Here is a 72,089-nt window from a genome sequence, read left to right as displayed (position 1 = left end):
CATGTCTTCTTATGGCAACATTTTGATGATGTATTTGTATTCAGTGGCCACTTTATTAGGAACACCTGCAAATACCAGAATCAATATATACATGTACAGTAGGTCAAAATGTTTAGTTGTTCAACTGAACATTAGAATGGGAAAGATGTGCTACCTAATTGACTAGCCACTAGTGGCACCCATAGGTGAGTATATGATCTACCTTTTGTAAAATAGAATGCATGATGTATAACTGGGTCTGCAGATTATGATACAATACTATAGAAAAAGCAACAATATTAAAGCCTATATTCAAATTCACAGTTTCAGTATTCTTATCACGCACCTTAAAAAAAAAAAAGGGGAATAGAATGAATATTGAAAGAACAAAATATTTATATGCACTGTTAATTACAAACACACATTCTGTATGAGATGGAGTGATTAAAAAACATTCCTGGGTATTTTAGCCTGTAGGTATTTTTTACATTTCTTTTGAGTATAGCATCCTTAAAAAATGGACTTTAATTATGTAGCTGGTAATTTTCTAAACTGTGATCTTATTACAGTACCTTAAGGGTTTCCAGTTTCAATTTAGATGATCAGAGCATCTGCTAACATCAAGGATAGCTTGCTTTGAAACTATCTCAGAACAAAGCCAAAATTAACCAGATGGAAATCTCCATGCCACACACAACAAAAATGAGTTGGTGCCAGTCAGCCTTATTTGTAATAATATCACCCGTAAGGGACGCTATTGAAAGCAGTGCTTGTAAAATAATATTCTTAGAATAGCTTGAAGTCTGGCCAGAAATTGACGCTCACACATCAGCAACTGAGATTCTGCGGATCAGAACTAAATAGCTTTTTCACTTCCTAGAGAGAGAAGCACAGTGTGTTCTTTCAAACGTAACACTATACTGAGAAAATCAGAAGTAACATTAAATGTAATCATTTACTACAGCACCGCATACATTAAACTATAAATCTTAAGATCTGTTAGATTGTCACAACAGTAATGGGCAGAAGATGATACTGATGCTTCTGTCATTCATATATTTTAGAACTTACACGAGACATTGTTGATTTAACCCCTTGTGTCAGTATCGATGAACAATATTAACCCTTCTTGTATAGATATTATTATAACATTCCTAATATTATTTTCTTATTGCGCCGACGTATTACATAGTTACAAAGTACAAACACTGACGTACATACACGTGAAAGAAGAGTGTTGCTCAGAATCCATGTCCTGTAAATGTTCCACATTTAGTTTGAAAAAAATTAAAATTTACATATCTTGTATAATGTGCTAATAAACACAAAAATATGAAATACTTTATATTGCACCATTATTGTCTACTCGTTAACAGTCTAATGTTGCAAAAGAAGTGATTTTTCTCTTACCTCCCATTGAGAGCCGATTCTGCGTCTATTCTCAGCCTGCTCTTACTGCCAAGTGGTTCAAAATGGATAAGAGGCAAGAGCCAAATTATGCACAAAAAACCCCTATGCATTGTTTTTAACAATTTCAGCACTGGATGGATTAAATAATCGTGTTGCATTATTCATTCAATATCCACAAAGGTGAAGACAGAAGACACTTATAAAGCAAAAGCATAGCAACTGTCCATTTTATGTCATGGTGTCAGCAGCCTTCTGCCTCATGATAGATATTTTCTGCATTCATTATATACTGTTATTTTGCCCTTTGGAACAATATTAAATGTAGGCTGGTAGCGCAATTGATCGAGTAGCATATGTAATGCATCTGCAGCACTATGTCTATACAGCTCAGGCTAAGCCATGGGTCAAACACAGGAAGGAACATTAGACAAAACCAAGTAATAATTATTTGCATCAATCAATACCTGTTCAGAAGTGTGTCATTGTGATTACATGGATCTTAGGAATCTTGTGACATTCTTGTACCTTATGCTAAAATATATCCAGAGTATTCAATTCGCATTTGTTGCTTAACAAATCAAAACAGAAAAGAGAAAGGGGTATTTTCTTATTAATAAAATGTAATGCTATGTAAATACATCACACATACAAGCATGCAAACTTTGAAACTATTGTTTCACTTAATTTACACGGAGAATCGAGTCATTGGACTCAAGACATTTAACACATTCCATAAATGTTGCAAGACAAATGGTTATGCCCATACCTGGGAACACTCTCAGTCCCAAATTATCAGGGTCATACAATCTGGAGTTGACACTTAACACCTACTGTATATTGTCACACTAAATAATTACTAAGCATCATAAGAGCTCATAAAATAGACAACATTTAAAAGAAAAAAAAAAGCTCTGTTTGAATATATGTGATTTGATTGGGAATAGGTGTAACTCCCATCACAATTTTCAGAAGTACAGCTGCTAGAACTATTATTGCTGCCATTACAGAGCCAAAACAATAGTAACTTTTTGTAATAAATGTTGGATCCATGCTTTTGTTACTGAAAGAATTGCATTAACAAAGCATTAAAGCCCTATATATAGATACTATGTTTACAAAATCTACACACAACACCTAGAAAAAACTACAAAGAATATGTTGTCCTTTCATGAGTATTTTGGTATGTTACCATGGTTGGAAAAAAAATAAAAAACATGGATTTCCATGGATTATTTTGAATATTAGTCAGCATTAAGAATTAGTCTGTTCTTGTATCTTGATCAGTACTACCCAATGTGCTGTGTAAGGATTAGGAACAATTTTCTCAGTTCCACTAGATGGCGCTGTTTGTTTTCCAGATATCCATCAAAGTTGTTTTTTCAGTTGAATATTTAGACACCTTTGCCCTGAGGTCAATGTCTGAATATGTTTTTTATGTATGAGATCTAGCAGAAAATAACATATATGTAATGTGGACAGCTGGTTATAATGGTTTAATTCATCTCATATGCCAACTTTGATTTCTTTTCTTTGCTCCAGAATGTTGTTTTTTTGCATCTAAAAATTACTATAATTATGTAAATTGAAAACTATCAATGAATAATGATACATTTGCTTTTAAGGCAAACCTAGAGAAAATCAAGTAATATATCTACTGCATAGCTGGTAGGCCAGATTGGGTTTAGCTAAATGCCTGACAGGCTTGTCTAAAGCTAGAGATAGGCAGGCTAAACACTACCTTGTCTCCTTTGTTAGTATTTTTGCTCGCTATTGGTTCAACAAGGTAAGCCCAGAATCTGCCAGCCCTACTCTGCACAAAATTAAAGTTGAATAGTATTCTATGAATAATAATAATAATAATCATCATCCCAATTAATTCTTAGATTTCAAAGTAAGTGGAAGGTACTTGAGGTCACTCATCTTAATGCCTTCCAGTTTTATGACATTTTACAGTTTCATTATGTCCTTGAAAATGTTGCATTACCTTTTACCCACAGGCTTCATTAAATATATTTATTGTGTTTGACTGAACATAATATAATATTTTATCTATTCTTTGTAGGGTTTCTTAGTTCAGTGACATTGATAGCTAAAAGTTCATCATAAATCCAATCCATATTTATTGATTTTCTTTTGTGAATGAAAACCATGATTTATAATTCTATTCATTTCTGTTAGTAAACAAATAGAACAAAGGGGACTTCCTAAATGATTTTGAAAATGGAGATTCACTTGTGTGACGCATAGAAGCCACATAGTTTTTGTAGTTACAGCTATACAAGTGGGAACATGGTGGGCATTAAAAGGCTTTTATTTAAGTATATTTTTTGCCACTTTGTTATTTTTGCAATAATTAAATCTATGTTATAATTTATATGGCGAAACATTAGCACATTCAGTACATTATAAAATAATTTTTTTTTCATGTGAAAACTAAACAAAATGTCTTTCATTTAGGTTATGGTTTGCGCAGAGGATAATTGTAAAAGTGCTGTATATCATCAATATATCTACTAGCTACACAATAAAAAGATAATTATTTAATTTGTTTAGTATACAAGCTGTCCTGAATCAAAGACAAGATCAAGGACTAATGTAGACTGGAATCTTACATCAGTAGAAATGGGGCAAATGGTTCTTATATGTGGTCAAATTCTATTTTTAAAATGTTGGGGTGTTTGTAATATTGAGAAGTAGCATGCATACAAAATGTTATTGGGAAAGGGAGGGAAACAAAAAAATGTATTTTGATTTAATTAGCTTTACGTACTATATTCCAAACCGTGTAAGAAAAAGCTCTCTAAATTGGTGTGCAAACACAACTGGAAGTTTTTGACAGTTAAAATATAACATTAAAAATCATGTAGAGTGATTAAAAATAAATGTGCATCTACATATTACATTATTTTCAAGCTGTCATATTATATTCTCCTATACATTCCTCTAATGTTCCATAAACCAAAGGTAGTCTCCCATTCAATTATTTATAGTTTATATTTTAATATATTTTTTGCCATAGAATGTTAACATGTTACTAAATAATGTACTAATTGTTTGTTACTATAGCACAGACTATGTTCACATGCTGTGCATGTGTTATCAAATTCAGCTAAATTCCGATACTAAATGCATTCTTTTACCCTTTTTCTTCGTTACTTTATTACTATTATACTATATGTAGTATGAATGTAATCTGTCGTACTCAATTTTCAAAGTAGTACAGTGTGTAACAATAATATAACGAAAATAGCTAACTTCTAAAGTCTAAAGCTTCTCTAACAGAAGTAGATACTTGTATGTATATACACAGACAATACATGTATTCTTATGTGTTATTAATTTGCAGTTTAGTCTACAATGTTTTTAAAACCCACCAAGGCCTTAGAAGAGCTTTCAATCCTTACCGTGAACAACACCCTAATTCTAATCACAATTTCCAGCAGATGGTAATTATATTAAAAGGTATTCAGATAACATATGTAGGCAAGGTCAAAGAAAACATGCTCCAGGGTTTGTGTCACGTACTGCTAGATGTTACACAAAGTGCATTGTTATTACCAGACCCTGAAGGATTGAGTGTGGAAGTTTACTTTAAGGTACAATAAAAGCTGTTTACCTTACCAATTAAAATAGAAGAAACACATCCTATGAAGAACATTTTAACATCTAAAATGAATACAAAATTAATTCCGCTTTTGAAATATATTCATCAGCTTCCTCATCAAACTAGTCATTGATCATCAGCATAAGCTGATTTCATTGCTAAATGGAAATTACTGTAACTATATTAAAGGAAGATTTTAGTCCCGTGTTAAAATACAATGTATATGGTAGTCAACTTTGCATGGACTTCAGTGCAATCTACTGCATGCAAAGTGGAGCCTGAGTTTTTTTTATTGGAGCTACAAAACGAGACTTCTATTTTGACTTCCTCCCTGCCTGCTTCTACTGAAGCAGAAAGCATTCTTAAGTACCCTGTCTGTGTATACACTATGACCCATTCCACCTCAACTCACATACATGTAAAAACAAGTCGATGCAAGTCAATATTTGCAAATATACAGGCTGGACTGACATTAATTTTAGTCAAAACTAAACCTGTTTGTATTCAAGGGCTGAGGTACCTCTTTAATTAAAAAGGGGTTTTAAAATCCTCAAAAATGTTGAAGCCTCCCACGTTTTTACAATAATCCCTTCATTATCTACATTCAAGCCAAGTTAGAAAAGATTTGCCTGTTACAACTAAATTATTAGCACCATTGAAATTTGTTCCCTGAGAGCAGTGATCTACTGAAACGTTGGAGGATCTTATGGAGGTGTCTGCCTCTTGTCTCTACATTGTAGGTTTTTGTGATAAACCGTGTTTTTTTATTGTTGATGGGAGAAAAAAAATGCATTGTTATGGTTTGATGTTATTATACACAAGAGTATGCTTGTTGGCCAACAACTTTATCTGCTTCACTTTTACTTTGTTGGATTATATCACTTACACTATTTTCCAGGTCACATAAAGCAAATATTTTCTTTATCCCACCTTTGGTGATGTGAAAATTTAAAATGAATGTAATTTTTTCTTTGTTTATTTCTTTTGTTTAGTTCTGCCTTTTCATGGTGGATGGTTCATGGCAGGTCTGGACTGGGACAAAAAATAGGCCCGGGCATTTAAGCCTGAGCAGCCCATTTTTATTTATTTATTTATTGTTAAAGCCCACCCTTCATGTACCATCTTTGCATTTACTCACTCATTCACACAAATCATTAACACATTCATTAATGCAGTCTCACAAATCATTCAAGCAATTCATCCACACATGAATTAATTAATTGTCATACGCATTCACACAATTCATCCACACATTTATTCATTCAGTCTCATACGCATTCACACTACCCCCTCTCCCCATCTTATCTGCCCCTTCTCACTATGTACCCCCTTCCCCACTTCTCAATATGTACCCCCTCTCACTATCTATCCCCTCTCCCCATTTCTCACTATCTAACCTCCCTCTGCCCCTTCTCACTGCACCCCCCTCCCTCACCCTGCTTACCTTGTTGCCGGAGCAAGCAGCAACTGCGACCGGGCCCGCGTCAGGGCCGGATTGACTTAGGGGCTGATGAAGCTGCAGCTCCAGGCCCCTACCTCTACGGCCGCATTAACGCATGGCCCCTTAAGCCCGCCGCAACTGCGACCGGGTCCGCCACTCTAAGGGGCCGGGAAGGCCCCACCAGGGCCGGCCTTAGGGGTCTACGGCCGCACAGGGCTTAAATTAAAAACTTTGTTTAACATGGAGGATATTAAATAAAGTAAAAAAAACCAAAACAACAAACCCCCCCCCGATGTTTTAATTTAAACCCTGTGCGGCCGCGCACCCGTAAGGCTGGCCCTGGTGGGGGCTTCCCGGCCCCTTAGGGTGGCGGACCCGGTCGCAGTTGCGGCGGGCTTATGGGGCAGGTGCCCCTTATGCCCTGCGTTAATGCGGCCGCATAGGCCCAGTCAGTCCGGTCCTGACTGGGCCTATTTTAAGGTAGGGGCCTGGAGCTGCAGCTCCATCAGCGCCTAAGTCAATCTGGCCCTGCCGCGGCCCGGCCCACCAGGCAAATGCCCGGTGTGCCCGATGGCCAGTCCGGGCCTGGTTCATGGTACAGTAACCTTAAGTGTGCTCTTGTAATACCAGGCAACACAGTTTTGCACTGTAACTGGAGGAAGGATGTCAGTTTTTAGCAATTTACCATAGTGACCAGTGACACTGAGCTCAAAACACATTTGTCAGACAACATGATCCTTGTGTACTTTTCATCCTTTTGTAACACACATTCACAGAAAAGGGAACTTATAATAATATATAACATCTAATTTAATAAATAACATATAATATATATTTATATAAAATCAGTGCCTGACCTTAGAAATGCGCTTCTGGATGAATGAGCAAAAATTCCCATAGAAACACTCCAAAATCTTGTGGAAAGTCTTCCCAGAAGAGTGGAAGCTGTTATAGCTGCAAAGGGGGTACTAACTCCATATTAATGTCTTTAGAATGCAATGTCATAAAAGTCCCTGTTGGTGTCCCAAAACTATTCTGCAATTCATATGAAGGCCTGAAAACGAGACCAGACCCCCCACAAATCAGACTAAAACAAAGCAAAAAGCTTAGAATTTTCATCCACATTCACTCACAATCTCTCACTCACACTCGGATTCTCGATTGCTCTCCTTCTTACACTCTCTGAATGTTTCCCTACCTTGTATGCTGACCACTTCCGCTTCTGCATTATCTTCATTCTTCCCCCTTCTCTTCTTTCTTTATTCGCATCTCTGTGGAGATAACCCAGCAACTTCCACCAAAATGGTGGCGCTGCAGTGACGATCGGGGAAGAGGACGTCATTGAAAGCGTCAACTGAGGACACTATAGCAACACTTGCGGTGAATTCCTCTCCGCCGACTGAAGGATCAAGGATTTGTCGCCATTTTGGTGGTAATTGCCGAGTTATATCCACGAAGATGCCAACGAAGATGCCAGATTAAGGATTGAAGGTAGAACAGAGAAGAGTGAAGCGAAGATGCAGAAAAACGTGCAGAAGTTGAAGTGGTCAGCAGAAACAGAAGTGGTTTGCAGAGAAGGTAGGAAAACATTTAGAGCGTAAGAGCGAGATTGAACAAGAATGAGAATGTGAGTGACAGTGTGAATGAGAGAGCTAATGTGGGCACCAAATTAAAAATGCCCCTGAATGCCCCTGAATTTAAGACCAAACCAAATGGGCAGGTGATTAAATTTGTCGCCTGAAAAAATGAATGGGCCAAAAAATCAACTGAAAAATTTGTCTGAATCGTTTTTGGTCCATTTGCACATGTCTAATATATCTAACTATATACCTATTATACCACACACAATAGAATGTCTAGTGTCTGGTTTATCAAGTTCTACAAGAATCTGCTTAAAGGTCCAGAGCCTGTCATACAGCAATTACATGACATTCTCTCTGATTTCCACAATGTCTTATTGCAAAAGTCTTATCCCTTCTGAAGTGTATTATGTTATTTGGAATCAAGTAAAGCTTAAGGGACTAAACAAATATTTACATGAAGGCTGTTAGCCCATTTCCCTGCATGAATAAGCATTTCCTTATAGGAAGCAAATCTGAATTCAAAACAGACACCTTCTGTTCAGCTTTATGAACTGCTCAGTAAAATATAAACATGCAGTGTGAACAGATTATCCCTCGTCCCATTGTCATGTACTGATGTGTGTTTCCCTGTTTTTTAAACTATATCTTTTTATAGCCATTGCAAAGCAGTTCATTTAAAATAATATTTTTTTTTAGAATCACAAGATTTTTTTCTTGTAAATGCTGTCATTCCATTTTCTGATATCTTCTTTTGATTTTTACAATTACTTAGTGACAATTAATTATTCAGTATACTTTACTATATTGAAAAGACACAAAATTCAGTGTATTTGTATTTTTGTGTTCAATTCATGTTTAGTATATCATAATCAGGTATGACTATCTAGCCAAATGAACCATTAAAACAGCCAACAACTTTGGAGAGAATATAGTCAATGTACATTGAAAAATTATGTTCTAAACATAGTGGCAATGTTCCCCTCCCAATGTTCTTATGGGGACTTTGATGCCCCTTAAATCACTTTACCAAAGTTGTCCAGAGTGCGAGGTCTCTATAATTTTATATCCTATACAAAATTGGATATCAGGTGATTTTAGCATGATGTAATCATTAAACAGTTAATGAATCATGCATAAGTTACTGCATGCATGAGTTGAGCTTCTTCTGTGTTCAAGACTAAATAAATATCTAAACAACTGCATTTCGTAAACTGAGACATAACTAGAATCAGTTTGCATTCTACACACTGGTAGTAGGCAACCTGCTGGGCTCTAGACTGCATAATGATTGCAATCTGCATCCCATAATTGATTAAGCAGACAGTGAGCCGACTGCAAACATTCAAAAATTGTCCCCTGCTGCTTTAAATAACTCTGTTGTTCCAGTTCATTTATACGACACCATTGCTTTTAATCTCTTAAAATCATATATGGATCCGTTAAACAAGAAAAAGAGAACATTTTATTTAAAGCCATTAAAAATTTTGTAACCCAAAGGTATAACAGCTGGATGCACAATGCATATGCTTTAGTAACGAAACAACAATATCACAGGAATTACATTTCTTTTTAGCTTTAATAAGCATGTAGATTAAATCTTGCCATTATACTATGCTGACCACATACCCCCTCAGCCTGATACTTCTGTTCCAGTTACTAATAGCTCCTAAACATACCCCATGAATCTAAAGCATATTTCACGTTTATTTGTCCATTTGCTTTAAATCACATTTTACTGTAGTCAACATCTATAAATATCTTTTATTGACTATGACCCTTGAATATTAAAGCAGGGATAAAAAAAGTGAAAAGAATGGTGTATCCAAATTCAATAGTTTAAAATTTGGAAATATAGTTATATTTCTGTTCATTTAAACTTTCTTTGAAATTGCTACATTTTTAATTGGATTACATACAATATAGAATTCCTACTATTTTGTATGTAACCTTTAATTTTTAACAGTTGGTCATCTTGCATTATATTTTGTAAAAGGGCAGTGATGTCTGTTATTTACTGTCCAACTGGCTCAGTTGTAAGCCATTTCAATACTGCTTTTTAATTAGTATCACTTAACATTCATTTTATAAATAAAAGTGTTTTAATACATTTAATATGTTTGTATCTGCTGTAGGCTAGGTTTCTACTTGTTTTTTTGTGTGCTAAAAACGCCCATAAAAACGCCAATTCAGCCACACGGCGTTTTTTTTGTGATGTAAGCTGTTCTTCAATAGGAAATCGCAGAATGCCATATCCACTTGGCGTTTTTCTGTTTGGTGTTTTTTCAGTCCTCTTTGGCGTTTTTCTGCTTTTTTGGGCTCTGTGGCAGTTTTTCAAAATCGCAGCATGTTGGCGTTTTTCTCCAATAGAAGTCTATGGGAGAGAAAAAACGCCATGAAAAAGTCATGTGAGTTTTGCCTTGGCGTTTTTTATGGCGTTTTTTTCCACAGTTACAATGCAGAGGATGGACCCAGTATCTGTGTGTCCTACGAGAAATAGGCTGGAAACAAACAGTTTCAAACAAAACAAAGTTCATATTGAATTTTACACCATTTGGAACAAACATGCCATTACAAATAAACATACCCAACTGGATCCTGCATGCCAAAAGCAATAGCAAACAATTTGCACCATCATTTGGGGCCAATCTTCCTAGAGGAGCAGACATTCGGAATAAAGCATGCCTTACAAACCACAGAAAAGAGACAAAAGGGTCCGCCGGGGTGTGTTTAACCCCTTGATGACAATTGCCGGTCCGGGCACGTCACCGAAAATCGTGACGATTATGACAATTGACGTGCCAGGACCGGCACGTCTTTAAACGGGTGAAAAAATCGATCCGTGATCGATTTTTTCACTCAAACGGTGTTGCTCTAATGCCTCGACATCGAGGCATTGAGCAACACCAAAAAAAACATTCCCGGCCCCCCCCGATCGCTCCTAGGAGCAAATAAAAAAACATGTTTGAAAGACTGCACGTCTTTCAAACATGGCGGCGCCCGCCGCCGAAAAACGGGTTTAGGAAGCGATCGCGAGTCGCTTCCTTTGCTTAGCTGGTGTTGCTAAGATGCCTCAGTATCGAGGCATCTTTGCAACACCTGTTTAGCAAAGGAAGCGACTCGCGATCGCTTCCTAAATGCTCAACTTACCTTCCCGGTGCCGGCGTCTTCGAAACACATGCGGTGTTTCAAGATGGCGGCGCCCATCAAGCCGGGGGCGGAGCCTGCTGTCATCATCGGGGGGGGGTGTTGCTGGATGTCATGGACATCCAGTGAATAACACCCCTAGTGGTCAGATCACTCATAAGAGTGATCATGATCTGATAAATCAAAGGCAATGTTTTCTAAACATTGCCTTTGATCAGTATTGGATCTGCCTCCCTCCTTCACTTGCTTCTAGTGAGGGAGAGAGACAGATCAGTGTGTTTTTAGGTATTCTCAATAATATATATTATTATTGATCCAAAGGCTCTTATAAGAGCCACCCATTTAATATTAACCCCTTCATTGCCATTGATCACTGCATAAACAGTGATCTTGCATAGTGGCAATTGTTTTTGGGGTTCTTTTTTTTTACATTTTTTTTTACTTTTTATTTTTTTTTGTACTTTTTTTTAGGGTTTTTTTAATTTTTTTTATTAGAGCCATTAACCCTTTCCTTCCCTACTATTTTTGCTGCAATTGTTGCCATGCAGCGGTATACGGCTGAGGAGGCATGTTCCAAATTTGGCCCTTTTGCCCCCAAACAATCTGACAAACCCATGCATGTGGGGTATCAATGTACTCAGGAGATGTTGCTGAACACATATCGTGTTGTGGGACAGTGACATATACCAGGAGCTGTAATTTTACACCTGAAGTACAAAGTATGTTTAAAAAACAGCAAAAACAATTACTATCACAAACTTTGACAAGGGTTGGTGGTAGGATTAGTGCATGGAAAGGGTTAAACTATCAGCATCTAAAATACCCTGGGGTGTCTAGTTTTCAAAAATATATGGTTTGGTGGGGTAAATTTAATTTGCTGGCTTCAAAGATGCCCCAAATACCACATAGAGACAGAATTACCAGATTCAGAGAAAAATGGTTTTGAAATAGCAAAACGCTACTTGTACTTATTGCCCCATAACGTGTAGAAGAAAGCAAAAAAACATAAAAACATTGGGTATTTCTAAACTCGGGACAAATAGTAGAATCTATTTAGCAGGTTTTTTCAGTAGTTTTTTATGATGAATAAAAGATTTTTCAAATAAAAGTGAGAAATTTTTTTTTTTTTTCAATTTTTCGTCATATTTTATTATTTTTATTATAGAAAATTACATCATATATAAAAAATTATGGTGTCTGAAGAAAGCCCTTCTTGTCCTGAAAAAAACTATATATAACTTGTGTGGGTTTAGTAAATGGGTTAAGAGAAAATTACAGCTAAACACAAACACCGCAGAAACGATAAAACAGCCATTGTCACGAAGGGTACAAAAAATAGAATCAGCCTTTGTCACGAAGGGGTTAAGTAGAACTCTACCAAGAAAATGACATCAGGAGGGAGCAGATACTTGCCATTTATCCTAATCCCTTTTAGCTGGGTGACAATTCTAACGTGTAAAGGCTGGAAAAAACTGCCTAAGGTCAAAAAAGCTATTTCCACAGAAAGGCTAAAACGCCAGAAAAAACTCCAGAAAAAATGCCAAAACGCAGGTAAACGCAGTGGCAGTTTTCTTGGCGTTTTTCCTGGAGTTTTTCATCAAGAAAAAAACGCAGGACAAAAACCCAAGTGGAAACCTAGCCGTATAGTGTCTTTTTGTTTGTGTGTAGGTTTATTTTCTTGGCCGAACATACTAGACAAACACACTTGCTTCTTATCATACTGCTTTGTCATAAACAATAAAATGCTTCTTATATGAGATTAACCCCTTCTAGAGAAGCTTTGTAATTGTGATTTTTCGTGGCACAATATGGAAAATAAGAAACATGTTTAGTTGACAAAGTTTTGAAAGATGTGGAATATGAACATTTCTAGCTGTACACATTGGATCTTATAGTAGATATATTTGAAATGTAACAGTAAAATACTTCTAAATTATGTTTTTAAAGAATTTATAAATACTGGAGTCATATTAATATATAACTCTAGGATTCTTGCAATCATTTGCTATTGTTTCATTTTTCTTTTATTTTACAAGCCAGTTCTCTGGTAAGTTATATTCTGTGTTAAACAAAAGAAGTGTAATCGTTATGTATTATAATGATGTATTTTATCATCTATCTAGCTACCAACTCTAGGATACCATATATATTTGTCATCTCTACATCTCACTTAAAGTGAATATTTAGGCAACTGAAAGTAATCAGAGATGTTTTAGACCGGGTACACTGAAAACTAATGCAGAAACATATGGTTATATTTGCATTGTTAGTGAACTGGCCATGGTGCTGAAATACAGTTCTACCAGATGTTTAAGCAGGCCCCTACAGGCCAGCTCAGGTTTATGTAAACATTTTATTTTCTCTCCTTTCATATGCTGTGAAATTTATATATATATGTCTTTTGTAGTCATATTGTAAAATAAAGATTAGACCACTCTTTTGTGATGCAGCTTGTGATTTTGTATTTTGTGGTTATTCATATTGTATTTTATATAGAAAGATACAGCTACACCAAAGATATTGTTTTATATATCTTTGTAATTATATGAATGGTACAACTAAAGGGGTCACTGGAGTGCAATTGCAATCAGACAAGTCTCAAGTGACTCTGATAGCAATAAACATCCTGTGAACCCTGTTGGTAGAATGGAAGACAGGTATAGCGGTGGAGAAACTAGTCATTGATGCAGCATCTGGCATCCTTGGTGAACTATGTGTCTGATGCACCACTCCTCGCTTGTGAACATAAGAAGGAACCTCATAGTGGTGCCCATAACCAGTTTAGCTTCATAGGTAACCACCTAGTTAACCAATACGTTAGCGCTGGCCTTGGAAGTCAGAAGGAAGGCTCAACTCTTACAGTCATATGAAGACTCAGCACTGCTCACCAGCCTCAAAGACATGAGGAAAGATCCAAACAAGCAAGGCAGAGAGTCTTTTATCAGATCCCTTGGAAAAGAGTTGGTTGAGCTCTAGCCCATGCTAGCTCACTTAACTTAGTGCTATAAAGCATACTTCCTTCGTCTCTTGTGATATGATATCCTGCACTATAATTAAAACAGTGTACAGAAGAGTATACTTTGTGCTTCTTTCTGCTGTATATAATTAATAAGCTAGCATTCTACAGACTGTTTATTTCAAGCCTTGATTTGTTTTAGACAGCAAAAAATTTTCACAATATCAAAAAAATCTAGATGTATTTATTTAGGGCCTGCAGGCACTTTATACAGACCTTTGTGTCCTTCTGCACATCCAGAAATCTTTATACATCTGGCTGGGGATAGTTACTTCTGACCATCAGACATTTAATTCATATAAGCGCCGTAGTTAAAATCATTGATGATACTGAAGACATCCAAAAGTTCCATAATATAGGAGAACACAGAAAAATAGCTATATCTGAAAAAAAGAAAAAAGCAGGACATTAAAAAAATCTAATGTAGCATTTGTGCAGTTAAAAATACTAATGGTAAATAGCAACCGCTTTAGCATATAAGAAATTGGAAATATCAAACCTGGACTGTTATGTATATTCAAAGCAAATCCTAAGTAAACTTAAAAAAGTTAAAAAGCCGTCCAATCCATTAGTCCAACATGATGCATTGAATTTACATAAATAATCATGACTTGTTCTACAAAGTAGTGTGATTTTAGTGTTTTCTTTATAATATACCACAGACTGTCTTCCTGTATATTTTTATTCACGTAATTTAATACAATAAAAAAAAAACATGGAATGTATTAGAATTCATCATTATCTTCTGTCTACTCAAGACCTGATTATACAACAAATCTACAACTGCAATTGTGTACAAAAGTCAACTGACTGTTCTTAATAGTGTTAATCAAGGTACTGAGCAATCAGCCAGTCGCAAACAAGAGTGACTACGCATACGATGGTACTCTGAGAGTGGCTACCCTATCCCACAGATGTCTCAGATGTCTGTATCCCCCAGATGTCTCAGGGAAGCGGAAACCTCTGCTTCTCATCTCTTTGTCGGTAGTTACTTTTCCACCTTAACACTGTGACAGAACACCAGTATGTGATGTCTTATCCTTGTGATCTGCATTGCCAAAGAAGAATCATAGGTCCAGCTTTCAACACACAGGAAGACCATCAAGGAGCTCAACATATACTTACCCTGAAAGGTTTTCTGTTCTTGTATAATATTGATATAAATATATATTACTAAAGCTTTACTTGAGATTTTAACTAATTTAACAGATTTTTAAGCACAGTATTTTATAAGTCTACAAATGTAAAATAAAAAGTACACATTTTTATAATTTGTTAAGTAAAAAATAAGTCTGGTCCCTCTTCTTCTGGTTCTATGGCGTATTTCTATATATTTCATAATTATTTCTTAGTACTTATAAATGTTGTGATTCTGAATGCTGTGTGCATGGCTTGCCTGGGCATGCCTATGGCTGACTGTCTACTTGATTATAATAATTACAGACCCTCAATTAAACCACCAAGCAAACGAAACATGCACTAATGTAAACACAGAGACATTGCAGCTGAACCCAGTAAAATGAGTCAACATGTCATGAATTAAACATGGAAACTTAAAAACAATTGTAACAGATGTGAGTGCTTAATTAACGGCTGAACAAAATTAATTCTAGAGCACACGCTTTTGGTGTGAACTGCTGCCCTGAGAAGCAGGAATGCATAGAACGCTATCACCTTCGAATTTGGAATCAACACTTAGGAAGTGTTCTTAAAGTCAGAGTTTCCAAATATACATTCAATGGTGTAACACATAAAGTGACAGTCATAAAATATGAAAATGTAGATGAGCAGATGCTAAGCACAAGGGAGCACTAACGATTTAAATGATGTATAAAATACTAAATTCCACTAATTTAACATAATGATTTTGTACTTAAGGCATGAAAAGCCTCAGAAAAATTGAAGGGGCAAAGTCAGGGACCTTGAAAACAAAAGTGTGGTATGGGTTATTTCCAGGATATTTAACCATTTACTGAGAAACACACAAAAACATTAATGTTTTGTTGTTTGATCCAGATGTAATTGTTTAACCATTTATAGTATCAAAGTGTATACTCTTCTTACACAATTTGAGGTAGGGTGCACTAAAAATAAATATTATGGTTAAATCGTTCAATGCTTTAGATGTAATCTAAAGTCTCCGGGTGAAGCCCTGTTTCCTCAAGTCTCTGGGTCAGTTTAATGGGATTGGTGTTTGACCACACCCACTTACTGCCCACATTGGGCCTACTTTCCTCTCATTTTCTTCTTCACTAAAGGCTTTTCGAAGTTAGCCCCACTCCATGTGTGGCTTGCTCCACCCCTACATAAATCCACTCCACCAGAAGAGGAACAGCACTGGGTAGCCCAACATGGGAATTTTCCAGATGTCATAATAAACATCTCATTGTCACATGTATATTATATATTTTCTTATATAGTGGCCTGCCCAAATTATATTTATTCAAAACCTGAAATCTGAAAGAAACAAAGCAAAGATTTAAAAAAAATGCCCCTTGTTTCCCTCTTACTGATAAGCTTGACATTCACTCTATATTTCCTCACAGCTATGAGGTAATGGTCGATTATATTGTTCTCGGTCCCATCCCAACCAGTTTCCACTTGTCTTTTATCTAGTCTTTTTTTTGAAAATGTCCAAATAACTTAATTACTGAAAACGTCTGGTAGTTCATATGATTTCTGCCAGTAAGCGTGTCTACTGTACTAGGTCACGTATAAACAATATCACTGATCAAAACACACAGTTGTTCAGTGAACAAATATCAATGTCTGTAAAGAAGAGTAAATCAGTTTTCAGTAGCCAGTTTATAATTTAGTTAACATTTGGGACCGCCATTAATGTTTCCTGCCTGCACCCCTTCCCATAATTCAATTTCAATCTGTGCAGTAGTAACAAAACTAGCATTTTCAAGGTCAAATAGAAAAAAAAAATATTTTTCCTAAACATCTATTATATAGGATTTTACAAAGCACATTATACAAAATGTTCTCTCAATGTTCTCTCATCCCTTGTACCATAAAAGGGACAATGGAAGCTATAGCATATATCTAGATAACACTGAGATGGATTTCCAAAGTTATAGTGAGATCCATTTATTGGACCAGCTGAATATATTTGTTGTCTAGTAAGATCTATCACTATGTACATTTTATGTTCTGAAATAAAGATGTATTAACCCGATGTGAAGGGTAAGTAAACATAAATGTTTGCTGTGTTCTACCAAATGTCAATTTCAACCATCGTGTTATTCCACGATTGCTTGCAAACTCCTGAGCAATAATTAGACTAACAATAGTTTTACAAAGTGCAATCATTTTCAACATTCACGGCATACAGCCTTGTCATTATCCCTATCCGTGGAAAGCTTTTTACCCCAGGGATCACTAATGTAGTGTTTATCTTAAAATCGTAATATAGCTAAGCTCCATTATAGTCATGTGTACAGACTTTAAGGCACCTGTAAATAATGCAAAAATAGATCAATATTAATTTAAAATGTTTCTGGGTACTTTAAATTGACCCTGTTCTTGAAAATGCCATATTACATATTGTCCTCATTGTTTCTATTATTGACTCATTGCATTTGAAGTACATTCTTCAAGAGTAATATTCTTCTTTGAGCTACCTCTATGATTTCATGCTATCTCCATTAAAGGGGATGAACATAGCACATGTGAGGTATGATCAAGCTCGGCTAGGAGGATAATGTGAATATTTTTAGCTAGTGCGACATAGACAACAACTGTTTACTTTGTACGAGTGAGTGAAACGATAGCAATTAAGAATCGGTGGGGTCCATTGACTACAGAGACAGTTTGCAGGAGAGCTAAACATTTTAACTCTCTGAAATCATTATGTATTATGAAGGGCCCCTCACTGTAAAATTTTACAATCTAAACAAAATCAGAGGGCTGGCTGCATCTGGCCCAAGGGGAAAGAGGGCAAAAGATCCAGTGCATATCTTCTAAATAGTCCTGGTTTTCGTGGGGCAATCTTGATTTACTAGAACCTACCGATGGTAAGACAAGAAATGTGCAACTGTGATGGAGATGCCAGCAAAGCTTTTTTAGCAAGAGCTGTTCCAAAGACTAGAACCCATTGCGATGAATGGAATCATTAGGTGTGTGGTATATGAAATAGTTGTTGAGAAATCATTCAATCAGTTTAGAAGCAAACATAAATGGAAGGTAAGGATTACGTTTAAGGAGAGGTGGGCTTCTCGGGGATAGGTGATAAGGGCTTGTCTGATGGAAAAATAAAAATAGCAATCTAAATGCCATGCTTAACATAATGAATTGAATTACAGAGTATCTTTCATGAGATTATCTGGATAAATACATATTGTAACCATAAGGCCTGTAAGAATATACTGCCAGTTTCAGACTGGTTCTGATTACGATTAACTTAGAACTTTTTATCTTCATAGGGTGATACATCTGCTGCATTGATGTATCTGTATTATTTTAACAATGAGGATATTTTTGTTGGCATCGTTCTCTGGCAAATGTATTATATGAAACTTCAGAAGACATGCAGAAACACCCTATTATTTAATAAAACTGCCAATCTGTGTTAAGAGAACCTGTATCTACACCTTGTGAATGTAAGTGAACTACAATTCTTATTTGTAGTTCAAGAGCAACTTGAGAACGATTAGAAAACTATCAGAATGTATCAAGTTATGGGCATACCTGAACTTTATAAATGGGCTGACTAAGATACTGTTTAAATGTTAACTCAATAATAGATTCCATTGACTTGTAAGGACAATCGTATGAAAATCATGACTTGTCAGGAGATAACAATAATATTAATGTTGTCCCTATCCAAACACTGATTTCAACTGTGATACCAGTGAGAAAAGCAAAAAGCTGTACAAAAAGCTGTACAGATATTATGAAATCGGAGTAGAAAATCAAGGGGTCATCTCCAGACTTTGTGACCATGAATATTTTAAGTGCCTAGTTTTCTTAATATGTTATCATCCCCATTTACAAAGGGTTATACATTTATTCTACAGTACATTACCAATTTCCAAAATATAGTCATTTTAAGGGAACAAGCACTTTGAATAATATGTCAAATCATACTACGTTGTTTTTTTTTTAACAATACATAATTAAATTGTGCAGTGAACTTGGGAATAATCATGATTCTAATGAAACTCTGAATTTTAGTTTCCAAAGCCATATCCTTTATGCTAAATGTCTGAGTCAGCTTAAATATCAGCTTTATGCTGGCAGAGCAACTAATTATAAGTATGCTGGTTTGTAATAGGTTCAAAAGCTGAACTATTATTATGTAGTCATGGGAAATGCTAATTATTTTGTTTATCAGCACATTTTTTGCAGTATATTGCTGATGTACCGCCTCATTACTGACAAAATATTAACAAATACTCAGAGGAGTAACGTTCAAAATGTGTATAATTAATAATTATTTCAAATTATTATAAAAGAGAAATTAGCATAAATGATCACAACCAAGCTGGGTTTTTATCACCTGTTCTATGTATTTTGTAGGAACATGTTCATGGATGTTTATCATGTTAACATAGTAGATAATTATTTATCTGTAAACTACGGAAAACTATATACATTATGTGGTACCTATAAATTCATGTGGTGCTCCCCTTGCAAATGCTTACAGGGTTTCTGCCAAATCCTTTCATATAGATTTGCCCGTTTGCCCACCCCCAGATGCTTTCAGTTCAGCAGATGTGTCCCACTGAACGCATCTCCTAGCACGTGTTACTTATAGAGCCAGTCAGATCAGTGTTGGTTCTGAGAATGTTGAGGATGGAGAAAAACCTAAGGTTAATTTGCATAAAGCACATGCAATTAATAACTGTTGAAACAGCATAAAAACCCCAAAACACATTCTCTTTTAAAAAGCATTAAAAAGCAAATAGGGGATGCTCCATTCTCTGCCTGTCCTCCTGTATTTCTATAGAGAACTGTAATTTAACTGCCTTTTATTATCTTTCAATTATTTTACTTAATTACAACAGGAATTGTAATTAACTTGTACTTCCACATGCATTACAGTACTTATAAAATGCATAACAAACCAACCAAAAATTAAACCAAACACAATACGTTAAGAGAATCTACATGTAGCATGGAACTCGGATATTCTTTGTCATTAATATATTTATGGAGCAGAGAGGCACCTTTACCAGGGAATTTCTGAATCCAATCTGACAAACTATTGGAAACTTTACTTAGCTTTTGATTAGCAACATTGTTTTCCCATTAGGCATTGATGCTGTATTTGGTAAAATACTGCTGCCATAAAAAAAAAAATTGGATTACGAGGAACTGAGTTAACGCTCATATAAAAAAGTGCCCTTTCAGGCTGAGGGGAACCAATCATCTGACAAAATACAAAAAATCTTCTCCCATGTATGTTTAATTTTTTTGCATGCCTACCACATTTGAATAAAGCTGCCGAAGAATCAAATTTATGTAAAATTTGCAGAATTAAGTACCACCTATTCAGCATTTTATAGTGTAGCTCTTGTAAATTTAAACAGTGTGTACTTTTCCTAATTTGATTACAGCTATACCAGCATGTTTCTATCTCTATGCATCTCTGGTTCTCTTTTCTTATTTTATCTGCCCATATAAATTTTTCAACTGCTGTCTGGAATTGTGTAATCCAAAATTTAATCCAAAGTGAATCATACACTATATCTAAAGCCATTTTGGTAGGATGTATGCCTTTACGGCGATCATCCTTCCCATCCATGACATATATAAGCCTTTCCATTTCCCTAAATGACCATACAGATCCGAGAACAAAGAATAGTTCATATTAAGAGATTTCCAATTTTAGAGGGAATTACTATTCCTTTATAATATATGCCCTTGGAGGACCAGCGGAAAGTAAAATATTCCATCAGATAGCTCTGGATAACCAAAGTTAAGCCCACCACCTTTACCTGAGTTTTTTAAATAATTAATTTATAATATTTTGTATTATAATATATAATATATTCCATATTTAGCAATTTCTTTATTTACTAGAGGAAGGGAAATAACTAGGTCTGTTAATTTGAGCAGAATACCGTCTGCATATAGACTTAGTTTACAGGATCGATTTCCCACTAGAATCCCAGTAATAATCCTAGCTGCTAATGGTTCCAAAGTCATTATATACAATAAAGGGGCTAGAGGCAGTGGCAGAACTACCGGGGTCGCAGGGCCCTGGAGTTCTGCCACTTACGGAGGCCAAAGCAGGGCCGGACTGGCCCACCGGGATACCGGGAAATTTCCCGGTGGGCCTGCAGATTCGTGGGCCCGGCGGCAGACGGAGCAGGATTGGAAGGGGCGGGCTGGGCAGGGGGACAATTGCCCACCAGGCCGGCCGAAATCTAATCTAAACGGCCACTGCGTGCTGATGTGGCCGACCGGCGCTACTTTAATATAGCAAGCCGGAAAGTATTAAAGTAGCGCCGGCCGGCCACATCAGCACCCAGCGGCCGTGTGCGATGGCCGCCTAGTGATGGGAGCAGCGTGAGGGGTTAAAGCTCCGCCCCCTCGCAAAGACCTTTCACCCCTCACGCTGCTCCCATCACTATGCGGCCATCAGACTGTTGGAAATCTAATCTAAACGGCCGCTGCGTGCAGATACCGCCGGCCAGAGCTACTTTAATACTTTATTTATTTTTAATATGGCAAGCCGATCCGGCATATTAAATAAATAAAAAAAGTATAAAAGTAGCTCCGGCCGGCGGCATCAGCACACAGCGGCCGTTTAGATTTACATTTCCAGCAATCTGACGGCCGCCTAGTGATGATGAGACCGAGAGCAGGGTGAGGGGTGAAAGCTCCGCCCCCTCGCACTCAGACTGCTGGGGCACCGGATGTCATGTCAATGACATCCTGTCAGCATAGAGAACGGCAGTCTGCAGCTACCAGAGGACAGAGGTCAAGCTGAAAAAGCCCCAAAGTGGAAGAAGTAGAAGGTCAGTAAATTAATTTATTTTTGTACAAACTGTATAATTTTTTTTAAAACAAAAACAATCGGTATGTGTGTGTATGTAAGTGTGTCCGTGGGGGACAAACAGCATAATGCTTTTTAAAATTATTTTTAAATGATTCAACAAAAAAAAGAAATCTCTGTGTCTGTATGTGTTTACAAGTTCAGCTCCCCAGTGCCACCTCTGTCCCCTTTCAGCCCCCCATGTAATCTCTGTCCCCAATGAGCCCCTCCCAGTGTCACCCCTGTCCCCATTCAGCTCCCCAGTGTCACCTCTGTCCCCAATCAGGAGGCAGAGTGCCCCATATGCCTTTTAACCCCCTTCATGCCACTCTGTCTCCAGAAATGCCTTTTAACTCCCTATATGCCACTCTGCCTCTATAAATGCCCTTTAACCCCCTATATACCACTCTGTCTCTATGCCTTTTAACCCCCTATATGCCACTCTGCCTCCAGAAATGACTTATACCCCCCTATATGCCACTCTGTCCCATGATATGCCTTTTAACCCCCTATATGGCAGAGTGGCGTATAGGGGTATAAGGCCTTTCCGGAGGTAGAGGGGCATATAGGGGGTTAAAAGGCATATCAGGGGGCAGAGTGGCAAGCCTGGGGCAGATGTGGATAACTGGTGGGGGGCAGGTTGGCAAATAAAAGGAAATAAAAACAAAAACCAAAAATGTAGCTTGAGAAGGGGAGGGTAGGGGGTTGATGGTGTGAGAGGAGGGTAGATTGGGTTGGGGGGGGCCTTAACCTTCTTCTGGTGAACCGATCAGAGGTAAAACCTTGTCCCTCTACTGAAGCAGAGTGTACTGTATACAAAGACATGACAGCATTAAATATATTATCCCCAAAATAATTTTCTCTTAGGACTTCTTCAAGCATCGAGTGAGAGTACAATAGTCCGAATTTTGTGCGCTTTTACATATTCTATTAAATCTATATTTTTCCTTGAATTTCTGTTAGACTGTCGACCCTTAACTTGATCCCCATAAATGATGCCAGGCATAACTTGTTTTAGTCTTTAGCCAATAATTGATGAATATATTTTTGGGTCAATGTTAATTAAAGATATTAGCCTATAATTAGTCATATTAGTATTATAAGTACTATCTTTTCCTTGTTAAGGGATAGTTAATATTGCAGCTTTAAACATCTCCTCTGGAAATATTCTATTAATTCACAGTGAGTGTTTTTAGAGTTTGGGAACTCATCAGCACCCATGTTTTGTTTACTATTAATTTTTATATTTCCCTTTTAACTTCATATTCCTTAAAAAGAACTTCAAGTAGTATTGCTTGATCTTCTGAAATTTGTTTTTCAAATATTCTGATATAAATTTCCTATTAGTTTCTTGATCTGGAATATTAACATAGTACCATAGTAACATAGTTCATAAGGTTGAAAAAAGACCAAAGTCCATCAAGTTCAACCTATATACATATTGTGTCCCTACTGTGTTGATCCAGAGGAAGCCAAAAAACCCTTATGAAGCAGATGCCAATTGCCCCATACCAGGGGGAAAATTCCTTCCCGACTCCAAATATGGCAATCAGAATAAATCCCTGGATCAACGTTCTGTCCCTATTAATCTAATATCCATAACTTGTAATATTATTGCTTTCAAGAAACACGTCCAGGCTCCTTTTGAACTCTTTTATTGGGTTTACCATTACCACTTCCTCTGGCAGAGAGTTCCATAATCTCACCGCTCTTACTGTAAAGAACCCCCGTCTGTGCTGGTGTAGAAACCTTCTTTCCTCCAGCCGTAGAGGATGTCCCCTTGTTATAGATACAGTCCTGGGTATAAATAGGTCCTGGGAGTGATCTCTGTACTGCCCCCTTATATATTTATACATAGTTCCCCCTAAGCCGTCTTTTTTCCAAACTAAATAACCCTAATTCTGATAATCTTTCTGGGTACTGTAGTCCTCCCATTCCCCTTATTACTCTGGTTGCCCGTCTTTGAACCCTCTCCAGCTCCACTATATCTTTCTTGTACACTGGTGCCCAGTACTGTACACAGTATTCCATGTGTGGTCTGACTAGTGACTTGTACAGTGGTAGAATTATTTCCTTGTCGTGGGCATCTATGCCCCTTTTGATGCACCCCATGATTTTATTTGCCTTAGCAGCAGCTGCCTGACACTGGTCGCTACAGGTAAATTTACTGTTAACTAAAACTCCTAAGTCCTTTTCCAAGTCAGTCATGCCCAGTGTTTTCCCATTTAATACATATTCCCAGCCTGGATTTTTCTTCCCCATGTTGAGTCCTTGAATGCAGCACCTATTTATTCTGGCCTCAAGCATGTCATTTTACCAGCTACAATTCAAAAAAATTATTTTTAAGTTGATTTGATAACAATTTGTCTGCTCAATTAGCCAATTACAAAAAGTTTTGTTTTGTATTCACCAGACAACTATTAGCCTTTAAATTCAATTATTCCTTGGTATGCTTTTTTAGTCAATATCATGAATTAATTCTGTATTTAAGGACTCCTTATTTTTCTTTGTAAGATCATACTGTATTATTTAATATATAATTCAGAAAGATAATATTTTGTCTTCTTACTTAAGTGAGCCACTTTCATCAAGTGGCTTGCGATCGCAGTAGGCCTAAACCGCGGCCTAAAGTTACAGCAAACCCCAGAGAGGACTTCCAGGTGTTGCCCAAGCATCAACACAATGCAGTACACCTGTAGAGGGGAAGTAACACCCGTAATCCCCATTAAGTATCCACCAATGAAGGCCACATACAAAACTAATGAACCAGGTGCTATGGATTTACCCCTGCCTGGTAACCAATCCAGTAAGGAGCTTGTTCAGCACAGGGGAGGAGTAGATACTTGCAGCACTAACAAAAACCCCTCCAACTGTGAACACTTTACTCCAGTGTTCCAGAACTTTGGTTCCTGTATGTCCGTGGACTTCAGCTTCCTGTTCTCTTCTGCTCGCTCTGCTACAGGCCCTCTATTGGATTCTTCATTGCCTGACCATTGGCTTCCCTATTGGACTACCTCGTTTGCCTGTTACCTGACCCTTGCCTGGACTACCGTTTATTCTGATCGCCGCCTGCCCTTGACCTATTGGTTGTTTACTGACACCACTTTCAACTATCCTCTGCTCTTACGCTCCCAGCCCAATCCTGACACCCTGATTATAAAACCTGAATATAAGATGACCCTATAGGAAAAAAGTTTTACTAGTAAATATTAATTTATGTAAACTATTTTTCATATTTAAAAAAAGCTATGATTGAGAAAAATTATATTTTTTGTTTTTATTTCCTTTTATATGCCACTCTGCCTCCAGAAATGCCTTATACCCCTATATGCCAGGTGCATATCATGGAACATAGTGTCATATAGGGGGTATAAGGCATTTCTGGAGGCAGAGTGGCATATAGGGGGTTAAAAGGCATTTCTGGAGGCAGAGTGGCATATAGGGGGTTAAAGGCATTTCTGGAGGAAGAGTGGCATACATGGGGGTTAAAAGGCATATTTGCTCTGAAAAAACCTCATCTTATAATTGAGCAAATACGGTATATTACTTTTTGCATGTATACTGGGAAAAAAATCTACTGAAATATTGGCAAATATGCCAAATGGTTAACTAACAAGGATTAAAATGCCCCTTGTGACTGGAATTATCAGTGGTCGTCTCCGCGGTTCCTACTTCCATGGATTTGCGGCTAGGTCCCGGTCAGGCGTATGGAGTGTTTCCGGCCATGTAGAGCCCACATAGCCGGCTTGTTCATGGGAGTCTGGTTAGGGCAGACCAGACAGGGTTCCCCGTTCACCCTGTGCCCCCTAATGAGCACAGGGTGACTTAGACCAAAGAGGGGGCTGGGCAGGCAGGCAAGAAGTCTCCCAGGAAATCCATCAGTATCCCCCTCCCAAACTCAAATCCATCCCTGTGTCCTCAGCCTAATGGGTTACCATGGTACCCCTAATAAAATATTTCCAGCTGTTACTTTCAAAAAAAAAAAAAAAAAAATGAAAAAATACCAAACACCTAAATACATGTTGTTTTTGTTCATTTGCACAGGTTATGTATAGTTTTTATAGGTGAACCCTCCCCCCATATATGATGATAACTTAATGAGCTAGGGGAAATCATAGTTAAAAAGGCATTGCAAAAACAGGAAAACTGCTCTGGTTTGGTAAACATTTGTTAAATAACATTGGTCCTTAGGGGGTTAATGCTGGCAAATAAGATATGCACTGTATGTTGTGTGGGTCACAAAAATCACTATACAACTCATTTGGTTAGGACACTTTATTCAGAGTATGGTTTGGTAAACTCTTGTTGCAAGATGCTATTGAAAGAACACAATAAAATAGATGTATGGACAGATTGAAATAAAAAAATATTCTTAAAAACAATAAAGACATAAACAGAAATGCATCCTATTTTATCTCTGTCTTTGGTAACTAGGTCATAATGTTCAGTACTACTTGAAATTTGTTGCTCGCCTAATTAATTCAACAGTATGTATGTTCTGCTGTACTAACGAAATATATGGATGTATTATAGCCATGCTTTTAAATGACCATGTTAGGTCAAATTCATTAGACTAAAAACTCAAATTTATTGATCTTATTGTTTATTGATCATTACTATAAAGACTGGAAATATGTTATAAGACCCCTAGCAGTAGGTTAAGAAATATTAATCACACTTAAAATGCTTCAAATTCATCTTTGACATTTTTGAGAAGGAACATCTGTTAGGACACCATGACATTTCTACAATTACAGGCGAAGTAACCATTATTTTTACGCCTTTGTATTTACTGCAAGCCTGTGTTATAACCATTAAAATAATAAGTATGAAGTTTTAGACTGTAAGGCATAGTGAAGTTATAGAAAAAAAACCCAAAACACTAGCTATTTGGTTGTAATTGAAGTTAAAGTCTCAAATAATTTTTTCATCATAAAACACTGACTCCCTGTCATACTTTATGATACTCTGACTAATGAAAGACTGAAGGAATGGACTTCATGAGCACTGCCATAAAGGATCAGCCCAGTGTGTTTCAGCAGGGAAAGTTTCAAAATTTCTCATGATTGACAAGAATGGCACCACCAAAGTCTACAGACACTGGAGTAACTACAGGGTTCACAGCGGTCGCAGCTGGGCCGTACCTCTAGGAGGCCTGGTGCAACTCATGCGACCCCTTCTTCCTGTCTCCTCGTACCGGTTCAAAATAGTTTACAAAGGGCCCTTCTGACCTGGACCGCACTGTGACCCCCCCTGTGAAACCGAGGCTGCCCGCACAGTGTGTGAGCAGCCTGACAGAAAGCTGCAGGAGCGGTGAGAGGTGGGATGTGGGGGCAGGAGGTAGGTGGGATGTATGTATGTGTGTAAGCATAGATGTGTACTTGGGTGTGAGTGTGAGCATGCATGTGTACTTGATCTATTTCTGATATTTTCTCCACCTATTCTACATTTGTAAAGAAACATAGCAAGATCACATTCAGGCTTTGCATACTTTGTACATGTCATAATTGTTTAATGAGGTAGAGAGCCACAGGGGAATTTCATCAACATCTTTAGAAAGGTCACATAAAGTTTAGGAGAAGCAAATAAATGTGCTTGTCACAGGGACACCTCTCAAATCACTGGAAAACATTTTAATCTCATTTTTACATTTGAACTTAGGCTCATTTCACCTTTAAAAAGACAACTTAATTAGAAAACAACAGAGTTACTGCCTTCATGAGGAGTTTTGAGTAAACATAATTTTCATGTCTAGTAGTAATCTGATACTGAAAAGTAACATAAGTAGAACTCTAATGGCTGGGAACCATTTTGTCTTTTCAAGGATTTAGAAGGGGAACTTTTGCAGGCATATAGTTAGGTGTATGATTAAACAATTACACAAAGCAGGTGCTAATGATCAGCAATTGAATATGCAGGTTGAAACAGTCATTAAGTGAAAAAGAAACATCTGTGTAGGAGAAATAAAACTGGGCGAGGAACTATCAAACTAATTTCCAAGGTGAGGTTTTAATGTCAAAAGTCATACACAATGGAAAAACTGAGCACAACAAGGCGCAAGATAGTTATACTGGATCAACAGGGTTCTACCAGGCAGAAATTTCAAGGCACACAGATGTTCTGTCCAAGCTCTTTTAAAGAAGTATAAACTGTCAATGTTGAGCACCACAGATGCATCGGTCAGCCAAGGACACTTAGTGCCGCAGATAAAAAGACACATCATTCTCACTTACCTTGAAGATGTCCAGTAGTGACATCAGCTCAACCCTGGCAAAAACCAGTGGGACCCTGGTATACCTATCTACTGTCCAGAGAAGTAGGTCAGAAGTGGTGTCCATGGACACCCTCTGGATTCACCTTTCATTATAGAAATTTTGAAAAAGGGTTCCCAGGGTGCAGCAGCAGTACTAGAGCACTGGGCCTGGGAGGAAAGACACGGGCAGATATGAACATTCAACCCTCTGGAGCAGGACTGAATTTCCCCAAAATATATATATCTATATTGTGAGATAGGTCTGGGATCGCCCCTCGCTGAGGTCAAGGGACAAGTGCCTGTCTTCATTCAAACCAGGCAAACAGCAGTAAGTTCATGCAATCTCACACAGGGTCAGGTTTATTAGAAAGGTTGCAAAGACAAAAGAAATATAACAACACAGCAAGAAAAGAAATAACTTGCCTGTCCGGCACTTACTATACAAGGGATGTCCCTCACTACCAGCTGGAGAGCTTCTCTCTGCCAACTTAACATAATATGTCCGGCAACCTTTACTCACATGTCTCTCCCACAGACAGGCTTTCTGTGTCCTCAGCCAGAGAGCTACCTGCCCTCCTGGCTTCCCTTTTATATCCACCCTCTCATTCACCTATATTAATCACCTAGCAGGTGGAAGACTCTGGTGTTACTTCACATAGGAAAGGAATCTAGGAGAAACATACCTCCCTTCCACCACCAATCCTACATGAATGTCACTATATATATATATATATATATATATATATATATATTATAATAACAGATTTGGTCACCAATATGTATTTATCAATGAAAAATAATACATGATATGATAATAAAATATAATTACAAAAAAATAACTAGTCCTCAAATCACAGGTTTGGCTAGTGGCATAAATGGGCAGCTGTCTTAATCAACTAAACTCTACACAGAAACAGGGGGAAATGTATTCTGCAGTCCCTGTAATACACCCCAGTAGTCACTACAGCTTCTCCAATCAACCCTACAACAGTACATTTTCTGCACTAAAATAAACCATTGATTGCATTATGGTAGTTGAGCAACGGACATCAATCACAGCCTCTGCTAAGCCAACTGTCACTGTCTCAAATTCCAACTCCCATCAGTCTGTAACTGCTGCTACTGAAAAGTTAACATGGCATCAGCACACTTATATATCTAATGCTTGTCCTTTGCCCTTGTGAATGCTGACTGGCCAGAGTAAAAAAAATAAGGAAAAACTGCCACAGGTTGTTGGACCCCTGAATTACAGCCATAACCATCAATGAGACCGTCCCTCATTTTTTGGCTACTTCTATCTATCAGTTATTGATATGTATCCTTCTACATACAGTCCCTCCCGCTTTACCTTATCAACGAGTGCCAAAATGGCTTGTAATGGTGGCGACTACACATGACGATGAACGGTCGAAACATGACGAATTTTGCAGTTTACCAATGCACAAAACAGGCAATTTCCGTTAAAAGTAAAGTTCATATGAAAATGAATGCACAAGTCTAATATATATATATATATATATATATATATTACTTCTTGTTATACTTAACCCTTGTTGCGACCTTACTTTACAAAGCAAAACAGACTATTTTAAAAAGGATCAGTAATTAAACCCTACTTAGCATAGTTTCCCTGTTTATGATTCTCTACCTGACATTACTAAATGAACAATACATGCCCAAGAGTCTTCTGTAAGTAATTTTATTATGGTGCTTATGTTGTTTTGCTCTGAATTCCAAATATACTTGAAATGTTGGTTGTAGGTTTACATTAGAGAATTCAGCTTCATGTGGCATAATCTTTGTCTGGCATAATATATTATGGATAAGAATGAGCCATATGATACGATTAATTTAAAGTGAGAAAATTCTAGTGCCCTACAGACTGGCTGTGCTAGATTCTGTATCACCTTCTTTTTATTATATTTTTCAATCTTACACTGTATGCAATGTGGCATTTAATTAATGATACAATCTGATCTTTGATAAAAAAAAAATTCCACTTGGGCAATTTTAAGTCACCATCAAGCTCATAGTAGTCAGTTTCCATACTTTTATTAATGTTTATGTATTTTTATTATGTATTATTTTCTATGTATAATTTGTTTATGCATTGACTTTATCTTGCGTTTATCTGGACAAGACTTGAGAAAGAATAAACTTGAGGCCTACTGTGGTTTGACACATAAGCAAAAAGAATAGAGACTAATAGCAGATCTTTTCATGGTGTAAAATAATGTAAAGATATTGCATCTTCCTAACATTCGAACTATCCAGGCCTTTAAGACTATTTTTAAAATAACCTACTATTTTGGTTCATAACATGGTGCTGCTAGTTTTATGTTGTTTGGAACTATGTTTTCGTCTTTTGTAAAACATAATAAAAATAATAATAATTTGGGAGCCAATACATCAGCTTAAACATAATAGAACATATTTTTGGATACATTAAACATGGGCAGAAATATACAGAAAGCGTGTATTTTTGATTTTCTTTCCGTGGCAGAATTCTGAAACATCAAACAGATAAGCTTGTTCTGTGTTTTAAGGGTAAATTTTTCCATTTGACAAAATGTGGGAGGAGAGCAGTGTATTTCAAAATGACAGTGGTTTCAATGTGTCAAGGTAAGAGTGTTCTGTGTATCAAGCTGAGAGTGTCTCATGTGTCAAGCTGAGAGTGGTTTATGTATCAAGCTGAGGATGATTCAGATGCCAAGGTAGTCTTTGGAAATTGTATAAAAAAAAAGTGATTCACATTTTTAAAAGTGGTCACCATAGCAACCAATGAAATGGTCCAATTGCTAAGGACATTGTGTAATTGGTTCCTATTATAATAAGAAGACCACTTTCAAACTCTGCACCAGAATCACCTTTTATACATAACTCTGCATGTATCAACTGTGGAATAGGTCAAAATGTTCTACATAAGAAGCCATGGGTGTCAGTGTAAAATAGTTCCTTATACAAAGCCAAGGTTAGGGCATGTCTAGTCTAAAAGGTAAATGTCTCCTGGATCTGTCTGAATTCTTCAAGGACAGCACCAGTAACACATTAGCTAGCATTAAGTGCTAGCAGAAGTAAACCCAGGGGCCTCACAGGTAATGAAGGAAGGATTTGGTGTTGTGTTGTAGTGTGTGTGTGTGTGTGTGTGTGCACGTGCACCACTAGGCTCTACTTCCCCTCAGGCTAAATGGTTCCATACATCAAGGTTGCACATATCAAGCTAAGATCTTTCCATGGAAAGTGTGTTGTTAGTGTAATCGTGTTTAGAGATATAGCCTTTCTCTCAGGTGAATTTAATTGAAACGTTCAGCAGTATTTTCATGAAAAATGAATCCTATATAAGGTGCAGTTTTAAAAAAACTTGCTCCTTTTCTGATTTTCTACATTCTTTGAATGTAATTACTGTATTGGCTTGAATATAGGCCGCACTTTTTCCCCCCACTTTAAGTCTTTAAAGTGGGGGTGCGGCCTATATTCGGGGTCTAGCGCCCGACGCCCGGGACATGCAGTCCCGGGCGCCGGGCAGGCAGCGGGGTTAGGATACAGATCCCCCGCAGCGGTGCAAGGGACCTGCATCCTAATCTCCGATACGCTCAGACAGCCTCCCCTGCCAGCACTTTCCACGGGGGGGTGCCGGCACGGGAGGTTGTCTAAGCGCATCGTGCGGACGGTCACCGGCTGCGGGGGTTGTTTACCCGCATCGCCGCAGCCGGTGACCGTCCGCACGATGCGTTTTACCTCTGCCCCCAAGACTTACCAGAGCAGACTCCCGGGTGTCTTGCGGGCTGGCGGGGGACATCTACGCAATACGCGTATACAACTTGTATATGCGTATTGCGTAGATGTCCCCCGCCGGCCCCGCAAGACACCCGGGAGTCTGCTCTGGTAAGTCGGGGGGGGCAGAGTGGCGGCATATCTCTGGGGGGGGAGGAGGAGGACAGTGGCAGCATATCTCGGGGGGGGAGGAGGACAGTGGCAGCATATCTCGGGGGGGAGGAGGAGGAGGACAGTGGCAGCATATCTCGGGGGGGGAGGACAGTGGCAGCATATCTCGGGGGGGGACAGTGGCAGCATATCTCAGGGGGGGGAGACAAAGTGGCAGCATTTTTTTTGGTGCTTTTCTAAAGAAAAAAACTTTTTCTTTAAAAAAGCACCAAACTTTTAGGGTGCGGCCTATATACGGGGGCGGCCTATATTCGAGCCAATACGGTACATACTCTACCAACCCCACTTATGTCAATCATATGAGTAATAACCCCCTAAAACAAGTTACAGCACCTATAGAAGTAATGACTGCAATTAAATACACGTCTGTAGATTGATCAGCCAACTCACTTGACCATGGAGGGACTCTGACCCTCTCTTCCATGTAAAACTGCTATTTGTATTTACTAACATCCCTGTAGTATAGCACATAATGCACAGGTATGTTTTGGTAAATCTATGGGGCCAAAGTGATGACTACTTTGGGTTACAAATTAGCCCTGGTGATTCAAGTTTTTTTTTTTGTTTTGTTTTTGTTAATCTTTTTTCCCTTAACATTAGGTCATCTAAATTCCATGCAGTAAACGACCAAACCCAAAAGAACAAAATATGTATGCTATAGATAATAGTTCATAACATATATTCCACAGAATATACACCTAAACACATATATAACATCAAACATCTTTAAAAAAAAAAGTCAGTGATGGCTATGAAAAAATATTAAAAATATGGGGCATCCCTAATCTACAAGTATATAGCCAGGGCTAGCGAACTTTGTGTGTGGAAAAAATAAAAACAAATAAATACAGAACTAAGAAAAAATGTCAGTCTTAAGTATTACAATGAAAATAAACGGCTACCAAGGGAATTACACTGTATTATTTTTTTCACTTTGCAACATTTCAATACTTTTACTGCCTCTTTCAGCTTTACCATCAGAGTGAATCAGAACTACAGAAAAGGCAAAGCTTTTAAGCATTGCTTACCTGGCTCATCAAACAAATGAAAGAAGCGCCAAACTTTGGTGTTTGTTCTCTCAGACTATAACCCACAAAGTGATCAGACCAGAAATCAATATAAAGAAATATGAAAAGTTTGGTAATTCATGCAAAACTTACAGTAACGCAGGAAGAAAAGTGTATGTGCCAGCAGTACAATTATTGGGGCCATGGCTTTCCGACTCTTGGGACTTTCTCATATTAATTTAGGTGGAGGTGATTTATTTGTCGACATTGGAATGTTCTGAATGTTTTTATTTTGAGATACATAGTATTTACAAATTATGATCAAATGTTAAATTTGTTGGTTCTAATAGAATAAATAGATATATACATATTGCTTCAAGAGAACATTGAGTCTTTAGTCTTTTGCATCCCCTCACCCCCAACTTGTGGCCAGTGGGATTTTGCAGTTGTGAAGTATAGGCACATTGGTTCTTGATGATAAACCTATACAAAAATCGGTGAGTGCAGTGATCACATAATAGTACAGGGGTGTCCAAGTTTTTTCTGCCGTGGGCCATTAGAATTGTATACATGCGAGGGCCGCAGTCATTTTCACTTTAATAAGATATGCAGATTAAAATAAAGTAAATGACACAAAACCTTTACTTTTCCTCTCACTGATTTCTGGGTCTAGAAAGTTTTGTGACTACAAATTCAGGATTCTGGATCAGTAAAAATGAAATAGTTCTATTTATCCTAGGAATACACCGAAATGAAAATTCTGGACCAAAACCGAAAATTCAGGGTTCGCTTAGCCGAAAACGACCCCGCCACTTTTAAAAATAATTAAAAAAAATCCCACACTTTTAATAAAAGTAAGTTACACACCAAAATTGTACAAAAAAGGTAATAACAATGTCAATATATATATATATATATATATATATATATATATATATTTATATATATATATATATTATGATTGTTAACAGCAATCTCAGGCATACACAGATTCCAGCATGTACTGGTTGGCTGGGCATGATAGGAGTGTGATTGCTGTCAACAATCATATATAAATTAATATTGTTATTGTATTTTTTTGTCCAATTTTGGTGTGTTAACCACACTTTTATTAAAAGTAAGTAACACACCACAATTGGACCAAACAATTCAACAATATGACTTGGCATGATAGGAGTGTGATACCCAGGCAACCAGTAAATGCTGGAACCTAGGCATGATGGGGCTGTGATTGCTGTTAGAAATCACACTCCTATCATGCCAAGTCAGCCAGTACATGCTGGTACAGGGTGGCTGTAAGTGATGTGCAGGCCCCATACTGCTGGCAGCATCAATACACAAAGGGGGCAGCTAGCCAGGTTTCAGCATGTACTGGCTGACTTGGCATGATAGGAGTGTGATTGCTAACAGCAATCACAGTCCCATCATGCCTAGGTTCCAGCACTTACACATCCATGCTATCACACACACACTCATTCATTCATTCATATACTCATTCATTCACAGATTAATTCCCTCAATCACGCATACTCATCCCCACCCCCTTACCTGCACTGCAGCTCTCTCGATGCCGCTCACAGACTTCAGCAGGGGGCGCGGCCTCCCTCTGTGTTCTCTTGTACTGCACAGAGGAATCAGGACTGGAGCAGAGTCATGTAATGTCACGTGAACTCTGCTGGGTTCCGCTTCCTCTGTGCAGTACAAAAGACCCTCCCACAGGTAAGTAGCAGAGCCGCGGGATCTTGTGATCCCGGTTGCCCTGGCTGCCGATCTCACGCGAGGTGCCGCGGGCCACTGGGCCGCATGTTGGACGCCCCTGCAATAGTACTTTATTTGTGTGTAGGGGCTACTTATTAATCATATAATGCAAAAAAGGAGGAATTAAAAGTACACGTTGGTTGTTTATTTTTGTGTAGGGGCTACTGTCCTTGGTTAACATAGTTAAATACATAACTGACGGGTTCATACTTAACTACAAGAAACTGTTGCTATTAACTCAGGGGGGAAAGGGACATGAAAAAGGAGCTTAGACCCCGAATATAGGCCGCACCCCCACTTTAAAGACTTAAAGTGGGGGGAAAAAGTGCGGCCTATATTCAAGCCAATACAGTAATTACATTCAAAGAATGTAGAAAATCATTTAAATATGAAATAGTACAGAAATCATTCTAAAGCTGTCAAAGCCACTAAATAAAATAATAAAAAAACTGAAAATACTAAATAGGAAATAAGTAGTACACGAAATTTGGAAAATTGCTATAGCAGGAAAGTTGTAATTAATAGAAATTCAGAGGAAATTTAATTTCTCCCAGTTTCTTTTAGTTTATATTTCCCTAGTTTACTATTAATTTGAATGCCCGTGTTTTCCATGTATAAAATATTAATGGTGAAAGACTGGGTTTTGTATCTCACCAGAACACACTTGTACAATTCCCTATTAAATTCAATTAGCCATTTCTACAGAATTTTGTGTAATACTCATCAAGTGAACTGTAATTGCTTTGTGGTTATCTTTGTCCCTATGGTGATTTCGGATACAGGCAAAATAGTTTAATATCCTCACATTCAAACAGCAGAGCGTTATCCATACATAAGTTTATTAGCAAGGGCAAATCAGTCACCAAATAAGCTCTTCTCTTAAAAGGTTCAGATGTGTGTTAATCAATAGAAATACTATTTGGTGCAGTGAGGACACTTAAGATAATTAATTCCACTGCTGAAAGAAGTCAAACTGGCACATCTGGTTATTTTGAGTTTTATCAAATACATGACGTTTCCTTCGTCTGTCCTTTCCTGACTTTTTGCCCTGCATTCATTAGCAAATAAGAGTAGATATAAAGACTAGATATGATGGATGTGTGCCTCTTTTAACGTTACTAATTATAACTATGTGACTATGACACAAGTCTGGTGGATGTAAAATCCATCATTCAGATTTAGAAGGTGCCAAGTTATACCAATATCCTATCCTAGTTTGCTGCCACAGATAAAATATGTATTTTAATAAACTATACCATACCAATGTCATACTCCTCATCACATCATCAGAACCTTTTATTATTATTATTATTATTATATAAATCTTTTCTCGGGTTATCATCTTCCCCTCCTATATAAAACTTAACCCTAAATATATAGATGTTGATGTCACACATACACTGCCCTTACGCATGATTCCCCATAAACACTGCCTTTACACACACCTGTCCAGAAACACACATATACTTACTGCCCTTACTCATGAATGCCCATACAAACTGCTTTTATACACACATGCCCATAAACACACATATACACATACACATCCCTTACACACGAATCCCCACAGACACATATGCACTACCTATTTACACACACCTACCCATTTACACACATATACACTGCCCATACTCACTGCTGCCTTTACACACGTCTGCCCATACAGACACATATAAACTGCTCATATACATACATATAAACTGCATGTCAGTCTCCCCCCAAGTACCACCACTACAGACATTTACCCCGACCAAACCATCCCTGGAACTGATAGTGGAGGTTGGGACCCTATTGTATTGTTAATCTCTTTACTGACCCTGTTGTCTCTGGGAGGCAGATTAAGGGGGTGGTCCCAATATCTTGATTTATGTTAATGTCTGCTTTGCTGGCTATATCCAGCCCTGTGTGTGAGAAATAAAGTAGTCTTCATTTTGTTTATACCCTACACTGAGTCTCGGCTAGTGACTGGGAAACTGGGGAAAGAGTGTGTTGTCCCATATTAAGGGAGCACAAATCAGCGGAGGTAGTCGGTCAGACTATCCAGCTCCGTGACACTTGTGGTGGGAGATTTCCTGGCAGGCGCAGATGGGAGCATCAGGTCTGGGTTTGGGAATCTAGGTATGTCCTGGCTAGTGTTAACATACAAGGTCTGTGACTTTTTCAAACCCAACTTTGCTTGTTGTGCTTATTGGGTTATGTGTTTTTCTTGGGAGGCTTAGGGTGGGAGTCCGTGCTACTGCAGTCAATATTGAAGCTAACAGTGTAGCAGCTAGCTTGTAAATTCAAAAATGAAGTTGTACTATAGGATCTTTCTTTGACACGGTTAAGCCAGGTCTGAAAAGGGACCTGAAACCTTTTACTCTTTTGCCCTCCAACTAAAGGTATCACATTTACATAATTGGTTTTATTCTTTAAATAATTTCTATGAGACAGAGTCCTTTTTAGGCACAGAGATACTAGTTCTAATGCCAAAAAATGCCGTACTAAATCATATGCAAATAACATTTTTGTTCTAAATACAATATAGTTTATTTTTTCCAAACACAAAAAAGAGAACACAATGCTGAGATTGTTGCATAAACAATTCTTATAAAACATATTTTGTCAAGGCAGCCTTATTCACAAAACAGCTCTTAATGGTCCTTTTGTGTTATACTGTCAAACAGGACTAATGAACTTTATTTTCATGCCAGTATCATAATTCCATAATGGCTCTTATTCCCAATGTCAGCATTGCTAATATACTAGTAATTACTCTCTCATTTTTATTGCCCTCAATAATTATAATGCCAAGAGTGAGATTAATTTGTAGTTGTTTTCACCATAGCTTTTTAGTGAGATGCAAAATAACCAGCCATTATTATCATTTATAATTACTAGCATAAGGTAACACCTTTGTGTTTATGTCGCAAAACGATATCTTTAAGAAACAATTGCCAAAGTTGCAACTATGGTATTTTTTTTTTTTAATGAGCATAATATATATATATATATATATATATATATATATATATATATATATATATATTATCTGCTAGATTTTATCTGTGTGATTGCCTTAAACATTTACATATACCTTATTTTTGCTTACTGTCCTCTTGTCTGTTTTTGCAGGCAAAGGAGATCATGAAATAATTAGAGATCAGAGGAATCTCCCGACTGCCTACTGAACTGTATAATCAATCAAGCTTTGTATTTTTGCAGCACAGACCTCAATCTTAGCTCCCAAACAACCGTCTTGCAATATACAATAACTTTTTCATATCGTGGTGTTTTGCCTCAAACATCGCTGTACATGTAAGGTTGGTTGATAGTCCTTTCCCACCTATCATGATGACCCCAATGAAGGTGTCCTGCTTCGAGTACCTGAAACATTGAGACTTTTTGGGATGAGCCCTTCTTATGTTTCATCTCATCTCACTAAATCTCATATACAACTCAGTTGACGGATTTAAATAAACCCTAGTACACATAAGCTAATTAGAACATTTCTGGGCCCTCAATTGCAGCAAGTTCCAATCTTTATAAATTTAAGAATATGCATGATTTTCTACATAAGTTATTTTGAAACAAATACTTTTTTTTGTATAAAAATGGGGAAATCTAGCTTTATGCAACCAAGAGTGTAACTTTTTAACAAATGCCTCCCACTGAGTACATGAAATAAGATTTATTTATATAGAGAAAATATATATTTTTATCTTTGCTTTTTTGGAGTCTTAGCTGTATTTTGTATTAGCTGATAAAGCCTACTACTGCTTGAATGAAGGCTTACCAAGTATAGAACAATTTTCATTTGTAATAGCTGCAAAATGCCCAAGGATATACCTTCTCTAGTCTTTAACTCACATCAGACTGACTCCTTTAACTAATACTAATTAAAGCAAGTTATTTTACATTGAACTAGTTTAATATGTGCTTTGGCTTTTGGTATATTCTGCTACATGTGACACATTTATAATGCCAAATTACGCAATACAGATTAAAGGAGGACATAAGTAACGGTTCAGAAACCAATCTCTCCAGCACTTGATAATATGGCTTCCATGGTTGAAAGGCTTCGTGCAATACAGATGATTTTACTAGACAGAAATGTCTCCAACTCATTTATATTTAGTACATTAAACCAATGTATTTTGTGATTCTATGCACTAATGATATAAGCATTTGGTGTTTCATAATAGTGATGTTTCACTACAAATTTCCAGTCAGCTGATGTTTTTTGATATGCGTAATGAGATGAAGCTTTCTAGAAAGAAACACTCTATCTTAAAAATATTCCAAAACTCCATTGATTATATGCATGGGTCCTGAACCCTCCAAGGTGGAACTTTGTTAGCTTTTTCAAACTTTTTTAATAGCTAAAAGTCTATTTTACTCTATTCTCTCGGGTAAGGCCCCATAAATAACCTCAATTCTGTCTCGCTTATCTCTCAGGAGATGCTGTATTCACTAGTCAAAAGCAATAATGATGTAAAATAATTCTCAAAATTCATCTGTTTAGGAAATTACTGGAGGACCTTTACATCGTTAATCAATAATTATTTCACTATATGATAGATTTTCAGTACTCAGATATAGTATAGTAAGCTTCTGACTAACTTTTAACATGACTGTGTTTGATTTTTTTTTATACATTATCTGAGGCAATTGACCTAAAATAATACTTTAATGAGAGCACCTCCTCCACACAATCACATATTTGTAAATACTAGCCTATGGCCATAGCTAGATAGTACACAATGTAACTTTTGTGAGGATACAGTCTATTAATTATGCAGTGACAGCTCACACAAAAACTGCAGAAATATAGCCTCAGTGGAAACGCTACATCTGCTCTTGTGTCATGTGACATCAGCCCTGGTGGGGGGGAAATGTACTTTACAGATTAGTGCTATATTTTACAAATAGTTGATACTATAATTAAAGACAATATAATAATATAATAGTGCGTTAAGGCAAATGACAATAATTATCTACGTCATAATAATTTACTTTAATAATTTTACTCTCAGTAAAGAAATCATATCACCATTTTCTAATTTTCTTTAATATTTTTTTAAGGATTTTGTAGGATAAGTTTCTCCTATTATATAGACAAAATTCCTTCTTCTGATTTTACTTACATTTGTAGTGCTCTTGGGGTTTCTCTCTCTTTTCCCCCCAAAGCTCACATTTTTCCTACATATATATAGCTATAATATATAAATATATAACTCTGTTGTTTCATTCATTACTCATTTAAATTTCTCACTGTCAAGCTAAGGAACTACATGCCAAGACTACAGTACAACATGGCTGAACTCCTCTTTAGAAATCTAATTATACAATACTGGTAGTGTCTAATGCTAAGGATACACACGGTTGTTTTATTTATGCCATAATATATTGCCAGAGTAAAATATTCCACAATAGGTTAGATAAAACATATGTAGATGAGCTGGAGACATATCTGGTGAAAACATCTGCATTCATTGCTGATCATCCATTAGGTACACTTGTCCCATTCTCAGACACTCTTCATCTCCATTGCTTTAGTGGTTAATCCACTACTGTATCTGGGAGGTGGGTGCTGAGCATATTGCTAGCATGATAGCTCTTGCACATGCAAGAAGTGGTGGAGCCAGGCACTAGGTCACAGATTTTTTTTTGTGTGTGTATATGTGTACGAATGTGTGCATAAGCCAAAAAGCCCTGAAGTGCTTTTATCGGGAAGGTCTTATTTCTTTGTTGACCATTGGAACTGCTTTATAAACATGGAGTGAGGGACTAGCTGGCGCGTCCTGTAATTTGGCCTGACAGTTCATTTACCCAAAATATCTGCTCTAGCCTAAGGCAGTTGGTATAAGAAAACAAAAGGAAATTCTGTTACTGGTGAAAACCATATCACCATTTTTCTTCATTCCCTACCATGCTGTTTGTGATATAGTTTGGAGATGATAACAGTGATAAATATGTCAGAGCTAACTGAATATACCAAACCCCAAAGCTAATAAACACACACTCTAAACTAGTTTGAAAAAATAACTTCCTTTAATTGGAATGAAAGATCCAGTAAGACCTGTGGGCATATTTATTTCTGGTTTGGTGAAAATGGGCACACGAAAATTTAAATCTGCATGCCGATTCCACATTCATGATCATAAACCATGTGAAATGCTATATTTTTCTGTCAATAGCTAAATATCTAATAACAAAGTAACAATACAGATGAAGCGTGGACAAGCTGCCAGGAAGATGTGTCCGAAAACAACTTCCATCTACCTTTATTGTATGGCAGCATGCTGTATGTGGAGCATGTTGTTGCACTCCTGAGATTTAATGGCTGCTGGCCTTAAAGGGCCATAATCAATTTTACTGCTCCAATCCAATACTGCTACAGACACCTCCAAAAGCATTGGCATTATACTGGATTGTATTTCTTGTAATTAGCATACTATGTTTAATGTACACAAATTTCTGCTATATAAACACATTTACCGACAAAGGCAGCAGAGAACAGCCACCAAAACTGATCTTATTACCAAAGCAACCACTGAAGCAGACTAGTCAGCTTTAAAACTCTGCAACTGAACTTTGCACCAAAATGTTATTAATTTTATTACACATAACCACAATCAATGAAAAATATGCAATGAACAGGGTGGAACTGTACGTGGGTGATGATCTTAAGAAATAGCACGGAAATCATTACCCCAAACACAGATACCCATATCAGGACTTTCACTGGGTGGACATGGTTAAAGATGGAACTGGGATGGGTCCACTTGGAAATCAAAATCTTACCAGTCTTTGGAGCCACTCTGCGATCTATTGGAGTAGGGTATTGAGTTATGGTGTAGATGAGATGTGGTGTAGATGAGATGGTGTAGTGAGGACCGACTCTAAACAATAATGATATTATTTTTATTATTATTATTCTACACATGATAGCTGTTACAGCTGTTTAGTATACAAAGAAATTAAAGAAACAACACACTGGATTATAAAATGTGTGACCAGCATTTAGGTCAAGCAAGATGGTATGTTCACGCTTACTGTAACATACACTAAACTGTCTCTTTGTATTTCAAGCATTCGTAACAAGCACTCTGGTCATTTCTGACCTCAGTGGACAAATTCAGCCTCCTTGAAAGCAATATCTAGAGTCTCAATAATCCTTAGAAACTAAAAATCCCAGATGGTGTCTGGAGGAACAGAGCTTTACTGTACATAATGAGTCTATGTGACATCTAACTCCAAACAGAGGAGCTGTAGTCGTTATATAAACCACACTCATTACAGGTTGCATCATAAGTGCACAAAGCACAAAACATATCAATCTTGTGTATACTTAGCTTTGACACTGCAGATATAGATAATATAATTACATGTGATGAAGAGGGCTTGAGTGATTAAATAACATATGCCAGATCATGAAAAATGTAATAAAAGGCTAGAGTTGGTTCAACAAGGCTGAATATTTAATTCTGTGGTTAGGTAGCATGTGATCTCTAATGACTTAGAGAGGAACATTCAATGCTGTGGAGACTGCACTTCATTTGTTTGTGCTGTCCCAACGGGTGCGTGACAAATCGGCTGCAGCGTGTTCCTTCAGCAGCAGCCAGAATCCACAGAAAAAGAGGCCGTGTGAGCTTTTAGTAGCTACCCATGAGAAAAGAGAGAGAAAGTACATATCAGACCCAGGTGCACTGCAGTAAGCCAAGCAGAAGAGAACAGTTTGTTAATGGGACTTTGAATAATTCACGTCACATGCAGTGATGGGAGGATTTAAATGCAACCTGGGGATTGGCATATTTATTCTTTAAATAGCTTACCATGAATTTGCTCAGAAGATTCATTAGCTTTTTTTTGCATTGACTTGCTGGAATAAAATGGGAAATTTGATGTTTTATGCTCTAAAAGGATGCCCTACGTATCATATTCATTACAGATCTATAACACTAAATGGTGCTACCAGCTGTCCATGAATATTGCATTCAATATCAATAAGTATGCCAGACATCCACAATATATAATTTAATTTAATGTGCAATCTCTTTTAGGTCAGTATTTTTTTATTATTATTATTTTAATTGATCCCCAAAAGCCTCTGCATTCAGTTCTTCTATTATTGCACGCACATATAACGAATGGGATGTGTTCCTTCTTGGGGGCAAATACATTTATGTGTCTAGAGACACATATGTCTAGAGAGCTATTAATAGTGGTTCATATTCTCCTAAATGCAAATTTTTGATGTTCTTCATTTGGAATCACGCAAAACAGCATTTAAATATTAATGTATACATACTGAAAGGTATATATATATATATATATATATATATATAGTTGGAGATGATGAATACATCTGGTTATGTAGTTACTGGCAATTGTGTCCTTAAAACCATGTTTTAAAGGACTTTTCTAGGTTAGACTGAAGAAGAGAAGCTCACTCAAACAGAATTCAAAAGCAGGGAAATTGTACAAAAGTTGGATCAATGGCTTGTAGTAGTTCTACTATCAGAGGTTACCCACTAACAACTACATCAGTGTGCCTAGGGGCCTCTGAACACAGGGACCCACTCTCTTGTGATTCCCCTGCATACCAGCTGTAGGACGAGCATGGGTTACAAAGATCTTTACCAGGAGAGGCATATCTAGGGGGATATCCGCGGGAGTGCTTGGAGTGCCTTGTTTCCCTACCAGAATCTGTTATTCCAGATGTTTTATGGAATTTTTGCCATGAGTGGCAAGCACGTGTGTTTTTAAAGTTTTTCTTTTGTTTACATTTATAGTGAATAAATATTTGTGAACTGACCTATAATTATCATCTCCCTAATACAATTTGTTAAAAGTCAGCTGTATTTTTATTATTGTCAAAAATATCTACAATATTCGTAAAATAGGGCCTTAAAATAAGGTATCTGCATGTATGCTATTCTCTCCCATGTGCAAGTCTAATTGTTGGTTACACAAACAAAATGCTCAGGGGGATGATGAGTATATTATTATACTCCCAGAGAATTCTATTTGTCAAACAGGCTTAGGGAGGTAACTGAATAGAAATGACAGCTTTTACTGCTTCCTGCTCTTTCCCCAAAGCAACAAAGGTACATAGGTCCCAGCTTTGCTGAACTTGCTTTATTTATTTCATAAGGTGAAAACAACGCGCCCTCCCAATATGGCACGCAGGCTGTAAACACCAGTAAGTGATGATCTTGTATACATGAGCATAACAAAAAGATGATTACATACCAAGTGAACCCAGTACAACGATTATCTTTGGTGCTCAACTGTGCATCAAAATCCCTTCCAGTGTCATACACATATATGAAAACACATATCCAGCCTGGGTGATAATTAGTACAAAACATTTTGTTAAGATTTCTGCATTTGGATGTAAATTGTGTAGCCAAAAAGTAGTTTGTTAAAATTAATTTGTATAATAATCTAACCTGCAAAATAATTCCTCCTGTGGTTACAAATGTGTCTCTCCTGATATCCAATTATGGATTTTAGCCCTTGAGATGATTAAAAAATAACCATGATCACCACTTCTGAAGATCTTGTGGTAAGTATTAACGGTTCATTTTCCAATTTGAGTTTTTCCTGTTTTTGTTTATGCATTTTCCTCTTAAATTATACTGTATACGGTAAACACCTTTTTTTCTGTTGTATTTTTCTGTGATCTTAATTATTAATTATTATGTCGTCCAAAAGATCCAACGTCCCCTCTTTCTAAAAGCACATCTCTTTAAGCTCTGGCTGAACCTGATCAGAAGGCTTAGCCACAAACCCATGCATTTTAGTTATTGGCTTAAGAAGCTCATACTATTTATTGGTTCTAAAAGCACAAATGTTCCATTTTAGTACACCAGTTCAGATGAGGGAAAGCATATTAGCCAGAAAAATATATCAATAAATATTAAGCAGCAGAAAAAATAAAATTGCTATGTGACTAGAACTTGAAAGTGGGAAGGCGTTTAAAGCATCTTTGACTTCTGTTCTTCCCATTCTTTCGGGTCAGGCTAAGCTCACACCAGCTTACCAGCTCTATGTTTATTTTTTAACATTCTGCAGTTGATAAAAATAAATATACAAACCTTAAATCCACAGTAAGACGGAAGTTATTCACTCACTAGTGAATTTTAACTCAAAGTGGTAACTAATCATTATTAGAAGTGAAATTCGAATGGAAGAAGGGAATATAGTATTGTAACTAAATTAACCCTGATAACCTCCACTGAACCTTGTTGCACAATTAACTACACCAGTACAAGATATATGGATAATCGATAGGTATCGGTGATTTCTTACATGATCTAAACAGTCTAGCAGTACACAATTACTACCTGTATTCAAAGGCTGTTATAATCCCCAAGGAACCTGTAGGTGCTAAGAATGTGAAAGGACAAAATGCCTCATTACTGAGTAAAAAGGCCTTGGCCATAGCTTGAAATGTTTACTATTCACACTGGTGTATCTTCTAAAAGGGTACACAATAGAATTCATTGTCCGAAAAGGAATGGACCAAAAAGCAGATGAAAAATTAGTCTCAATCATTTTCGGTCCTTTTGCTTTAATTGGAACAATTGGGAGGTATGCAGGAAAGGTATAACCGTATTTGCTCGATTCTAAGCAAATGCTCTGAAAAATACCCCTCATCTTATAATCGAGGTCGTCTTCTAATCAGACCCCCAAAAAATGTCCTCTGGGGCCAGGCTGCTTACCGGTGCTTTGGTCGTGAGCAGCAGGAGAACAGGAAGCTAGAAGAGTGTCACATAACTCTGCCTCCCCCCTCCTTCCTCTGGGGGCGGGGCCAAAGAAGTTGCTGGCACAGTCGGGCCCCTGCAGAAGTCTTCGAGTGAGAGATCTGCAGTTCAGGTAAGGGGGTGGGGGTGGGGGTTTGAGCAAGTATGTGTGATTAATGGAATGAATGAGTATTTAAATGTTTGTGAATGAGTGTGTGTGGGTGGTGGTGGTGGTGGTAGCATGGCATAGGGAGGCTGTACTCACACTCCTATCATCCCCAGGTTCCAGCATGTACTGGCTGCCTTGGCTTGATAGGAGTGTGATTGCTGTTAGCAGTTTTATATATATATATATATATATATATATATATATACCTCCAGAAATGCCTTTTAACCCCCTATATGCCACTCTGCCCCATGATATGCCTTTTAACCCCCTATATGCCAGAGTGGCATATCATGGGGCAGAGTGGCATATAGAGGGTTAAAAGGCACATCATGGGGCAGAGTGGCAAATAGGGGGTATAATGCATTTCTGGGGGCAGAGTGGCAACCCTGGGGGCAGATGTGCATAACTGGGGGGGGCAGGTTGGCAAATAAAAGGAAATAAAATATATATACCGTATTGGCTCGAATATAGGCCGCACTTTTTCCCCCCACTTTAAGTCTTTAAAGTGGGGGTACGGCCTATATTCGGGGTCTAGCGCCCGATGCCCGGGACATGCAGTCCCGGGCGCCGGGCAGGCAGTGGGGTTAGGATACAGATCCCCTGCAGCGGTGCAGGGGACCTGCATCCTACTCTCCGATACGCTCAGACAGCCTCCCCTGCCAGCACTTTCCATGGGGGGGGTGCCGGCACGGGAGGTTGAGTAAGCGCATCGTGCGGACGGTCACCGGCTGCGGAGGTTGTTTACCCCGCATTGCCGCAGCCGGTGACCGTCCGCACGATGCGTTTTACTTCTGCCCCCAAGACTTACCAGAGCAGACACCCGGGAGTCTGCTCTGGTAAGTCGGGGGGGGCAGAGTGGCAGCATACCTCGGGGGGGGGGACAGTGGCAGCATATCTCGGGGGGAGGACAGTGGCAGCATATCTCGCGGGGGGGGAGGAGGACAGTGGCAGCATATCTGGGGGGGGGAGGACAGTGGCAGCATCTTCTTTAAAAAAAGCACCAAACTTTTAGGGTGCGGCCTATATACGGGGGCGGCCTATATCCGAGCCAATACGGTATATTTTTCTCAATCATAGCTTTTATTAAATATGAAAAAAATGTTTACATGAATTAATATTTACTAGTAAAACTTTTTTTCCTATAGGGTAGTCTTATATGCAGGCTTTTTGTTTTTTTCCTAAATTAATATTTAGATTTTGGGGGGTCGTCTTATAATCAGGGTCGTCTTATAATCGAGCAAATACGGTATATACATGTATTATAACAGAAAATTACTTTTTTTAATGTTTTCCTGAAGATTTTGTTCCAAATAAAGCATGTGTATGATATGTGGATGCACATTATGCCCAAGATTTCATAGTATTACTTGATGATATCAGCGAGATCACTTTCCACGTCTGACTACAAGCTCTGTCAACAGCAGAGATGTGCTCTACTACACATGTATATCTGTGACTGTGTATCAGATTTATCAATATAAGAGCAACTGTGATTTAATTAAAAAAGGCCCTGTGATTGTATTGCAAAGTTACAGTCTAATCAGGAAAGCAAGCACGTGCTAGATGTGCAAGATAACGGTTGTAAAGTGATCTGTTCATTGATTCCCCTGCACATTCATTTTTGCATAAATTTCTCATCACTGGATGCTTTGAAAAGTAACCATCTGCCTAACTGAAGTGGTTTAATGGTCCGCATCTCATTATGGTGCTTTTGGTACGTTAACAGAAAAAAAAGAGAAATACGAAAGTACATTTAGTTCATCTGGATGTCACAAAAATCTAGTTTGTAAATCTCTAAAAGATACTTTCGTTTCCTTGGTGAATGCCATATATTTTAATGATTTCTGCCTCTTCTATGTTTTTTTCTTTCTTTCAGTTTTAAAGAGAGTTGTAAAATATTTTTTTAAGATAAAGCTGTCTCTTTGCTTCATTCTATATTTGGTACAAATCCATCAATGCAGTAAAACAAAATTAGATGATAGAAGGAGGTGAAAGTTTCAAAACGGAAAAAACTACACACAGCTGAAGTAGAACTAGATAAACATCATATAACATTTATTAAAAGCAGTATACAGTATACAAGCAAAATATGTGTAGCTATATGTTAGTTTATTAATAGCAAATAAAAATAGCCTGGAATGTCTGTATGTCTTTAATAAATTTAATTCTGTAAATAAAACATGTCTTAATTATATAAGAAAGCTGCCATCAGGCCACAAGGTTACATAGATGACTATAAAAAAAGGTCCTTCTCCTAGTCACACCTCTTAATACAGAAGTATACCTCTTCGAAATGCTTGGTTGTATGCAATGACCCTATAAACTTGGGCTTTCCCTTTTTAGTGCCTACAACATACGAGATGTGTGTTTAGAAAAACGTCTAACCACGACCAAACCTCACAATTGCTACTTATCTGTATTGTACTGGGCTTCTGATTGATGCCCTCCTCCCTAGCTTAGAAAGGCTAAAAGTGTCACCTATTTAACTGTACATAAAAGATCTCCATTAAAGATAAAATCATACAGTCAAACATAATGTCTTCTGTACTGAAGAGAATACAGCAGATCGGTCAAAAACCTGCCTTTGGGCAGAGATAGGTCCATGGAATGGGAAAAAAAACAGCTGAAAGAGATCTCTTACATAGTTACATAGTTCATAAGGTTGAAAAAAGACCGAAGTCCATCAAGGTCAACCCTTCTACCTAACCTTCCTCTTAGTAAAGAAAGTTTGATGATGATAACTCCTGGAATACTGGAAACTCAACCAGCAGTTTTACAAAATGAACATTGGAGAAGCCTTACCCTGCCCCTAGGAAAGTACTGAAATCCTTACATTTAGTGTTCTCCTTGAATGATGTTCTTAGTGGTGTATCTGCCCTGTTGCATGGGTTGCTGGAATATTTTTTCTATGGACAGCATGATCATTAATAAGATAAATTCACTGTAACTCAAGGTGACTTTCAATATTATTATTACATATTTTTGTAGCTCTTATGGAAAGTATAATCCTGACAAGAAAATGTTGTATATATTTTGAGATTCATTTCACATTTTCTACAAACAAACCATAACGATAATAATAAAACTCTTCTTACTAAGCTAAACTGAATAGGATTTGATTTCTGCTCTGGTGAAAACATAGTATTATAATGGCCCCCATTCAACTGTGAAAAAACTAGCATTATCAGTTTTACAAAGAAAAATATAATACGAATATGTTAGTTCAAATACACAAAATCTGTCTCTCAGCAGGATGTAAACTCAACATTTTCTGAGCTACAAACAGAGGATGACATAAGATAGCATAGAGATGAAGTCATTTCTTAACTGGAGACAAATCTAGTGTCTTATTGCAAAGTTGCTAATGGTTGTACAACTATGTTGTCTTAGTTTCCTTACAGGACCCTATATGTAAAGTATCTCATAATAAATACATGTTTCACTTGTTTACATATTGACATACTGAATTTTGAATACTCTATTTTTTCCAAGTGGGATAAAGACCCGGGTTGCTGACACATCCTTGCATGGGGAGCCAAGTGCCCCCCCATAACAGAGGCTCACACAAACTTACAACAAGACACACACACTCATGATAACACCCACACAATGTAGCACACAGGCACACTCACCTTAGCTTACGCAAAGCCTGTTTTTAGAGCAGATTGCACATGGTGTGCAACATCATGTTACATGATGACCTCACTGAATCCTGTCTCCACATGCCAAAGTGGGCCGTGGGCCATCCCTATTTGGAGCGGAAGCCTCCGTTCCCCCCAGGCCAGCCTGCTCCTGATAAAGCCACAGCACAGTATTATTTTCTTGCTTTAGACCACAAAGCTATCTGAAAGGGGTACCGCCATTTTCACGGTTTTTGGAAAACCAAATTCATATATTACATAAAGCTTGCAAATCTTGTCAGCATGTATAATTGTTTTGGGGATATTTGGTTCAAGAGTAAAGAATTATTTTACTAAAGGTAAGTTGATATATGTAGCTAAAGGTAGAAAAGTATCTTATTCATGGCCATTACTGGACCCGTGTGTGTAGTAAATCCTATAATATTAGCTATTCATAATGTGTCGCCCTTTAAGGAAAAATAAAGCACCCTTGAAAGGTAGTATTGCATACTTGAACAAGGGTAGTGCTACAGTATTACAGTATGTGACAGTAATTTCTTAATGAGACTTGCTGACTTCCTCCCGCATAGAGAACATGGGAAATAAGCACTAGCCAAACTCATCATCGAAGGGCCACAGGTGCAGTCAAATAGCAGGTGAAACTATATCAACATATCAAAGGGAATACGGTGTTTTAGCCAGTGACTTAAGTCAAGTCTGGTCAGTTGGGTTAACTCTGTTTCTGAATTTATGGTCCTAATTACAAAGTTTTTTAAAAATAGTATACATTAAAGAAGGAGCTAAATGAATAAGATACGCGGCTAATGTCAGGTTCCATGTAGTTTCTGTTTTAAAATGTAGCCCAATATATAAAAAACAGCATTGGAATAACTATAGTACTAGATTTTGTTTTTCAGAATTTCCATGTATTAGAGGTAAGATGTGCTAGCTGCCCATGGTATGCAAACTATATAAACCTGGGGATACAAGGATATATTTTCAGTTGTTAAAAAAAGGTATTTTGTATGTTTGGTTTTTCCTTGCATTAGCTGTATGCATCCGGATTACTAAACTTTTCTATATTGTCACTGTCCCGGCTCCGGACGCAGCCGGGAGTGTCTCCGTCCCGGCTCCGGACGCAGCCGGGAGTGTCTCCGTCACGGCTCCGGACGCCGCCGGGAGGAGGTCTGGCCGTGGGTCCCGTACGCCGGCCGTTCGGGACGGCGGTCGGTCCTCCGCCCGCGGCACTAGTAGCGGGCGAAGGGTTGTCCGCGGGTCCCGGGAAAACATCCTCCCGGACAGCGGACGACCCTCCGCCCGAGGTAGTAGGACACGGGGAGGCTTCGGCCCCGGGAACAGTAGTTCCCGGAGCCAGTATACTTACCCGTCCTCCGGTCGTCGGTCCGCCTCCCGGGCACGCTGCACGTTGCAGGAGGATTGATGGACGGCTGGGGGGCGTGGTTTTGGTCCTGGTCTGGGAGGGGCTTGTGGAATGGCGCCAGTTTTAAAAGCCGGCTGTGCCTTTCACAAGCACCCTGTTGTGGTCTTCAGTTCGTGTATCTAGCTCGTGCATCTTGTTTCCTGTTTTTGACCTTCGGCTTGCCTGACTCTCCCTTGCTCCACGATTCGGTACCTTTGCTTGTTTTCTCTGGTTTTGACCCCTGGCTCGTCCGACTACCTGCTCCGTGTATCAGACCCCTGGCTCGTCCGACTATCCGCTCCGTGTATCAGACCCCTGGCTCGTCCGACTACCCGCTCCGTGTATCAGACCCCTGGCTCGTCCGACTATCCTGCTTTGTGCTCCTGTCTCGTGCTGTGCCTTGCCGCGGCTCCTGCCGCTCAGAGTCTATCTCCAGCTGGTGGGAGGTTGTCCACTGTTGGGATCATCTAAGTCCTGGACTGCTGCTGCTGGGAATTCCCCTCTCAGTAGCGGTAGTTTGGGCGGAAGAACTTCTGCGGGGACGACCTTCCTTAATAGTCCAGCGAAACAGTGACATTACAACAGGGTCCTGGATCCATCTGAGCTTGGCAAGGTACTCTCCACCCACGGACAACGGCTGGATTCCCATGAAGTCCGTTTCTCCAGCATACAGGACACTTTAGACCAAATGGCCCGGGCTATTCAAGTTTTGGTGGCCAGATCTGATCCTGGCTCTGGGGGTTCTCCGTCTGCTTCCTCCACTTCCTCTCCAGTCGCGACTTCTCCTCCTGCTGCGAACACCGGGACTTCCTCCGTTCCCTCGTTTGTGAAACTCCCTGCTCCCGCTCGCTACCATGGGGAACCGGAGGCCTGCCGGGGCTTCCTTAACCAGTGCTCCATTCAATTCGAACTAACTCCTCACTTGTTTCCTTCGGAAAGAGCCAAGGTGGGATACCTGATTTCCTTGTTGTCTGGCAAGGCACTAGCCTGGGCTTCTCCCTTGTGGGAGAGGGACTCTCCTCTTGTGTATAACTGCTCTGCCTTCATTTCGGCCTTCCGGAAGACTTTCGACACCCCAGGCAAAGCTGCTTCTGCGTCCTTGTCTCTGCTTCATACCACCCAGGGCTCCCGTTCGGTCGCTGAATATGCTATTGAATTTAAGACTCTTGCAGCTGAGGTTAATTGGTCCGACGAAGCTCTCATCGCGGCCTTCTACGATGGCTTATCGGAACGGCTTAAAGACGAACTTTCCACCCGGGATCATCCTGCTGAATTGGATGATTTCGTCGCCTTGACACTCAAGCTGGACAATCGGATCCGAGAACGTTTGTCGCAAAAAGCCATGAAACGTGAACTCAGTTTTTCTCATCAAGCACGCTCCATCTCTCCCACGAATCCTTCTATGTCTTCTGAATCCTCCGAAGAACCCATGCAGTTGGGAGCCACCAGACTATCCACCATGGAAAGATCTCGCCGTAGATCTGAGGGACTTTGTTTCTACTGTGGCCTCAAGGGCCATTTTGTTCGCACTTGTCCCAGTAAACCGGGAAACGCTCGCACCCGGACCAAGTAAAGGAGCCTTGCCCGGGTGAGCTTAGTACCGCTCCTACGTTTTGTAACAATTTACTTGTTCCTGCTTCGCTGGAATGGGATGGAAGAAAGGTTTCAGTCTCCGCCATGATTGACTCTGGGGCTGCTGGTTCATTCATTGATAAATCCTTTGCCCTCCTCCAGAAGATTCCTCTCGTCGAAGTACACCCTCCTATCGCCGTCTCGGCCATTGACGGACGACCCCTTCAACCCTCCTTCATCACACACCAGACGTCGCCGTTGCTTTTCTCCGTGGGCCTGTTCCATCGTGAAACCATATCCTTCCATATCATTTCGTCCCCCTCCTGCCCTATGGTTCTAGGACTTCCTTGGCTCCGCGTCCATAACCCGACCATCAAGTGGTCCACTGGGGATATCCTAGGTTGGGGTTCGGACTGTTCCCAGCGATGTCTTTCCACCACCACCCCCATTCGTTCTGTTTCTGCCTTGCCTATACCCTTGGTGTATTCTGAATTCAAGGACGTGTTCGATAAAAAGCAAGCGGAGGTTTTACCTCCCCACAGACCTTACGATTGTCCTATCGAACTTTTGCCCGGGACACTCCCACCGCGAGGTCGTATTTATCCTTTGTCATTACCCGAGTCTCAAGCGCTTGAAGAGTATATTAAAGATAATTTAGACAGAGGATTCATCAGAAAATCTACCTCTCCTGCCGGTGCCGGATTTTTCTTTGTGGAGAAAAAGGATGGGGGCTTAAGACCTTGTATCGACTACCGGGGCTTGAATCGTATCACGGTCAAGAACAAGTACCCGTTGCCCCTTATTCCGGAATTGTTTGACCGATTGCGGGGTTCCACTGTTTTCACGAAACTGGATCTCAGGGGAGCGTACAATTTAGTTCGGATACGTAAAGGCGATGAATGGAAGACGGCCTTTAACACACGTATGGGCCACTATGAATATACGGTCATGCCCTTTGGACTATGCAATGCTCCCGCTGTGTTCCAGGAGTTTGTTAATGACATATTCCGCGATATCTCCCTTCAGTTTGTTATCGTCTATTTAGATGATATCCTTATTCATTCCTCTGATATACAGTCTCATCGCCTTCACGTACGTATCGTCCTGCAGCGCCTGCGCCAGCATCGTCTCTACGCCAAACTCGAGAAGTGCCTGTTCGAAGTTCCCCGAGTTTCCTTCCTGGGTTTCATCATTTCCGCATCGGGCTTTGAAATGGATCCTACTAAACTCGCGGCGATTTCAGATTGGCCTCAACCTCAGGCTTTACGCCCCTCCAACGATTTTTAGGTTTCGCAAACTATTACAGAAAATTCATTCAGAACTTTTCCAAGATTGTAGTCCCTCTAACCAACATGACCAAGAAAGGTGCTGACTGCAAGAATTGGTCTAGGGAAGCTGTCCTGGCCTTTATCCACCTTAAGAAGGCCTTTGCTTCGGCCCCGATTTTGCGTCATCCGGATGCCTCCAAACCGTTTATTGTGGAGGTTGATGCCTCCGAAGTTGGAGTTGGAGCAGTCCTTTCTCAGAGGAAGGACTTCAATGACAGGCTTCATCCGTGCGCCTTTTTCTCCAAAAAATTTTCTCCTGCTGAGATGAATTATGATGTAGGTAACCGTGAACTTTTAGGTATTGTTATGGCTCTTCAGGAGTGGAGACACCTTCTGGAAGGGGCAAGGAACCCTATCACAATTTTGACCGACCACAAGAACCTAGAATACCTTAGTCACGCTAAAAGACTGAACCCTAGACAGGCCAGGTGGTCATTATTCCTTTCCAGATTTTTGTTTATCATTTCATACCGGCCTGGATCAAGGAATGTCAAAGCGGATGCGTTATCCAGGCAGTTTGTCTCCGACCAAGACTCCAAGTCTGAACCTGAACCTATTATCCCTCCTTCTCAGATTATTGCCTCCGTCTCCACTCATCTATTTTCTACTTTGGTCTCTTGTATTCTCTCAGCTCAATCTAAAGCTCCTGTCCACAGTAAATGGCCCATGGACACCCTGTTTGTGCCGGAGCGGGAGAGGGAACGCGTTATGTCCTGGGGTCATGCGTCCTTAACCTCGGGTCATCCTAATGCCCAGCGAACCTTTCGGTTCATTCGTAGACAGTTCTGGTGGCCTACTATGCATATTGACTGCTTTGATTTTGTCGCCGCATGTACTAGGTGTGCTACTGCCAAAAACTCTCATGTCAAACCCTCGGGGTTACTTCAACCCTTGCCCGTACCCTCCCGCCCGTGGTCACATTTAGCCATGGATTTTGTTGTGGATCTTCCCCCTTCCCAGGGCTTCACCGTCGTTTGGGTGGTAGTCGACCGATTTTCTAAAATGGCTCATTTTGTTCCCCTCCCCAAATTACCCTCGGCCCCGGAGTTAGTTCCTGTGTTTATCAACCATGTCGTTCGTCTGCACGGTCTCCCGCTCCAGGTTGTGTCTGATCGGGGGGTGCAATTCACAGCTCTGTTTTGGAGGACCTTCTGTGCCTCTCTGGGTGTTTCCCTAGCCTTTTCTTCTGCCTACCACCCCCAAACTAACGGTATCACGGAAAGAACCAACCAGTCGCTTGAGCAATTTTTACGTCTTTTTATTAATGAACACCAGGATGATTGGGCTTTACTTCTACCTTGGGCTGAATTCGCTAGGAATAATACTGTTCACGAGTCCTCCAAGATTAGTCCTTTCTTTTGTAACTATGGTTTTCACCCTTCTTCTTTGCCTTCTTCTTTCGCTCCTTCTCAAGTTCCGGCAGTAGACCTATATGTAAAACAATTACCGTTAGTTTGGGACGAAGTGCGCCGTTCTCTGGTTAATGCTGCTCACAAGTATAAGCGTTATGCGGATCGGCGTCGCCGTTTGGGTCCCTCCTTCATGAATGGGGATAGGGTATGGCTCTCCACTAAGAACCTTAGACTTAAAGTTCCGTCTATGAAATTTGCCCCCCGTTATATCGGCCCGTTTCGAATTCGTCGTAAGGTCAACCCGGTCGCTTATGAATTAATTCTTCCCCCCTCCCTTAGGATACCCAGGGTTTTTCATGTTTCTCTGCTCAAACCCCTCACCTGTAACCGCTTTACCCGATTGACTCGCCGTCCTCGTCCTGTTGTCATTGATTCCCAGGTGGAATATGAGGTGCAGTCTATTTTAGATTCAAGAAAAATTAGGAACTCCGTCTCTTACCTGGTCCACTGGAAGGGGTATGGTCCTGAAGAGAGATCTTGGGTTCCTGCTCGGGACCTACACGCTCCTGCTTTGCTCCGGTCTTTTCATAGGAAATTTCCGCATAAACCTAGTATGTGTCGGCCTATGGCCGGCCCTCACAGGGGGGGTAATGTCACTGTCCCGGCTCCGGACGCAGCCGGGAGTGTCTCCGTCACGGCTCCGGACGCCGCCGGGAGGAGGTCTGGCCGCGGGTCCCGTACGCCGGCCGTTCGGGACGGCGGTCGGTCCTCCGCCCGCGGCACTAGTAGCGGGCGAAGGGTTGTCCGCGGGTCCCGGGAAAACATCCTCCCGGACAGCGGACGACCCTCCGCCCGAGGTAGTAGGACACGGGGAGGCTTCGGCCCCGGGAACAGTAGTTCCCGGAGCCAGTATACTTACCCGTCCTCCGGTCGTCGGTCCGCCTCCCGGGCACGCTGCACGTTGCAGGAGGATTGATGGACGGCTGGGGGGCGTGGTTTTGGTCCTGGTCTGGGAGGGGCTTGTGGAATGGCGCCAGTTTTAAAAGCCGGCTGTGCCTTTCACAAGCACCCTGTTGTGGTCTTCAGTTCGTGTATCTAGCTCGTGCATCTTGTTTCCTGTTTTTGACCTTCGGCTTGCCTGACTCTCCCTTGCTCCACGATTCGGTACCTTTGCTTGTTTTCTCTGGTTTTGACCCCTGGCTCGTCCGACTACCTGCTCCGTGTATCAGACCCCTGGCTCGTCCGACTATCCGCTCCGTGTATCAGACCCCTGGCTCGTCCGACTACCCGCTCCGTGTATCAGACCCCTGGCTCGTCCGACTATCCTGCTTTGTGCTCCTGTCTCGTGCTGTGCCTTGCCGCGGCTGCTGCCGCTCAGAGTCTATCTCCAGCTGGTGGGAGGTTGTCCACTGTTGGGATCATCTAAGTCCTGGACTGCTGCTGCTGGGAATTCCCCTCTCAGTAGCGGTAGTTTGGGCGGAAGAACTTCTGCGGGGACGACCTTCCTTAATAGTCCAGCGAAACAGTGACATATATAGTGTTTTGCCGTAGTATATTCAGCAGTCCAGATATGTCACTAAACATACCAGCAATGTCAATCTGTTAAAGGAATATTATATAAAATAGTTCACTTTACAGACAGTATTTCCTTACAGTTTATGGTATTGTAAAGGGAACAAAAAAAAAATGCATACTAAGATGTGCATCTTAGTATGCATTAAAATATTAAAAATATTTAAAAAGGGGAACCATTATACAGAGCACCGTGTATTATTCAGGATTCACAATTTTAAATTCACAATTAAAAATATTTTATTCTTTCCAAAAGGAATAATATATTGACTTTAAAAGGATTTGTATTTTGGCTATTCTCTGTGTCATCGACTACACACAGGCATCAGACTCTTAAGTGGCTATAAAATGCATCACATAAAAAGCAATAAGCATTATCATTTAATACAATATGATGTCGCCTTCAAAAATATTGCATAACCTTTCATAGCAAGTATTCAGCAAGCCACCAAAACTCCCTTTAACTAGGGACACTTATACAAAATGTGAAGAACTGATCACCCTAAGTTAACTTGCAGGCCTACTGCAATTATTGGACTGTAACTGGCACATGTAGCCTATAATACTACATCCTAAATCAGGAAAGTATTGTCTGCTCTTGTTTCTGAAAATATAATATAATTTGCTCAGCATTGGTAATGAAGCACATAGTTGTTGGTATTGAGTTAATACAATAGTCTTTACCATACTTAGATATCAGAATGAGAAAATGTGACCAGCCTAGTCTAAACTATACCTCCTTGAAGCCACCTACATACATACGTCCAATCTACTTGCCCTTCCACTTCCAACTGGCCTGGTTTTTCACTATGTGACGTCCCATAGTTGTGCTGGAAGGGCCAAAACAAATGCATATATGTCATGAATTATCCCACTTTGTTGCTCTGTAGGGTTTTGAACCACCCAAAACTACCTTTCTCTACAAAACCAGCTTGAACGTGGGATTTCGAATCAAACACTAATGTAATTGTCTAGTAATCTATCATAGGTTACAAGAGTACTTTCTCCTCTGGGGTTAAAATTATGTTCTAATAGTGCTTCATGCCTCTATTGTTGATAAGAAGCACACTAGTGATAACATGGCTATAAAATAAGTATGAGAATGTTATTAGAATTAACATAAATAACAGCTGTATAAAAACATCTAATTATAGGATTACCCAACAGGTATCTCTCCAGCTGTTCTTAAGATACAGTTCCCTTGATGTTTGACCAACATATGGCCTGTGGCTAAGGCTGATCAAGCATCACTGGCGCAGAGATCACACTGATGAGCTGCCTTACGACTACCCCTGCATTACCCTAAATAGTTAAAATCTTCCTTAAACTATACTCTAGCAGCAACTAAATATATATTTTTTATACAGATATACTATTGCTTAGAATTCCAATTGCAGTAAATCGTCATTCTTCCTAAACTTTCTTTTTCATAACAATTCATTTCCTTTATACATGCATGATGCGAAAAAAGGTTAAGTTATTGCTGCCTTGCTGAGATATGCTATCACACAGAGTATTTGAATGTAAAGATCACCCTGACAATGGTTACACCCCGGACAGAAATTACTTTTGCAGTTTCAGATGTTCTGCTGTGATAAGCATAAAACATTTCCAAGTCTTTGTGCTAGATGTATGCATACACGCTGTATTATCTTCATATGAAGTGTTTCCATGCTATTGTCCAACTTGATTGCTTCTCTTTAAAGTATACCAACATTTCTTACACTTAATTCCAGTCTTATAAACAGATATGATTTTGGTATACAATTTACTACATTGTAATATAGTCTGCATATTTTCTAATTGAGTCTTAATGGCTTTGTTGTATGACATCATTGCTTACAGTGAAAAAAAGCAAAAAAAAAAAAAAAAAGTTATGTAACATTTTGGTCAAGTAAATGGAAGTGGACAACTGAGGTGATTTTGTACAAAATGTTCACCTCCCTTTTGGTCAAGTGAATGGAAGTGGACAAATCATCTGAGTTGTCCACTTCCATTCACTTGACCAAAAATGTTACATAACTTTTCTTTTTTTTGTTGTTGCTTTTTTTCACTGTAAGCAATGATTTACAAGGAATTTACACTCAACAGAATTTATTCACATCAACTTGTCAGTTGAGTGTATGGCAGTTGAAAAGCAACAGCAATTCAGATACTTGTAAACCCCCCATAACCACATAAGGCCAAGAAAAATAAATGGGAAAGAAGATGGATACCGGTTAGTTTCCTTCTTTAATAGGGTCCTGGAAAGATGGTATCAAGATGGTTAGTTTTTTACGTTTCTTGCAAGCAATCACAACGACTTACATTTGTTGTAGGCGGTACGGTAGGGTTACAAGATTTTCCTGTTTCATAAGGATCTATTTAAAAATGTTCACTGTAGGGGTATAATAAAATCATTACTTTCCACAGAAAAGGAGGTCAAATGTGTTTTATAGATATAAAGGGAAACAATGGAAGCTAGCTTTACCGATTCTTAATTATGTCCCGTCTATTTCTGAACATGCCCCATCCCATTTCAAGAACCTATTTTTGAGCTTCCATATGGCCTTGGCGCGGCATTAGGGCAGGCTCCACCAGAAGTTTAGAGAACCAGTACCCTGGTCACCACTTCCAACACAAATACGTTCTTATGTAAGGACTGTCCAAATCACACACAAATCACAAGTGCACAGGGAACATGTTTGATTATATGGTGCAAAGCAACAAATTTAAAAGGTAATGCAGTGAGTACTGGGAGTAGACTACATGCCCCAGTGACAACATATTGATACAATATCTTAGACTTCTATGGTTGCATAATGGATTTAGATTTGTAACCTTCTTGCCTATTCACAAGGCTTTGAATGAATACAGGCACCAAATTGTGCCGTGAGCTCATTTTATTTGCCTATACATTCCATAGCTAGCTCAAACAGGGTATAGTATAATATATTAAAAATATATAGTATACTGCTTAGAACAGTGTTTATTAATGAAAGAGTTCAAAAAGAAAAGTAATTGTGTAAAAACATGATGGCATTATAGCCTAAAATGAGAATGGGAAGAGGGGACACAAAAGAGTATTCCTTTCCCGGTGTGCCATTTCATCTAGGATCAGCCCTGCTAAGAATGCAGATAGAAAAAGGCTCCAGGCACTCAAGGGTTCCACTCAGGCAGGTTCATTTGAAGGAGAAGAACAACAACGTTTCGACCTCACGATGAGGTCTTTATCAAGTTATCATCCTGAGGTCGAAACGTTGTTGTTCTTCTCCTTCAAATAAACCTGCCTGAGTGGAACCCTTGAGTGCCTGGAGCCTTTTTCTATTTTGATTTACTGGGGAGCTGGCCCTTCCTGGCACAGCTAAGCACCTGAGTTCCTGTGGTGTGTGCAGATTCCTGATTCTGGTGACCTGCTAAGAATGCAGAGCATGAATCTTAAAAGTCATGATATTGTGTATATAATCTGAAAACATATTTTTACAATTTAAAATAAAAAAATCCATAATTTTTCATCCACATAGTTTACAAAAGTCGTATAAACTGGTTGCAAAGTAATTTAAACATCTCTCCAAAGCCATACCCCTAGTTCAGGTCTAATCACATCCCTTAATTGAAAAGTGTCAATCTTTGGTCATACTGGAAGGTTTGGAGTTATATTTATTCTGTTTCCATTATATCTTTTAAATAGCTGTTCTTTTGGCCTGTGTTTGGTTAGTGAACATATTAAAAATGAATTTTGCTGCCAATTCTGTAGTTTAACTTCTCGGATTATTGGAATATATATAACATTTATGGCTCGATCATTTCCTTAGAGCTATATATAAATTGTACAGTACCTTTTAGTTGCCAGAAGACACTGGTCAAATATTTAAAGAGAGCTTAGTGAATCTTTTTAAAACTAAATGATTACACCCAGCCTTTACGTAACTGAAAATTAGCACTTCCTTGACAGTTAAATGATGGAAAATGATAAATTGCTGTATAATTCAGAAATCCTTATGCTATTATGATACTATTAGGCCCTGAAATTCAGAAATAAGAAGACCCAATTTAATCTGAATGCCTTTAACACATAAATTACACATTTTGTGACATTTAGGGTCTTATCCAAGTGTAGTGCTGGAGCGATGTCAACTCAAACCCTTTTTGTCTGCTTATAGACCGTTTTTTTAAATCCACCCAATGGGTATTGATGCAAGACCCCTCAGAACGCCAGGGTCCTGGAATATTCCCTCTGTGTGCGCCATCTGGCACTGATTATATTTTACCCAGCCCAATATTCATGTAAAATACATACGGGAGTCTATTTTTACATAGACATCCATGCATTCCTTAGTTATTAGTATTACAAATTAAGGATTCAATGTACTTTTCCTGTACTTTTCAATGTATTGTATCTATGTATGAAGCCTTTAAAGGAAAAAAATATTTATATAAATACATATTTATATATATATATATATATATATATATATATATATACTGCATATTTATATATATATATATATTGTATATTGTATATATATACATTATATATCTATATCTATATGTATATATATATATATATATATATTATTGTCGCATCACTCAACTTATTCAAGTCATTATGATAAGTGAATAAGTGAAAAATTCAATAAGCTCAGCTGCAATTTGCTCATTTCCCAAAGCAACAGGGACATAGGAAATAAACTTTATTTTTTTATTTTAGTGGCAATAAAAAATCAAATAAAACACAAACCATAAAATTGATTATGCTATAGCTCAGAACACAACATAACAGTTGTGGTTCTTGTGGGTCTCCTATTGCTGTATATGAAACCAACAATATTTACTCCCTAGGTGCAACAAAACATTTCATGCAGTGCAGGACATTAGCTGAAACATCAAGCAGAAATGTGCCCAGGAGCTCTGCCATGAGGACCTTCCAGTTAATTGCAGCATCCATTATGCTAGTCTCATTGGCGCAAACATCTGCCTTCGCCTGTTAAAATATTAATGCCCGGAGCTGACCTCGGTATTGTACTTCTACACGGAAACATGCAGTCATAGTGCATAAAAACAAATGTATCTCTTCACTAGTGATATTCTGATGCATTCATACAGAACGACATAGAAGAATAAACACTAACTAATACAACTATTATACAGTAATATTATTATTATTTATTGTTTTGTATAGCGCCATCACATTCCGCAAAGCTGTTAAATGGGCAGACAGGACATAATATTAAATAACAATCAAGAAATATTTAGACTACTATGACAATTGTTTTATTACAAATTTCTATTCATAAGGTAGATTTTTATATCTGTCTAAAACATTTAATATTTATATAGATTTACAGAATTTGCAAAGTGTGATATCATTATATATTATTAAATTATTTGAAATATGTGTAAAAAGAATGTCAAATGAAGTCCTATTTTTATGTCTGCGTGGCTTTCTTAATAATAATAATGAACCCGGACAATTCCAGGTCTATCCTATCCAAATCATGCCTTGGACAAATAAGGTATTATCGGTAAATGCAAGTTAATGTTAGTCTTCATGACATGTAACTTTAAGTAATCAGCCCTGAAATAGATTCAAAACTACATTCTGGTATACAGTATTTTTTTTTAAAATGTTTTAATTTAGTATTTGATAAAATGGCAAGATCATAAATATCTAAGGAAAAACAAAATTAGAAGTTATTTTTAATATGTATAATCCGTCCACAAGGTCTGTTTAGCTCTTGGTATATGTTTACCTGTTTTTTTTTCTTTTTTGTATACTTTTTTCCTTGTTACTAATTACACAACAGATTTGTGCTTCAGACACACAATAAATGATAAGGCATTACCTGCAGGCATGAATTAGTAAAATGAACTACTGCATTGCCCTAATTGTCTAATTATCTTGGTAGTAAATTGGAAATGAATGTACTTGTACGCAGTGTTATAAAGTGGGAGCTCCCTACACTGAAACATGAAAAAGCTCTTTATTATAAACATGCATCCCTACAAAGAGCATGGCCTCTGTTCCTTATTTTAGAGATGCTTTCCAATGCCAGGAAGCACTCTTCCAGGGTAAAGTTGCTTCTATAGCTTACAATATAAAGGTTTCATTCATTTGGACAAATGGAAATGCAAGACTGGTTACTCACCGCTGACTATGGTGCTTAGTCCAGGTGCCTACAGAAACTTGATTTTTTTGATTAAACATGCAGTTTCATATTTATAGGATCACGCAGAATAGTGTTCCTTAACCTGTACAGCTCAAATCATGTTTACCCGGTTTTGAAGTACCTCTTAGACTATTTAAAAGTAGCCCAAAGACAACATGTATTATAGCCTGAAAAACACACACAAAGAAGACATGCTAATGAATGAATGAGTAAGTTAGTGAGTGAGTTAATTCATGAATGTTACAAGTGTTTAGGTAGTCTACTTACGGGGCAAGGGTGGCACAGGCAGGCTACTTAAGGGGCATAGGTGGCACAGACTGCCTGCTTTAAGGGCAGAGGGGGCACATGCAAGCTTTTTAAAAGGCAGAGGGGTCACAGGCAGTTTACTTAAGGGAAAGGGGTGGCACAGGCAGACTACTTAAGGGGCAGGGGTGGCACAGGCAGGGTGCTTCAGAGGCAAAGCCCTATAACAATCAATGTCTGGCTTAGTATACAGTGATGGGGGTTATGCTACACTACCACCAATGTCTGGCTCAGTGTATAGTGATGGGGGTTACGCTGTACCACCATCAATGTCTGGCTCAGTATATAGTGATAGGAGTTATGCTGTACTATATCTGTTTAGTAAATGTTATTTATTTAAACCTTTTTAATGTATTTATACGTTAATTTTTTTCAGACTTCTAGTTTATTCCAGTTGACATACAGTTTACACATTTTTTAAATAAATATTTTTGCCATTATTTATTTTCTTGTGGGTGTCTTTACATTTTAAAGTGAAAGACGATGCCACATACAGGATCCATGGTGCCAAATACTCTAGGTACGCCCCTGCTCTATTTGCTTATGAGGGATCCATGCGTGTTACGCTCAAAATCAACTGGCTCCCCAGGTGAATTCCTAGAAAGACCTCCCATTGATTTGAATGGGAGCACTTTCTTGAATGTGATTGGCTGCCATAATTGGTATGAATACAGCAGCACAGAGGGAGTGGTGTGTTACAGCTCTTTTGAAAGGTAAGTGGCTTTTTTTTCTTATAGGTAAAGAATGCATAAAAAAACCTCTAAAGTACTTTAATATGCATTCTTCATTGGCTGGGCTGTATGGGACACTATACTGTCCTTTATTTACATGTCCATATAATTAGATGTAACATGGGAATTTCAATGATTGGCAAATATCAATTAAATACTAAACAGAGCCACGGTACAGGTCCCAGTTGTTTATCAATGTACATAAAAATAATTATGAAAAAAATGCCCTTATTCCATCCACTACAAAATACAGCATAGCACAGCTGTACATTTTATGACATGTTAAAACACCACATTTCCCCATAACATTAACGTTAGAGCTCCTTGGGGAACAGAATTATGTGCGATTCTCCCCTAGAGACTCTTTACCCTGTCTTTAAATCTAGCTTGCTAATAGAACGCATAACTAAGGGACACCATACAATGAGAAAATGCGTATTGCCAAGTAAAAGCTGTTCCACAAAGGAAACGCTCTCCTGATTCACTGCTGTAGTGTTAAGAGTGTCACACGGTGTATCTGTTATTTTGTTTCCAGGTTCCATATGAGTTTGCTCATGATCAATGATTTCACCCTGTGCTCTGACTAATGTTCTCTGCTTGCTGAAAACATTCTCTTTCATTAGTTGGTGTACAAGAGATATGCTTTATACACCAAGCATCTGGGGATGTTGCTTTATTTATTCCTCATTCTTTCACAGTTACCAGACCATAAAAAAAGAACTCATGTAATCTTTACTCTGTTAGATGGTAACAAATAGTGTTCTATTGTGAACCACTAAGCTGTGTCACTAATAGGAAACAAGTACATTACAAATTATACTGCGGATAAATGGGCTTCAGCTACACGACTCCACACTGGTGATGTGCGTAGCTGCAGTTTTTCCAGATATTTGACGTTAATTACAACCTTAACTCTTTTTTGCTTATTTTATGTGCTTGCATCCCACTGAACCACAACACAGTACAAAAGCATTGTAGCTGCAAAGGTAAAGTATAAAGGCGTTAGATTATGTCCTAAATGTATAGAGACTTGGTGTGTTTTTATATAATCACAGATAAATCCTAATACAGTTTTTTGGATAAATACATAATGGTGTCAGATGAACCTTGAAGCTTGACGCTAAGAAGGGTATACTAACATAAACAAAATTACAAAATAAGCCCAATTGTAGATTGCTGCGGAATATGATGGCGTTAAATAAAACAATAAATAATAATCCTCATTATACACTACATATTCTTCTATAAATAACACTTTCATATGTCGAAAGTGGAGATTAAGGTACATATATATATATATATATATATATATATATACACTTCAGCCTTGACATGACTGGCAGGCATCCCTTTCGCTGGGTCACATGACATTATGTGATGTTGGCTGACCATGTACAGGTGAGTTCTTTTTCAGCTACCAGTAAAACCGGGCAAACAGCAGCAAGAAGCTAACTGCCTTGGTGTGTTTAGGGTACATTGGCACCTAGGTGTAATGTATCTGCTATACTTGACTAAATTGACAATGCTACCAAATGGCAGCGGATATTACATTCACCTAGACTGAGGTCAGCAATGTGGAACCCTTAATAACTGTTGGCCCGCAACTCCCATCACTCACAGCAGACAACAATACCAACAGGGCAGCACTTAATCAACGTGATCCTCAATGTGGATTTCATTTAACTCTAACATGATTACATAAAAATCACCTGTGTTCTTTCTTTCTTTGAAAGTTTTAAGTTCATTTGGCAATATTTGGCAAGCCGAGAGGTTATGTCATCATCCAACTCTAAATAGCATTTAAAAAAACCTCATCTGTGTATCATATTAGCTGATGACACATACGATAATTGTTAATGTGATTTGCAGTGTACTAAGAAAGAGGACAGAGCTACAATTTAATAATCTGTGATTCTATAATTGTACATCTAAACAGGATTTTAATGCGATCCTTATATTGAATTTGCTTCATTTATATAATGGGAAAAAAAGAACAAGCCTACCCACCAGCTTTTCAGAGGGAGATTTTTCTTCACTTAGATGTTGGGATTTAATTACATGTTGACGTGCCCTTTTAAAGTTAATTACAGACTCACTATGAAGTTGGAGTATATATGAAACATGAGGATGTCCTCCAGATCAATCATACTGCAGGTGTGGATCTTGTACTAGGTACTCAGCAAAAAGATCCAGCCATATATTCCAGGGCACATATAATTTCACCATATTGCTAACAAGCACATTTAATGTTATGTATACATTTATTGAATCAGTTTCTGTTATATCTTTCACATATGGTAGGGAACCATATATAGGTTAGCGTTATGTGTCCTGGAAAACATGGCTAATGGGGTACTAATAATGCAAATGCAGATCACTATTTGGATCTCATTATGATCTACCCCCTTTCTCCCCATCTTTTACCTTTGCCCTTTGTTTTTATCTTCTTTAAGTCCTATGGAGTGCGAGGTCTGTTTCTTCAGACCTCTGCTTCAGTGCTGTGCTCCCTCTCTGTGCATGCGGCTTCCTTGTTGAGTGCCGGGATCTGATGTCATATCCTGGCGCTCAGCATCAATCGCTGACACAGTGTTGGGGAGCGCTCCCTTAATTATGTGCTGGGATCTCCCCAACCGTCCCTGTACCCGCTGAAAGTACCCAGACAAGCTCCCAAATCTCGGCATTGTCCTGGGTAAAACAGGACAGTTGGCAACTATATTATCATATGCATCGAGTATCCCTTTAAGTGGGTTGTTCATCTACAAGTAGTTAAATCCAACTTTGAATATAGGCAGAAACAAGGAGATAAAAACACAAGGTATGCAGGGATGGGTGGTCCAGGGGACAAGGAGGGCAACTGACCACAGAGTTGGTATTCAAACAGGACCACCCCAGTGTGGCCTTTTACACTGGGCTAGCTCACTTTGGGAGGTAGGAGCTCAGGGGGGTCCTGTAACAGTAGTAGCAGGGAAGCCAGTCACCAGACAAATACGCTTCCACTTACTTATATGCATGCATGTGTATTTACTATATAATATACAATTATCACAAGTCAATGGTGCATATTCCCATTGGGAACTTACTTATGTTTTGCATCTCAAGCAATCTCATGCAACATAAGTGCAACTATGGTAAGCTTTTTTTTAAATTGATTTCAGGGAGGATTGTGTTAAGAGTTATAAGCCATAAGATTTATAAGATCTACTGTGAGTAATTTGTAAATTTACATCCAACTTAACCACGTCAAGACCAGATAAGAATTGGAGTTGTTTTGTAATTTCTACCATATATTTGTTAAACCATGATTCCCCTTTTCCTATTTGATGTACCCACACAAATTATACATGGTTTTGTTTAGGACATAATAATAATTATTAGTAATATCAGTGGGCTCAATATAACATATATTATTATTTGTTTTTTTAATTTATATATATATATTTTTTGGAAGATGGAGAAGTCACTTACTTTCCAACTTCTCCATGGTTTGACTATTCTATGATTGGCTGCTAGAATAAAGGAAGAGTACCTTCTGGGCATGTGCAAGGGGGTCTTCATTAATCACATAGCCCCCTGTGTGCAGTTCGATGTGCCAGCGCTAAACTTGACTGACGGTAAATAAACCACCTGTCTGGAGATGTATTAGACTGAACACATCTCCAGCACAGAAAATTGCTGGGAAAGGGGAAGGGGCAAATGCAGAATCCCCCTGGGCATGTGAATGTAAATTCTAAAGGGACATCTCAACTATCATATCCATTAAATTGGGGTATCAGGACTGCTGGTCCCTCTCAGATATGGTACTGGTCCTGTCTCAGATGCATACCCTAGCAGTCATGTAAAGTAATTGGCCTGATACCAAAAATGCCTCTATACAAATTGAACAGATCAATATCCCTAGCACGCACTAGCTAATTCCATGACATTAGTGTTTACTGTACAAAAATGTAGTATATGAACGCATGACTATATTATTTTACAGACACTGTGGCCATGCTTATAAATAGTTTACAAAACAAGTCATCTACAACCCAATTTCCCCTTGATTATATGCACATTAAAAAGAAAATAGCACCATATCTTACATTTATTGATTGTTGTTTACTAGATTTTAATGGCGCCATTATATTCTGCTGTGCTGTACCTTATGCTATTCCTTTACATGAATTGTGTTGTAGATTTCAATCTTGATTTATGTTACCCCCCTTATAATAAAATAGCTTAATAACTGGACTCCAGATATATTAAAAATCCATCTATCAATCAAGCCATTTTTCACAAGCTTTGCATTCTGGATTATGGTCAGGACCATTGAGCCATGCAGTAGAGTTTTGATGACACAGTGATGATCTGCTGACTCTTAGAATCACCATTGACCTCTCTAGATTGTGGTAATAGCATAGTCAAGTTTAAGATAAAGCTGGTGACGAATTTTGTGGCACCATAAAGCCTCATATTCCTGATACAGAACCTCAAGGATTTGAAAGGATTGTACGTCATGATTAAACAATGCTGGGTTAGTTGTCCAGTGGAAGTAGTACAGGTTAGCAACAGATACCAAAAAAAATGGTGAAACTGTAACGATAGCCAAAGAATCTTGAAAAATGAGACAGTGTTGCATCTCTGCAGGTCAACAAGACAGTACCCCAAAAAATATGCAAAATGACCAGATGTTTATAATAAATAATATTAAATCCAAAAGAAAAACTCCAAATGGGTTAAGTGAAACACAAATCTTGGTTGACTTAAAATAGCTCTTCTTGTTTTTAAGCTATAATAGATGAAAAAAGATGAGTTAAATCTAAAAACCTAGTATTAATCAATTAAAATGAACTTTTCATAATATAGTTTGCATATTTAGACTAACTATGGTGATTAAAAGAAGTGCCGTTGCTTATCCTTTCAATTTGTTTTGATGCTTATTTTTTTACTCAATACACTCACTTAGGTGAGTGCAAGAAGGGTGTGTATGCGTACTCTTATAGTTAACACAGAATCAAAAAGATAAATGTTTAAGATTTTTTTTTAAAGGCAAGTAGTTTTTTTTAAAGTAGGTCACCTAACTGGAACAAAAAATATAATGTAAAGGGGCAAACTGAATCTATTTTATTTTCTAGGGCTGTCTACACTGAACAGAAGTTTAATATATCAAATAGACCTAATGGTAAAAATATACTATTCTGGCTAGCTGTGCAAGTATAGAAAATGCTGAGTGAATGTACTTACTGCTAACATAGCTTAATCATGCATGTCAAGAACTATCAGGCTTCTAATACATTTCCGCCATTCATTCAGGGACAACACTTTTCTTATTTATCAAATCAAGATCTTGACTACTCAATAAGCGGTCTAGAAAGTCTCTCCACTTGTATCATGTAACTACGTTTAGCATTAGCAACTACTTGTAAGTACAAACTACTCAGTAACTTGGCATTATAGAATGTATTGAGGTCGGTTCAATTTATACATTGATCCTGCTGGCAATTGGGGGAAAAAAATATTAAATGTTGATTTTATAAAGACAGTGGGAGGATGTCATGGTCAAAATAGCTTGAGCTGACAAAGAGCTAATTGTCATGCCATCAGCAGCTTCCTGGACGTTTTATAAAATCCCCAAATCCATAATGAAACCCGGCTTCTCACTTGAACTAAATCTTACTTTTTACACTATTACACTACATAAAAAATATAATCTAAAAAGGCATGATGAGTACATGGCCAGATTCTGAGGACCACACCTTCCAGAGCTATATCATCTATCGTTCAGTAATGGTCGACCATCCTCATTAATTATTTTCTACCAGTTAGGTCACGGTTAAAAATATAATCCCTGCTTGAATACTGGTAAATTACCCAAAAAAACTCTTAGGTTTTCTAAGAGAGCCAGTTTTAAAACAAGTGGGTTACTTTAAATAGAGCATTTCTGTACATAATCTGTGTACCAAAAAGGGCCATTTAAGGATTAATAATTGAAAAGGTCTCAGGGTCAAGTCATTAAGAAAGTTCCCAGTTAGAAGAATTTATAATGCATTTTCTCTTCCTTGATAAATAGCCCACAGAATTTGTGCATTGATTGGATGACACTAACAGCAATTGTAATGCTCGTTGGTAGTCAACATAACAGATTGATTACAATTCTGCATACCTGTGTCACTTTCATAACAGAACACCTATACAATACGTGGTTGCAGGTACATCTAGGTGTATATTTAAAGAGATGTATATACATACATTTCTTTGGTCATTTTTCTCAGAATGCTAAATTTATTGTCACAAATAAAATGTTGTGGCATTTAAGGCAAAAGACCAATATACTTTTGAAATATACTTTAATTTTAGATGTAATTGGTTTTCAGGGCATGTTTCCAGGAAAAAATAAATAATTTACAGGGTCAGTAATTTTGGGGCATTGTCCCCTGAAAATACGGTCATCGGGTCATTCTAATCTATATGCATTTTTTTTCTTACAATGATCAGTTGTGTTATTATAGGAATGCTAGATAAATACAATCTTGGACAACACAATTAAAACAAAACCCTATGCTGTTAATGACATTAAATGCAATAAAAATATTTGCTTTCTGGACTTGTCTATTCAGGGTCCTTAATGTCACATCTGATGTTTTCAGTTATGGATATAGTTAGTTGTAATGATGACCTTGGTACTAGTGGCAAAAAAAGCAATCATAAATTGGATATGAATAGAACTGCTTGGTATTATCTTCACATGTTCAAATGTCACAGAGTGAGAGTCTGTCATTTCAACCTAAGTAGAACAAAAAAAATGATTATACAAATGCAGAATGCCTGCCCATGCTACCTAACAGAAGTAGCAGCCAATGGGCAAATAACCATGCTTTGATAACAACGGGCTATTCCTTTGCAAAGCTATTATCAAAAAAAAATTATGACAAAACATTGAGAAGAACAAAAAATTACTATTATAAATACTCTTAAAAGTGGCACTTCCTTTTTAAATGTATATGCAGTTCAGTCTATGAAAAGTGTGAGCAGTACATAAAGAAATACGGCTCTAAAGTTGTTTTTGTATTTTTCCAAAGGCCATCATTTACTTTTATAAAGCTACTATGAATTGCTCGAAAATGTGTAGCTTTATATTGCTGTATATTTTTCCTGACTATTTTATAAACTTGTAGTAAAATATTGATGTTCAGATTTGAAGCAAGTTGATTTTACTACATATTTAACAGAACTTGTAGACTTTGCATATGACAGTCACACTACAGCATACAATAAGCATATCTCTATTGTAAACCATAGATAAACATTTACAGAGTACATGACATGGCCCGATGTAAGGACTGGTGGACCTTTGGGAGAATATTTTATGGTACCCATCCCTCTCTAAAACGTAAATTAAGTTGGGTTAGAAAAAAAATTGACAAAATTGGACAATCCATGCTTCCTAGTAGCTGACCTTATAGTCTGATAAAGCCTTTCCTGACCACATACACTATTTACCTTTATAAGACATTGACGCATAATTATAATATGCAAAATAATCATGAGTAAATCTTTTAAGAGGTACTGCTCTAATCTTAGAAAATAAAGGTCTGAATCAGAATTGCAATCCTCAAGAAAATGGAAAAAATAAATTAAAAAAATAAAAACAGGAATACATTTTTATATAAATCTGAGTCAATATATCTCATTTCAATCTATAAGAAAATCAGTATCCAATTATTGGTGATATATTCCTCTCCGGCATTGAATCTAGTCCGATATCGCTTTAGTTTACATGTAAGATAAAATTTACCACATAACTTCATAATGATCTTCATAATTTAATGGCAAGGTTATAAACAATCTCTGGTGTTAGAGGCCCGTACACAGTCTGTTAAAATAACAGCTTTTTGACAATTTATTGGACATCTGTGGGAAAGAAAGCTATTTCATACAACAGTGCTAGATACATGGGATACCTTCTGTGCCTGATTCATTTTGGTTTATTGATTAACAGATATAAACGGGTGCCTAGGATCCTTCAAAAAAACA

This window comes from Sceloporus occidentalis, unplaced genomic scaffold (genome assembly GCF_023333645.1).
Source record: "Sceloporus occidentalis isolate IW3139 unplaced genomic scaffold, rSceOcc1.0.p SCAF_54, whole genome shotgun sequence".
NCBI classification, from domain to species: Eukaryota; Metazoa; Chordata; class Lepidosauria; order Squamata; family Phrynosomatidae; genus Sceloporus; species Sceloporus occidentalis.
The sequence above is the reverse complement of the archived record's forward strand: the minus strand, read 5'-3'. Positions refer to the sequence as shown.